Here is a 72089-nt window from a genome sequence, read left to right on the forward strand (position 1 = left end):
CAAACTCGATTGCAAAGTTAATTTCGACCAATAACACAGGGGCCCTTACAATTAACACTTTGTAATAACGAAAGCTTTAACAAAAAGGCAATTTAAACCGAAACATCCACAAATGCAGAAAACGGTTAACTACAAATGAAGAAACCCACCGCGACTGTAAAAAACTATTCAATTCAGGTCTGTAATTTGGAATATCAGAGAACCTGGCTTTGATACCAATTGAAGGAAATCGGAAGCGATGATTCCCGTAAGCAGCGAAACAAGACTATTCCCAATTACCATCATGAATCAACAAATCATTTACATTCGATTTCAATACAAGCGGTTATGCGATTTACAGAGAAATTACAACATGAAACAACAAATGTACAGAGGGAGAAACTGTACTAAAAACGGCAGAAATGTCTCCACGATTCGATGCACACTCTAATCAAACAACAGCAACCACGAGCACTCGATCTACACGACCGCAACACCACAAAAACACTTTATGCTCGTCCTCAACGATCTCCTCAGGCACAAACTCCTCCGCAACAGCAAACGGCCTCTGCAGCACCACAAACGGCCTCCGAAAAACCTCGACGGTGTCGAATTGAATCTGACACCATCAACAAGGCAACCTTTGTATTCTCGGTGTGAGAATCCAGAGGGTGGGCTCTGTTCGGACTTGGTGTGAGGCAGACGAACGGAGGAAATAGCGATCGCATACACGACTAGGCAAGTGGGAAACGTCAAAGACCTATCGCATAGGTTGATGCCCAATCATTTAGAAAAAACTATACGATCGTCTAGCAAAAGCTATGCGATCATTTAGCTCTATTGTTTAACTCGGTCGATTCTACACGATCATTTACCTTGGGCTAGCGATCGTCTAGCAAAGCTATGTGATCATTTAGTAAACACTGCACGATCGTTTAGCTAACACTTGCATGACTGGTTAGCTCGCCCAACCGTCGTTTAGTAAATTTGTATTTACTTGACGACTTCCGTGAGTTTCTTTTCGCCGGAGAGAAAAATCAAATTCTTTTCAAACATTTGTGAAAAATTCTTCTTTAAAAAATAGGAAACCACTTTCCTTTATACTCACGGTTACCATGATCCAATAACCACCCACTACATTTGGTTCTTTAAAAGAAAAAATATTAATTATCTAATAATTAATATTATTATAAATATAAATGATAACCTTATCATACTATATTTATAACCTATAGTTTTAATATTTCATTTCATGAAACATATAAACCATAGTTCTTTTTTCTATTCCATGGTACATAATGTAGATCTCATTTACATCAATCCTCCACTAGATGTATCTTATACATCATACCGATTATATCATATATAATCAAAATACGTCTTGTCAATTTGAACATTTCAAATCAACATCAAGAACTGATCCTCAACAGAATCCAAGCTACCAAGGGGACCTCATGGACCTGTAGATCCAAAGCTCCAACGGTACGTGAATAACTAACTAAACTCTTTAGTCACGGGATCCACCATCCGTTAACTGCCAGGCACTCCATTAAAGACCAACAGCGGAACTCTCCTCACTACAGATATATTATGTGTCCATCTTAACCAATGAGCAGTGCGACAACCTTTCACAGATCGCTCATAAGTACAGCTGGGCTAATAACCGTTATGCCCCTGTAGTTACATCTGTCTCCTTAAGTACCACTGATCTCTCTAATGAACATAAATCATAGTCCTACTATGACTGAGTCTTCTCTTCCAAAGAGAAGTTGTGGCCACTATGTTCAAGCCCCGAAATCAGCTCTTAAGGGAGCAATCTCTCTGTTTATCCTTGCTTCAGGAAAGGAATGAATTCCATATTGTGGATTGAGTTCCCAGCTCCCAGATCAGACAAGTCCCCAAAAAGGTAGGCATGTTGAGTTGGCAATCTGACCACTCTCACGCATACTAATCAAAGGACCGCCCTCAAAGGTAGGAGTTCATAAAACAGTCAGGGTTGAGGTCATGACACCTATGGTTGTTTAGGTGAGATGTAAGTCTCTAGTATCAACGGCGTTATATACAGAGTCTAGTCATCTCGTGGTCCAGGTCTTATACAAACTCTTTGTATAGGATACTCCCGCTCCACGTCTCCACATGAATGGTCAGAATCTACCATCTATAGTAGTTTACAACACTTGCAAACCTCTACAAAGTGGGTCGTATCTGTAGTATCACCAAGATCAGGTATCTCACTTTAATTCTTATACTACAGACCGATTTAGGTTATCACTTAAGGCATGATCCACTTGTATATCACATATACATGCTTAAGTTCACATAAGATAACCAAGGAGCTTTGTTTATTGGATATAAGTAAATGCCAAAATTAAATAACACTTATTTTATTCATTGAACAATGTGTATCTTTATAAAACAACAAGACTCCAGGAGAATTAGGACACCAATCCCAACATCCATTTTCTATCTTTACAAACTATTTCATAACAGAAACCAGGTTAGATATCTCTTTCGAAGTTCACTTACCTCATTGGCTGATTTAACGCTGACTGAGGCCCTTGTGCCAAATTGTTGAGAGTTGGCCGCCTTTGTTGTTATTAGTTTCATAGCCTCATTAGGGGTTTTGTTTACTAAGGCTCCTCCTGCAACTACATCAATGTTGCTCTTGTCAGCCTGCTGTTGAGAATGTTCTAAAACTCGCAGTTCGTAAATATTGGAAATATATTCTATTTATCAATAAAAGTATTATTGAGTTATTTATTCAATAAAATGTTATTGATATTGCATTCTTTTGTAAAATATAATAAACGAATTCATAGCTATAGTATGAATACTTTAAATTTATGTAGAGACATAAATATGGATTAAGTTTTAGTTTATAGCCAAAATGGTCTATAAGTATAAGAATGAGATTGGATATCTCATCCTGGTGACACTATTAGATGCAGCCCATTTTGTATACTGATACAAAAGATGTGATCTCAAAATCATTCATGTGGAGACATGTGAGTGGAGACATCCCATGCAAAGGATGTTTGTGTAAGACCGGACCTCGAAATAGTCACTTTTCTTTATAACGATCGTTTACTATTAAAACTGACTATTTCAAATTCGATGACATAGGCTAACTCGATCTTAATCCTAAGCTAATTATGAACTCCTGTTTATTCGGGATTGTCCTTTGATCTACATAGGTGAGAATAGTCCAACAACACTGCTCAATAAGCCTCCCATTTTGGGGATAAGACCGAATAGATAGTTTGAGACATAGTCCTGCAAGATAAAATTCACTCCTAGACAATTTAGGGTTGGCAGATAGGTTGCTCTCTTAAGTACTGATTCCTGGTCTTGAACAACGAGGCCCCACCCTCTCATAATCGAGATGGTTATGGTGTATTAGTTGGACTAAAAACCAATTGTTCAATAGAGGATCAGTGGGAGCTTAAGAAGCAATATGTATTTACAGGGTAAAATAATAATTTTGATCTAGTTGTAAATACGAACGTGAAGGTTCGACTTACTGATTATGGTTAAAGTGGACAGAAATATATCTACAGTGAAAAGAGTGAAACTATTGAGCTATAGTGTTGTGTCTCGATAATTAACGAATATTGATTAATTTGGTCTAAAGAATTTAGCCAATTAATCAAATCGTTGGAGCTCATGATCTGTAGGTCCATAAGGTCCCTCCACTAGCTCGTAAAATTGAATCTTGGATGCGTGAATTGAGTGGATTTGAAATGTTCAAATTCGAAATAAGGGTTTTGAATTTGAAATGTTCACATTCAATTTAAGGTTTGATTAATTTTATTCGATTCAATTAAAACGTTTAATTTTGTTGAAATTGAACAAAATCGGAGAGACTAGAATATTTAAATGTTGATTTAAATATTGAATAACATGAATAGAATTCATGTATTAATTAGTTGTTTGATTTAATTTAATATTTGATATTAAATTACTATTTATTTAATTAATTAAAATTGTTTAATTAATTATTTAATTAAATAAAACATTTTCCAATTTCAATTCAAACTCATATTTGAATTATAAATTAAAACTAATTTTAGTGAAAATTAGATTAATTTGAAAATGGAAATTGAAATATAGGTAGTCAGTGTATTATTTAATTAAATAAAACATTTACCAAGTAGTGGTTGCATGTATATTCTTCATAAATGAGAATTTTTGACATTCTGCAGACCCTCTCCCAAACCCTCTTCCTTCTCAACCCAATTGATCTCAATTCAGTATTTCCACCACACAATCTGAGTTAGAGGATAGTAGAGAAGATCTTCTTGGTGGTCCATTGGTGATTTGAAGATCAAATTCATGAAGAGGTGCTAGAATTGAAGAGTTGCTTCAAAGGTATAACTGTTGATAAAACCCTCCTTTGAAAATAGTTTTCATACATATTTTTAAACTCAAATTATGTGTAATTAGAGTGCTTATTGATTTTAATTTCTTCCGCTGCATGTTTATTTACTCTTTCACCTGCATCAGCCCCTCATAAAAGTACTGGATTAATAGCTAGTCTGAGATCTGATGGTGGGAAAACTTTGCATAGGTCTTCTTGAATCGTTCCCAATACTTGTGAAGCGTCTCCCCATCAAACTGCATAATATTGTAGATCTTCTTTTTTATACTGACAGCTCTAGATGTTAGGAAGAACTTTTCCAAAAATTGACTCTACAACTCCTCCTAAGATATAATGCTCCCAGGTGGTAGGATGTAGAGCCACTATTTGGCATCGTTCTTCAACGAGAAAGGGAATGCCCTCATGTTAATTTGGTCCTGAGTCACCTTGTTTGGTCTCATGCCATCACACACCACATAAAATTCCTTCAAGTACTTGTGCCTTCACCCTGTAGACCAGAAAATGAAGGGAATAAGTGAATTAATCCAAACTTGAGTTCGAAATTACCCGTCGTTTCTAGATAGGCAATGCATGAGTGAAATCAGGTACTGCAAACTCCCTAAGTGTCTTTTCACGTTCAGTCATGATTGGTGAGTTTTCAGGAACACTTTCTTCTCCAGACGTGTCTCCAACATTGATGTTTCGTTCAAGCACAGCTTGATATCTCTTTTCTCTTTTGATTCTTCACTCCTTCCTTGAAATTTCTGCAAAATATAACGATCTATAACCCTTGGGAGTATAGGTCATGCACCAAAAGAAAAAATTGATTAGCAAGAAAGACACTACAAGCTTAAAAAATCAAGAAATCCGTTGGCTTCCTGACAACAACGCCAAAATTTGGTATGGTGTGAACCACGCGCTAGGTCGTATCGCACCCAAATAAAATTTCGCGATTTACTCCACTAAATATAGCAAGGGAAGTATAGAATCAATCCATAGAGAGCCGATTTAGATTTCTCAAATTTGAAACTTTACGATGTAACCAAGGGGGGGTTTGTGAAATTGTAAACGTAAATGCGCGAAAATTGAAATACACGGAGTGAATTGAGTGAATTTTGTGTAAAAATAATCGATCGAACAAAACACTTAGCTTAGGTCATTCTAGTTTATTCCATTCCCTTTTCAGTTCTATCATAAATTAAATCATACAATTAATGTGAGATTTTCCAATTGATACTTAGCCTGCTCATTTAGAATCCTAACCGGTAGTCCATAAAATCGAGTTAATTCAAAGAAAAGCGAGAATCCTCCACTAATCAACGTTCCAATGAGCATTAAGATTAAGGGCAATGCTAAGCCAAACAATCGATTTCTATCTTCTAATCAATTATTTGAGTGAGAATTATCTAGATTATAAAGTAATGCTTGTTAAATGGAATCCTAATTTAACTTCACAACCTTTATTAGTCCTTGTTTCTAGGTGATTACTACTTAACGATTACAAATTAGGGCCAATCAAAGCAATCAATCACGCAAACATAGTTAATTTTTCAAATTGTCCCATGCAAAATAGATTGAATAATAAATTCAAGATTAAATCTCATACAAAACAAAATAATCTCAACGAAATTACAAATCGAGTCTCAAAAACTTAAACAGAATGGAAATAAACTATAAAACCCTTTAGCCATAAATCATCTTCTAAATTGAATTATCAAGTTCTATGGTATTTAAAGTGCAAGAAAGTTCAATAATCTTTTTAAAGGAGAGGGAAAAATCGATTCAAATTAGAATGATGGTTGTCTATCTACCCCTCGGACTAATAACTTATATATAGCAGTCGCCGCAATGTTGCAATGCTACACACAGCGTCGCAACGTTGCCCTGTCTCCAGCGCTTTCGCCTCAAGTTTGTGACGTTGCAACGCTGCCCTGTTCTTCATGGAATGGGTAGCTATTGCCTTATAGTGTTGCGCAATACTCAATTTGAGCATTACGATGCTCCGGCTAGACAAAATCTTCAATTTTCTTGGTTCTTTTTCTCCTTTTGTGCAATTTAGCTCCTATCTTGGCCATTTTAAGTCTTTTCATCCCAAACACTTCATTCAACCTCTTTTATACTCGAGTCCTATAAAATCATCAATTTAACCACATTAAATAGCTTAACGATCTCGAATTAAGTAGAGAAAGATAACATATTTTCAATGTTATCATAGTTACGTTCTCAGCTCCCCATTTGAACGAATCTCCAAAATGGTAGGCTTATTAAATCAGTGAATCTGGTCACTCTCATACATATAGATAAAAAGATCATCCTCATAGGCAAGAATTCACAACTCACTCAGGATTAAGATCAAACTACCTATAATCTTCCTAATGAAATGTAAGTCTCTTCAAGTAATGGCGTTATAAAGAGAGACCAGTCATTTTTTGGTCGGTCTTATACAATCTTTGTATAAGATATCCTCACTCACATGTCTCCACATGAATGATTAGGATCAGATCATTTGTAATACTTACAACAATTGTAACAATTACAAAGTGAGTCGTATCCATAGTGTCAGTAGGATAAGGTACCCAACCTTATCCATCTACTACAGACCTTTTAAGTTATCATTTAAGCACGATCCACTTGTATGTGACCACATACATGTTTAAGCTACATTAAATAACCTAGGATCTTAGTCTATTGATTTTTTTCAGTGCAACTAAATGTCAAATAAAATAACAACTTATTTTATTAAATAAACAATCTGTTTGTACAAATAAATTACAAACTATGAAACCACGAGATTTGGGGTATCAACCCCTAAGCTACTCGTGAGTCCTCTATGTAGGATAAAAGCTCCAACGCAGCGAAAAAACCAATACCCAACGCATGATTATTTTAGATTTTAAAAAATTAGTACGTTGGAAAAAATATAGAATATCACAGAGACCTAAAAACCGCAACCTACTGTAAAGTTTTTAGGTTAAGCATGCTGACTTATTTGTGAGGGAAGGAAAAAAAAACTTACTTGTGTTGATAACTCAGACGAAAGAATCAATTCTCCTTTGGATAGATTTACGAACACCACCAATTCAGAACCTCTATATTCTTTAAGAATTTGAGGCAATTGGTTTGTGGGAACCAATCTCAAAATTGGAAAAAACAGAGAGAATTTTTTAGAGCGCTTTTCTTTTTCCAGAACCCATATGTATAATTATACATTATACTATTTTCTAAAGTGAATATGACCATTTCAAACTCTATTCAGGACATAATTACCTCCCCTTTTACAAGCTAAGAAGGGGATCTCATGGACCTATAGACCAGAAGCTCCAACGTTATGAGATTAATTGGTTAAACTCATTAACCACATTAATCAATATTTGTTAACTGTGGGTACACTCCACTACCTACAGTTGCACTCTTCTCATTGTAGATATATTTCTGTTTCCATGGATATAGACCAACAATAACAAGTTAGTCCTTCACAAGTATTCGTAACATCAATTGGGTCAAAATTACTATTTTATCCCTGGATTACTTCTTTATATTTAAGTATCAGTGCTTCTCTAATGAACAACCTGTTTATGGTTCAACCATTAATTAGAAACCCTCTCGGGCCAGTGAGAGGGTAGAGCTTTTTGTTCAAGTCCCCGAGACACGACTAAGGGAACACTCATCTACTTACCCTAAAGTTGGGAAAGAGTTAAATCTATCTTGTATTAGTATGTTCCCAGCTTCCCACTCGATCTTGTTCCCAAAATGGTAGGCATATTGAGTCGACGAACTGACCACTCTCACCCATACAAGTGAAAGGACAATCCTTTGTGAATAAGAGTTCATAATAAACTCAAGATTAAGACTCAAGATTATCCTATTGAAATAGAAACCTAACTAGTCAATGGAGTTACATCTAGTGTTTACTATTTCGGGATCCAATCTTATGCAAGCTCATTACATAGGATACCCTAACTTGCATGTCGTCTACACAAACGCGTTGGATCATTATATCTGTATCAAATACAAAGTAAACCATATCCATAGTGTCACCAAGATAAAGTATCCAGCCTTATCCCTATACTATAGACCCTTTAGGCTGTATCTTGAATGTTGATCCCTATATGTCTCTACATATAGTTCAAGACTCATAAGGTAGCCTAGGATGTTAGTTTATTGGATTTAGGGTTATTAAGACAAAACAAAGACAATACAATCAATAACACTTATTGAAATAATACCGATAACTCTTTATTGATGATAGTTAATTATTTACATTTTCTATCTACCAGTTTTAGGGCATAAAACTCAACATTTTAAGCTACTACTAAGTTCTCAAAGCTCCTTCCAAGCTCCCTCATGAGTTCGCATAACTCTTCTTGGCTCTCTCTTAGGTCTTCCAAACTCACTCTAGGTTCCCTTGTGGGTCTTTTAAACTACCTCTAAGCTCCCCATGGGCCTCTAAGCTACCACTAACTCTCTCATTAGTCCTCAAAACTCCCTCTAGACTCCCTCATAAATCTTGTGAGAGTTCCCTCATAAATCCTCGAAGCCTCCACTAGGTTCCACCATGGATCCTTGGAGCTCTCTCTTAACTCACTCATGGGTCCTCAGAGCTCCCTCTCAGTACCGTCATGGATCTTTAGAGCTCATTATGTCTATCAATAGAACTCCTTTCTCTCTACATTCTTAGACTCGACCTATCTCAGTAAATTTATCCATAACAAAAAATAATAGTGTATATATTTGGTAAGTTTTAATAAAATGATTATTCTAACCATAAGTGAAATAACGTTGAGTATTAAATAAAAAAAAAGACAATGATAGAATATACAAAATTAAAAGGTGTAATTAAACAATATATATATACAAAGTAGGGGAAAGGGGAGTAAAACTACCAAGAAACATATAGATCGATATGTGTAAAATTTTATTACCAAATATAATATCGGTAGTGAGGAACTAAAAATGGTTAAACAAGTGTGTCGGCCGTTGTGTTTTAAGAAAGGCATGCAAATATGGCATAGGCAACCAAAATAATCAAGGCAATCTTTGTTTTCTTGGACTCATACTTAGGGTTCATTGTTTCTATGTTTTATAAGTCCAAATACAATATGATGGCGATGGGAAGAAATTTCTAATGTTTTTTTGCTAAGAATTTAAACAAGTTTGATTCTTAAAGTGTTCTTTCCCACTATTTCCAAAAATATAAATTTGGTTACCAATGGAAATTTGTCTTCTTTTCTATTATTCTAAATATGAATCCGATACGTCAAGAAAAATAATGGACCACTTTAAAAAAAATCCAACTTATAAGTCTTACTTTAGAGACATTTTATCTGGTGTGTTTAGAGGTAGGGCTATAGGTTTATATTATCGTATAATATCCATAGGTATTGAAAGTCAAACCTACACATTGTGTACACAAACGAGAGTGCTATTAATGAGTTTGTTAATTTTCTGAAGTAGACTTTTTAGTTATGGAATGAAATTGTGAACTTCGAGAGTTGTGCAGTCGAGGGAGTTGTGAACTCTTGAGACCTACAGTAAGGAGTTAGGCTTCTTTGGTTGTTATAGCTTTTAAAATAATTGTTGGCAACTATACTTCTAAAAAAAGTAACTGTGAAGTGAAGTAAATTAGTGTTTAGTAAATTTGAGCATTGAAACTTGAAAAAAAGTAGGTTATAGTATTTGGTAAATAAGTACTAAAGTATCTTGTCTTAGAAATAGTAACTAAAATATATTTATTATTAACTTTTTTTTATAATTTATAATTTTAAATAATTGTTAAGAACGATATACTTTGTTTACTCCAGATTAATTTTAATATACTAAAGGAAATAGATTTTATTTTTTTAAAAAAAATCAATATGGTATAATTTTTTTAAAAAATCAATGCATTCAACTTATGAAAATTAAGAGATACATTTGATAAGATGAAAGAGATAGATATATAAAGTAAGTCCTAATTTTAAAGGATAAAATTAGATATCAAATTTTAATTTAAAAAATGTATATGGTTTTAGGAGAATCTAAAAGTGGGTAGGATACTTATTTCAAAATAGGTGTAACATGAATGTATCTTAATAAGGTAAAAAATTAATGTTTTTTTTAGTAATAGGAACCACAAACTCCTTGAACGAAATAAAGAATGAAATTCACAACTCCACACTTTCCAACTCCTTGGCCCATGTTTAGTCTAAATACACACATGTTGCTAAAATAGTATGAAGATATGTGTTGCTAAAAACGTTACAGTATTATAATGATTTGTAACATTTGTGAAATCGCTACAAAAAAAAAAAAAACCGTTATAATAGATATCTTCTCCTATAATGTGTACATATAAATTTAAAGTTGGGTTTGATAATAACGTAATATTATCCTTGATCATATAACAAATATGTCTCATTAGCTATGTGAACAATATTATGATCTCACACCAATTAGAAATATAAAAGATTTTTATATATAAACACTACAAAAAAATATTGACTTTCTATGACACACAGAGGTTAGCCAAATTTAGGGTGTTAGATTGCTATATTGTACACAAGAAATTCGATTATGAAATAGACTCAATAGTGGCACAAAAGATTTATCTTTTTTATGTTTTCAATCTATAAGGGAAAAAAAAAAAAAAGAGAGAGAAAAAAAGTTGGCCTAAAAACATTACTAACGACCTATTATAAAACTTGTTTGGTAGTGATGATCGTAATTTGACTGATAGTTTCACACTGTTAGATGTATGAAGAAAAAATGTTGGAAATAACATTAGGAGAATAGAAAGTTTTGAAATAATCAACATAATTACATTAAACAAATATTAAAGTAAGAGACTTAAGAAAACATATAATTTATGGATTGAGGCATGTTAATAAACGTTTTACATAGTTTTCTAATTTTTAGTTTTTTTTTTTTTAAAAAAAAAAACTTGTACATATAGACAAGATGTGTCTATTTGGCACTCCCACTCTATACATGTAACAATTATTTAGAGACCTTGTGTGGCAGTCACGATATCTCTTATGAATCCTCTATAGCTTGTATGTTCAAATTGAAAAACTCAAGAATTAAACTTCACGCAGAAGTGAGATTAAAAAGTCATTACACTCTCGAAAATCTCTTTTATAATAGGAAGACCTTGTTACCCAAGTCAGTTAACCGTCATCTATTTCATTTTCTGTTTGATAGGAAAGTGTATTGATGGTTTAGAAATAGAAAAGAAAACAACATTGAAATAACGATAAAATTAATGATAGTAAAGATCTTAAGAATCAAAAGAAAAAAACCTCAACGTACTTTTAATGTGTATCTAATAACCATTAGAGGGGAATGCACATTTTCGAACCTATATTGAACGTTATCAATGATGCTTTATCGAATTTTTTTTTTTTTTTTTTTTTTTTTTGGAAAGAAAGGGTCATATCATATGGCCAATCCCCACCGAAAGTACATACACCAAAACATATAAAGAAGCTTGATATTATTTGGCTACATGGAACCAAATTATACGCTCTCTAGTCATTGTCAAATTGGCCATTTCCAAATATTATGGACAAAATATTATATTTTGAGGCATTTGCCTCTCTAATTGACCCCAATTTCAATTAACTTTCATGTTCTTATGTCTTGTCTTAGAATTAAAGAAGAAGAATAAGCTCTTCCTCTTGATTGGATAGGAAATATGCCTTGATTGATCATCTTTGGAACATCACATTGTAATCACACCCATGTTCTCTTTAGCTACATGGGACTTGTCATCATTTATCTGTTTTGACCTATTATATGTATTTTCTTTCCATCATTTCGATCAATTCTTATCTTTATCAGCTTTACGAGTGATATTAAATCAAAGTGTTCTATTTTTCTTTAGAATATAACATTTTTTTGTTCCTTATGTCTTGATTGTTGAGCTAGGCTCAAATCAATCAAATTGTTAAGGTAAAATATTTTTTTATAGCAATTAGGAGCGAGATTTGTAAGGAAAGTATGATTAGAAAGGTGCTTTAATATTATTATTTGAAATGTTAACAGCTCTAGAACAAAAGTTTTAAGAGTTATATATGGGGATTTATGTTTGGATGGTTTTTTTCTTCTTTTTTGGTGATGTAACGTAATTTTACATGGAGTTTTTAGTTAAATGATATAAAATAGGATACTTGTTACTTTTATATTATATAAAGAAGTCGTTGGGTGATTTTTCCTAAACATGGCATGTGGGGGTTTTTGATTTGGAGTTGAAAAATGTGTGTGAAGAGAGAAAAATTAGTGGGAGAAAAGTGCGTGCAAGAAACAAGCTAGAATATAATGAGAACATGTATAGCGATAGATGTTAGGTTAGACAAAAAAAAAAAGATGCAAAGGGAAGAGTTGGTAAGAAAAAATGTATATAAAAATTGTAGTTTATGAAGAGAAAATAATGTTTAATGAAAGATTAAGTGAATAATAATACATATTTAAGTCAAACATATCGGACTATATTTATTCCAATGACAATGTAATAAATCAATGATAATATGAAAAATAGATCCCATTTGATTATTTTTTATGTTGTTTTACCTGTGTTTTACACTCATACTGACATTTGGAGTCCATTTCCAAACTTTTAATAAAAACATACAAACTGATTCACGAGCAGAAGATGCTCAATCCAATTTTGTTTAGAAATTTGGTCGTATCGTTTTCCTTACCATTATGGTTACCGTTTTGTTACCTTTCGAAAGGAAAAAATATGAATTTTTGGCACATTTACCATTACCGTTATCGTTAATGTTTGACCCTCAAAGGTAAAGGTAACAGTCACAGTACATGTGACAAAATCCATAATTATAAGCAAGCGTGATAAAAAAACAATTCAATTACAATTGTGACTCTAGCCCATTACAATTGATCTATCAATTGAATCCTATTACAATTACACTAATTGTCATTACGGTTTGTAAACATAGCCTAAGATAAAATATTTACCAATGACTTTTTGGAAAAGTAGTTATGAGTTGAGTGGTAACTTACGACTATGTATATTCATGTTTTGGACTTATTTATACCAGTTGTGAAGCTTTTATGGTTACTTTCACGTGTATATAGTATGATTGATAGATTTTGAGCATTTGAAGTAAACTAGAATTATTGAGGGTAAATACATGTAAATTGAGCATAGTTAGAAGAGTTCAAATTAAAAGAAGTGTTGTATACCAAAAATCTGAAAGAACAACCTTGAGAAGCAACAACCAAGCCAAAATTCCCAAGGACACAATATGGAGACACTTTGGGAATTTAAAAAAAAAAAACGTACAACGAATGTGATAAATTAGGAAAATTCAACCGTGTCTCAACACTGCCCTTAATGTCTTGATTTCTACATATCTTTGAAAGTTAGAGAATGATTTTTTGGGCATAAGAAATTTTCAACGTTGAGATTGTAGAGATTACAATGAAAATGTGGATTGACATATCGCATTACTTCTCTTCTTTTCTTTTTATATTGTGGTTTTTATTTTGGTGTTGTGCAAGAGTTTAGATTTTGTAATAATGAGAATGAGTGATTAGGTTCTAACGTTATCTTAGAGTTTTGATGTAGCCATTAAACTTAATATGTTTAATTGAATGACTTTCACTTGAATGTTCCTATTCCAATTATGCTTTTATATATGTACTTTTGGACTTGATAAAGTATGGTTTAAGTAGGGATTTAATTGCATGAATATTTGTAAATTCTTATAAAAGTGAAGAGTACTTCTCATAGAAGCTATTAAAAGAAGTTGCCATTAAAAACTAGATAGGAATTTTATTAGGCTTACAACACTACATGAGAATTAGTTGGACTTGAAAAAGTCAGTTATTGCCTTCTACTTCTTGACTTATGGAATATTTGCATGATTAATCTTGATTGTTAGGTTTGTTGGTCTAATTGGTGAAATTGATTCCTTAGAATATTTTTATCCTATTGTATTCCATCTATCTCTTATGTTTATGTTTTGCTTTTAATCCTATCAATCTATGAATTTATGTCTCTAAATAAAATTAAGTAATTATATCTATATGGTACTTGAGTGAGCTAGAACTCCAATCTTGAAAGAAAATTTGAACACTTTACCACCATATTAAAACTTATTCATACATTTGTTGTATTCCATAAATTACACAACATTTTCTAAAATATACAAAATCCAACACATTTACATTGTGCTATATTCGCTAATACTTAAGACATAATTAATTGTTATATTTGCAACTATCATTACTAAATAACGTGAGTTTCATTTCAAAATAATTGGCAATAGAAGGAGTACCTCATCTATCTTTATAAGGAGTGTGAGGTCCCTTAGTTTTTTCAATATGGGATTCTCAACATCTTAAAATGATAGTCAAAGATAAATATTTGAGTTTAAAAATACTTTTCATAGTTTAAATTAAATTTTAAGGAAGAAATATTTTTTTGGTCCCTAAGTTTTGGATTTAGTTTTCATTTAGTCCCTATTTTCAAAATATTACACTCTTGGTTTCTAAATTTCAGAGTGTTTCAATTTTACCCTTGGAATTTGAGTTTCGTTTTAGCTCCTAGACTTCAAGATTTACACTAATATCTTTTCTTTTTCTTTTTACTAAATACCCATTTAAGTCTTTAGCGTAATTTCCATTAATTAATTTAAAATAATTATGAAATAAAAACTTAAAATTAATTTTAATTATGATAAAAAAATAATTAAACTTATTTAATTTTAATTCTTTTAAATTAACTAATAGACATTGCACCGAAGGCTGAAAGTGAGTATGTAGCGAAAAATTGAAATCAAAAGTGTAAAATTTCAAACTTAAGAACCAAATTTAAACAAAACTCAAATTGCAAAGGTAAAATTATAACACTTTAAAACCTAGAGATTAAACTGAAATCAAACTAAAAGATATATAAAATTGCCACATTTTAAAATTTAGATACCAAATAAAAATTAGACCAATAACTTGGAAATCAAAAATATATATTTTCCCAAAATTTTATTATGATTACCCTTTTAAGTTGACAAATGATATTAGGATATATGAAAAAGAAAATCAAAGAAACTTTAGAATAACGAGTTCAAATGGCGTTTAAGATTCATGGCTTCAAAATTTAGAATTGGACGCTATTTAATCTATTTTTTAAAAAAATAAAAAAAAAGTTTATTAATAGACCAAATAGTTTGCTAAAATTTCATAAAATCCCCAACGTACTCATTAAGAATAAATTAAAAAGTATGGTTCTGACGAGATATGTTATGTTCATAATTATGTTTTGAAGAGCGTAAAAACGCGTTGGCATGAATAATCTTAACTACCAATCCATCTAATCTGAATTATTATGGAAAATCACTTTTAGTTATTCTTTTAATCACAGATTACTCGCACTAATTGACCAACATCATCAATTTGGAGCTGACGTGGAATTCTTATCCATCTCCTAGTAAACTCCATTTCCCTTTTTTCCTTTAGACCTTTACCCACTAATAAATTCCATTTCTTTCCTCCATTTTTGTAAAACTAAATCTTAATAGGAAATTTTTAATGGGTGGATATTATTTTTAATTTTGTACTTTTTAAATTTAAATAGTATTTTTGTCCCTCTACTTTTAGTTTTTATTTATTTTGGTTCATATACTATCAAAATATTCATTTTCATCTCTATACTTTTAATTTTGGTTCATTTTGTTCCCTATATTTTCAAAATTTTCATTTTAGTCCTTGTACTCTTAAAACATAACTATTTTGATTCATTCATTTCCATTTTTACTTCGTTTTTAAGGGATCAAAATGGTCATTTTTTCAAAGTTTAAGGATCAAAATAAATTAAACCTGAAAGTATAAGGATCAAAGTAAACATTTTGAAAGTATAGGGATCAAAATCAAAATAAATATTTTAAATATATAAAGATTAAAATAAATATAAATAAAAAATATAGGACCAAAGTAATATTTAAACCTACTTTTAAGATTATTTATGTTGTTTGACAAATTTTAACCCTCCATTGTTTTTTATTTTCTTCCATCATTTTTGTCCTTTCTTTCAATTTCATATTTATGTTTTTGCTCGATTTTCATGTTTGTCCTTCTGTTTTTTATTTTTATTTTGTTATTTCCTCTTTGTACCATCCATTTTTTTTTTAGGAAAGCATCCATTTTCTCCTTCTTTCATTTGATTTTTTTTTTTTTTTTTAAGATCTTGATTGTGTGTGATTTCATTCAAATCATTTTAATCTACACTCATGAAGAAGCTCATAGTTTGAGTTTTAATTTCCCATTTTCACTCCAGTTATATCCTTCCATTTTTCTTTTCTGTGTATTTTTTTCTTACCTTCTTGCTCTTCTATTTTTATCCTATTTGGTTTCTTTTGCTTCAACTTTTCTGGGTCCAATTTCGTTTTCTTTCTTCTATTATGGAATTTCTTCACCACCTAGAAGTGTATACGTTTAATTAGACTTTTAAGATATTTCCTCTTTTTTTTCTCCTAATTTTCATCCATTTTTCTCTCATCCCAAAAGTGAATTTACAGTGATTGGAATCTATCGTTGATAACATTGGTATCATTGAAGTCTACTAATAGCTTATGTTATTCTTCCATTACCGACTAAAGTCTATCAATGATAAAATTTGGGTAGATATTAGTGATATCTATATATCATTGATATCAATGATAAAATGTAGGTATATGTGATATTCATGTATCGATAATAGAATTTAAGTAGATATCGATATCAACGATATCTGTAATAGACATCTATCACTAATAATAATATATAGAAGCCCATCATAATTTTTTTTGGAGCAATTTAAAATTATGGAAGGGTATTCTACTATCGTTACAAGTGGAAGTGACACATTTGTATTTATTGCTTCTTCTTCTACTTTGACAGCTAATGTTGACTTTTGTGTTATTGTGAAACTTTCTATCACTTATAGCTTGAAGTATTCATATTTCAAGGTTTGATAACCACTGATAGACTTTCATCACTTATAATCTTACGGGTTAATCTTTTAAGTTAATAGCATGTGATAAAAGTCTATCAATGATAATTAATGATAGACTTCTAACTTTAAGTCTTAATCTTTGGAAGAAGTTTATTAGTGATAGCACCATGGCTATTGATAATCAAAGATTCATGATCAATCATCATCATAAATAGAGAAACCAACGCAAGATAAAACATTAGTGGAGAGCATTGTTTGAACCACAACAACTTAATTGATAACCAATGATAGCTAATTAAAGTTGATAGCCACTAATAGAAATTCATCACTGATAGAAACTAATTACTTTTAAATGTTACTCTTTTAGAGTTGATAATCATCGATAGAAGTCTATAATGATAGCCACTCATAGATTTCTATCACCGATAGTTTTGAGTATTAAACTTTTAAAGTTAATAACCACGGATAGAAACATGAGTTATAACCATGATATAAGATTGTCGGTGATAGCCATTGATAACTTTGAGTGCAAAGCTTTCAAAGTCGATAAAAATTGATGAAAGTCAGTTTAGAGTTAGGGCTAGCCACGGATAGAAACTATCAATGAACTTCTGTAATTGTAATCATCACCCTCGTTCAGACTTAGTAAAAAAAAAAATTGTATGAAACATATAAGTATATTAATAAGACTTCTAAATTGTTATAAACGAATCTATTTAGACCCTTTATTAAGATTATATTTGAAAATTTTCCATGCATTCAATTTTTTCGGGTGTAGACTTTTTTAAATGATAGTTTAGCAAAATGAATTATTTGAATGGGTGCATCAATAAGTTGTAAAGAAAAGTCTCACATGATGTTTATCTAAATATAATGTAATAGAGGACGTAAATTGATTATATACTTATAAAAACTTGACGTTTAAATTGATACAATTATTAATTGAGAGTTTAAATTTTTACCACTCTAAAGTTTAAGTATGATGATTGATTTATATTTTTTTTCTATAAAAAGAATATATCTCAACTGAATTTACTTGGAGATTCCATCCGATAGGTGAAAATTAAAGATATTCACAATCCTATTTTCCTATGTATGCTACCTTTTCCTTTATTTGTTTTCTTTATAATACTTTTATTATAAAAAGTGGTTGATGATGTGAACTTTCAAATAATGTGTTTGCCAATCATTTTTTTAGTCTTTGAATTTTTTTAATTTATATGTTTGTTTTCTTCGAATTTTAATTATAATTTTCACATTTTTTTTTATAAAACACTTGAATCATTTTTAAAAGTTTTTTTTTTATTTTTAGAATTTAACTAAAAATTTAATTCTTTATTAAGAAAAATGTAAATAATGAAATAGTTACTAAATGAAATCTAAATTATTGTTTCATTGACATATTTAAACATGTACGGATATGTTTTTTTTAAATATCATACGACAAGTAAAATTTAATCTACTCGTGAACAAAACGATCTAACCTACTTATTAATAAAATTAACTTCTTCACTCGTGAACGAAATGATCTAAATGTTGTAAAACAAGAGTAACTAAAACAACAAAAATAAGGTAAAAAGAAAGAAAAGTAGAGAGCTTAATGTATTATCTATTAAATTATGTATTTCAAAGGTTCTAATGGTCATTATTAATAGAATTTTCTGAAATAAAAAGATGAAGATATTAAAGAAGATAATGAGAGAAATATATGGAGATATGTAACTATGGACATTTATATATGAGTCAAATATTCATAACACTAACCTAAATTTTATGGCAAATTATACTTTTAGTCCCTAAGATTTGAGGTTGATGTAGTTGGTACCTAAAGTTTCTATTGGGATGCGATACATCTTCTCTGTATACTATTTCTCGAATGAGATGATACTTTCTTTCAATATGTTTTCCACGTTTGTGACTCTTTGGTTCTTTCGAGTTGGCAACAGTCTCACATTGATTATATAAGAGGAGAATCATGGGTATATAAGTGAAGATGACTAGTTGGCAACAGTCCTACATTAATTAGATAAGAGGAGGATCATGGGTATATAAGTGAAAATGACTATCTCCATTGGTATGACCCATTTTGGGGTAAAACAAAAAACAAAACCATGAATTGATTAACGGACAAACCAAGTGGTATGTTGAGGTGATTAAGGTGGCAATATGTCACTTCACTTTTTCGTTAGTCAACTAACGGTTAAATTAACCCTAGTGAACATTTAGAACTATTCTTTTGGTACCAAAGTATTTTTTTTGAAACTTCAAGTATGAAAAAGATACTAACCTCAAATCTCAAAGACAAAAAATGTAATTTGCCTAAAATTTAACTTCTTCACGTGGTGTTAACAAAACAGTAACTTTAAGGAAACATTAGGTCTACCTTAACAAACCATTAATTAAAAATCTAATTGGAAAAAATGGTATAGTGAAATGAAATTACAAAATTTAAAATGATTTAAAAAGATTAATAACTAAGACCATGTTTGATAACCATTTTATTTTTAAAAATTAAGCTTACGAATACTACCTTTGCCTCCAAAATCTTTCATTTCTTATCTACTTTTCATCAATTGTTTAAAAAATCAACAAGAACTAAAAAAATAGCTTTCAAAAAATTGTTTTTGCAACCATTGTATTTAAAAAGATGCAAATCATTACAAGAAATATGGATGAAATAGGTTTAATTTTTTTTAAAAAAATCAAAGGCTTACCAAACCGGGCTTAAATAAAAAATAATTAGGATTATAAAATAAAAATTTAATGATAATTTGTTATTTAAATTAAATTATATTTCAACAAAATATAGAGAGAGACAGACACTAAGTAGAGTTTGGAGACGGAGTGTCTGTAGTTGGGTTGGGCTGAATGACTTTTTAGACCAACCCAATTGTTTGGTTGTAAATTTTTTTAACCCAAATAATCTTATTAAAAAATGAACCCAACCCAACCTAACCCAACCATTAAATATTTGGGTTGGGTTGGTTCGGGTTTGTCAAGTCATTTATTTATTTATAAAAGTAAGTAAAATGTTATTATGTAAAAATTCGATTTAACAATTTTCATATATGAATTAAGATTTACAACTCAATTTCAATTTATACAATATATAATCTTTTTTCAAAGTGAAAAAAAAAACTATTTTTAAGAGTTATTGAAAAATAAATTATCCAAAAAACCGGTAAAATTAGAAAAAACTAAAATAAATATATATATATCTAATTGTACATAAGCAAAAAAAAATTATATTTTAAAATTAATAATAAGTTCGGGTTGATTCAGATTGGTTTGGGCTATTTTAAATGACCCATAAACCAACACAATTCATAAAATTTTCCTTTATTTGAACCCAATCCAAAAAAATTTGTAACTCAATCTAAATCGAACGATTGCGTTTGGTTGATTGATTTTTTCAGATCATCGGGTTTTTTGAACATCCTAACGCCAGGTGACCTATGTCCATCAAGTCGACATGTCGTCCCACAATCTTCAATTACGACTCCGTACGATCTGTAGTTTTATCACCAAACGAGTAGTCGTAAGAAAGACGTCGAATTACAGTCGGAACCAGCCACCGCTTTTCGAGCTCCGACGCATTCGCTTCGTAAACATTTCCTCCGCTTCTATCTCGTTCGGCGTCTGTGATCTTCACAACTCCGGTATTGTATGAATTGAGCTGGTGATCATGGATGCGGCCAAGGAAGAGTTTCTCAAGGAATTCGGTCGAGACTACGGCTATTCCGGCGGTCCAAAAACCATCGATGAAATTCGAGCCACTGAATTTAAGCGCCTCGGTGGTAAGATTTCGATTCAGTTTTGAGAAAGTGATCGTAGTGGACCATGGACCTGTTCAGGCTGTCGATATCTTTTAATCTCCGCCATCCTTTTTGCTTTATTTAATAATTAAGAACAAGTATTTCAATTAGCTTGAGTCAAACATTCAAAATTCTTCGTATTATTTTACTTTCTGTTTTCTCCTGCTTTTCTCGTTACTAAACATTCAGAATTCGGTAGGTATGACCTACTTGGACCACGCAGCAACAACTTTGTATTCCGAGTTACAAATGGAGGCGATCTTTAAAGATCTCACTGCTAATATATATGGAAATCCTCGTATCCTTTTAGGTTATTTCATGAAAATTAATTTTGCAATGCTGTGGAATAACTTCTTTGATAATATCTGATGTATTTTCAGTCCAAACCTGGATGAGGGGTTGGAGATGAATTATAAAGATGAGTCCTTACTTCAGTGAGTAAAATTGCATTGCTATTTCAGTGCTATAGCCTGTAGGATACTTCCTTTAAAATTCTAGATGTTGTGCGGAAAATGGCTTTTTAAAAAATGCTTAGCTCTAGCTTTTGTCTGGGAATGCATCAAGTACTCAAACTTTAGACATTCAAGATTTGATCAGTGAATCTGATTCAGACGTAAGATGCTTAGAACACCAGATATTCTATTTATACACTCTAATAGTCTTGATTGTTATTAATTAATGAACTAAAAAGGATGTTTAAATTCAGCGAACAAATATTAGGCTGGTTGAATGTCTTTATGATGACCTACTTTGCACAGGTTAATATTAGGCTGGTTAAACGTCTTCATGGTTTTATACTACAACCTTTTTTCACATTCAAATAAAAGACTTGGTCTTGCAGCGTGCTGCACTTGCATCACATCATAGTTGTGGAACCCATCCTCAGGTTTGCATGCTTGGGAGTTGGGATACTTCAAATCCTAAGCATCTTGTCACCTGCCAAACGTCATGACTTTTCTTTTTGTTTGTTTGTTATTGTTATTGTTTTTTTTTTTTTTTTCCTGAGAGAAATGAAAGGAGGACAGTAATTTCAGCCTCCTTTAGGTTTCTTCTCAGACCCAAACTCCAACAAGAGTCAAACATTTTAAATCTCCTTAACTGTTGATGCTGTCCCATTGGACAGTGAATTAAGGGTAATGGTTAGCTTAAGGGAAGGTTCACCAGGCTCTTCTTTTTGGGTTGGGATTTATTTTTCTTTTGGACTTCTGATGATTAGGCCTTAGAAACTTACGATGCTACATGAATTTGTTACATTTGAATTTTCTTAAGCTACAGTTAGATAGCCAAAGTGATTCTAGCTTTGCCACTTCTGACATTGTAAGGAATGCCCGTCAACAGGTAAGTGTACTTTAATCCATATACTCTTTAGTTCTTGGCCAAAGAACTCTGAATTCTTCTTATTGCAATTATTTCAATTTATTAGGTCTTATAACATTGAATTTCAGAGCCACACACCGCTTTGAAAAAATGATATGGGGGTAAATGTTTGGATTAATTATGGTTTCTATAGTACTTATGACTTATGAGCAATCGAATCTTCGTCATTTCATATTTCTCGTAAGAATGATGTTGTGGAATGCAGGTCCTTGATTATTTCAATGCTTCTCCTAAAGACTACAAATGCATATTTACTTCTGGTGCAACAGCAGCACTAAAATTAGTTGGTGAAGCCTTCCCATGGAGTCATCAGAGCAGCTTCGTGTACACTATAGAGAACCATAACAGTGTTCTTGGAATCAGGGAGTATCCTTCAGAGTGTTTTCTGTTTGTTATTACTTTCATGTGAACAGCTTTGGCCACCTTTATTTGTATGTATTTTGGTTCTTTTCAGGGGATTTGTTTAATGATGCCAAGTTTGAACATCGTGGTGATACAGTTATTAATGGCCCTTTTATTGATTGTTCAATGTACTCTTAGTTAATCAGTTGCATTTTGACATTGAGACTGTATCTATCTTATTTTGATGCTCATAGGCCAAATCTCTGTAAGATAAAAATAATATGTTATCCATATTCTATATGCTTTTGCTTCTTAGAACCTTTATTTTTCTCTTCTGGTTTTCACTCAAGAAGATTCTTATTTTGTAGTTTATAATCCATGTCAAATTTCTTAATTGCTATAAGATATGCTCTTGAACAAGGAGCTCAAGCCTATGCCATAGATATTGAAGATGCAGAACATGATGCATTCACAGGAAATCTTGTATCAGTGCAAGCGACGAAGCACCAAATACTAAGGAGAAATGAAGTCAAGTTTCTGGATAAAGATCATACAGGTTTGTCTTTGGTTGTAGTGGAATAACTCATGCTCCACGCGTGCAAGCTAAGAGTGATGGTTTCTAGTCCATTTATTACTTGTTTGAAAATTTCTGGTCTCAAATGTTGGCTGGTTTCTGGCATTAGTGATTTGGTGCCTATCAAATTTTCCCTTGGTTAATAGTTCATTGAAAACTTATTCTACCTTTTTAAGTTAGAACAATCTATGTTAGGTCCTAAAAAGTTATCCTCTAATAGGATATTTCCCAAACCTTCTGTTATCTGTGATGACTGAAATAGTCTTCTATTTTATCCATTCATTTGCTATAAGCACTTGAACTTTGGGATATGGCTTACCTGATGTGCTGTCACAGTGTTTGCCGACCCTTAAAATTGGAAACTTCATAATATTTTATATGAGCAATCGGTTGTGGATTATTTCTATTGTTTTCAAAGCACATGTACATGTACTTCATCTCACCATCTTAAACTAGGATTTATTCCTATTATTTTCAAAACACATGGAGCGTGTTAAACTTATTCAAATTTAAAAATATATCAATAACTTTATAATCATTCCAAATATGCAATACATGAGGAACCTATCTTGATTTATATAGGACCTCATATATTATAAATTCCAACGTCTGTTCGGGGCAGATTTCAGGTGTTACGATTAACCTTCAGAAGGATTAATATTTTGAGGCTATGGGTTGGCAAGTCATGCCTCCTTGTTAACTTCGCTGCAATAATTGTTGTATGACTTTGGTTCCTTTGTGCTTTCCTTACTCAAATTGGTTTGTTTAACTTCCTGAGACCTGAGTTTCTATCTACAAAGAAAGGACTTGTTTGGTAGAGAATTTGAAAACAAGGGGTTCAATAAAAATAGAGTTGTATTTCTTGTTTTCAGGTATTTGAAAACAGAATCTGGATTTTCTACTAAACAAACCCTTAAGTTCCTGAGTCCTGGACTCATGGCCTGCATGACTGCATCCATAATGCTCTCTTCTGGTTTATTTTGTGCTGTTCAATCAACACACATATTTTTCTCCAGTAAAGAAAATGCATACAAACTGCTTGTTTTCTGTTAAAAAGATAATTGTATTATGCGATTTTAATCTTGATCCATCTTGTTTACATTTAAGTGGTATGGAAAAATCCATGCTCATTATATGTTTTTGTCAGAGAATTTGACTTATGTTATGACTCCGATGCTGATAGCATCAAATTTGAGGAGTTTCCATAACTTTAGCTTTATCTTATTTTTCACCTTGTGCAGGCAGTGCATATAACTTGTTTGCCTTCCCTTCAGAGTGCAATTTCTCTGGTTCGAAATTTAGCCTTGAATTGGTGAAGATTGTTAAAGAAGATTCAATTAGATATTCTAATGGCTCTCCATCTTTTAAGTAATTAATACCCCCATTTTGTCTTAAGTTTCTAACATCTTTGATCCACTTCTCATCATGCTTTGCAAGCCTACACTTTGAATGTATTTGGCACATCCTGAATTTTGGAGTAAATTTGTTCAATCGTGTATTTAATTGAGGTGATATATATAATCAAATACATTCATATTGGATACAGATCCTTTCGTGCGATCAACCCTTTCTCTTGATAAATGCTTATTGTTGATGCTATATGAATTTACATAATTTGAATCCTTCTATCTTTTCTGATTAAGATTATATAGTTTTTAACAGAATTCATTTAATACAAGTTTAACTTTTGTTATTAAAATCTATTTATTTGAATTTGCATCTATTCATTTAATATCCAGTGGACACCGGACTTGGGTCTTTTGGTTGTATTAGTTTTAAGTTGATTTTTCCTTTTCTGTCTCATTGTATTCTTGAGCATTAGTCTCTTTTCATTAAATCATTTTTCTTTTTTTGTCTCATTGTATTCTTGAGTATTAGTATCTTTTCATTAAATCAATGAAAGGTGATGTTTCCTTTTCAAAAAAAAAAAAAAAAAAATCCAGTGGACGTTGGAAGGTTTTGATCGATGCTGCAAAAGGATGTGTCACAGACCCCCCAGATTTATCCAAGTTTCCGGCTGATTTTGTTGTTATCTCTTTCTATAAGGTGTGTTCACAATCTTTTGGAATTTCCTGAAGCCACTACCTTATGTGTTGTGCTTGTTAAAATCTTCTTATTAACTATTCCTTTATACTTTCTGATTTAGCTGTTTGGGTATCCAACTGGACTTGGCGCTCTCATAGTTCATACTGGTAAGGATCTCTCTAAGAAATTTATAATCTATTAAGTCACTTCATCTGCGTGATTGAAGTTTATACACCTGATTAGTGTTCAACGTATTGGTACCACTAATGTTTTAAAATAGAGGTGGCCTCAAGCCTCAAGACTTTTTCTCTTGAATTGGCGAAGAATAAATTTCAAAGCAGCTTGAGGCATTAGCCTCAATTTTGACAAAACAATTATACAAATCATACATACATGTGATTAAATAGATTGCATGTTCTCCTCAAAAGTATATTACATCTGTGAACAACCGACATACCATTGATATCATCTTTTTTTGCTACAATGTAATACTCTCTCTTGTTTTTCCTCCTCATTTCTCCAGAGACCCAAATGAAAAGAAATTAGTTGAGCTTAGATATTTCCTAAGATTAGTTTATTTCTCTTCCCCCCTTTTTACTGAAATGAAGCAGATTCCGGTAAAATATATTAGAGCTATGTGTCATATAATAAAGTTAAATTGTATTTTTGTTGGAAATCTTTTAACTCATAGTCTTCTAATGCCATATTTTTATTATTTGAATATTGCAGATGCTGCCAAGTTATTAAAAAGAACATACTTCAGTGGAGGTTTGTATTTAGCTATGTTAACTGGAGACCTGTTTCTTCTTCCTCGTTCCACATAAAAAAGTTACAAAGAGGGAAATCACCTCTACCAAAACCATAGTTACAAGATAGCCCTTCCCATTGGGTATACTTTAAGAAAATGAAGATTAAGAGCCAGAGAGAGAGCTCCTAGAAAATGAAGATTAAGGTCAGAATCTCCCGCCAATACTCTTTAGCACCTGCAAAATTTTGCCTCTTTTGTACATAATTTACCTTGGCTTTCTTCTTAAACCTTTGTGGCACCAAATTTACCTTGGTTTGGACCTTGATTGGTAATACAAAAGTCTTCTAGAATCTCTCCCGTTGCCTTCACCATATACTGAGTGTGCAGGGGCAGCTTAAGAAGAGATGCTCCACAGTTTCTGCATTTGGAGATTACATCGAGCACACAGTGCATAAGAAGATTTCTAAGCTGGATTTAGCACATTCTCTTGAACCACCCCCCAATCCAGAAGTAAACAGCTCTCTCTAGTTCCTAAATAACCACCAAGCACATGGTGCATAAAAGAAGATTTCTAAGCTGGATTTAGCACATCTTCTTGAACACCCCCCTCCAGATTCCAGCTCGCACTTCCTCACTTCAGATTCTATCAATAGACTGTCTTCTGCTAACTAGTTAGGTTTCACAATCTGAGAAAAAGGTTAGACCATATGCAGACTACAGGATAACTAATTGAAGTTTGGACCTTGATTGGTAATACAAAAGTCTTCTAGAATCTCTCCCGTTGCCTTCACCATATACTGAGTGTGCAGGGGCAGCTTAAGAAGAGATGCTCCACAGTTTCTGCATTTGGAGATTACATCGAGCACACAGTGCATTAGAAGATTTCTAAGCTGGATTTAGCACATTCTCTTGAACCACCCCCCCAATCCAGAAGTAAACAGCTCTCTCTAGTTCCTAAATAACCACCAAGCACATGGTGCATAAAAGAAGATTTCTAAGCTGGATTTAGCACATCTTCTTGAACACCCCCCTCCAGATTCCAGCTCGCACTTCCTCACTTCTGATTCTATCAATAGACTGTCTTCTGCTAACTAGTTAGGTTTCACAATCTGAGAAAAAGGTTAGACCATCGCAGACTGCAGGATAACTAATTGAAGTTTCTAACTATATAGGCACTGTTGCTGCTTCAATTGCCGACATTGACTATGTCAAACGGAGAGAGGGCATCGAGGAGCTCTTTGAAGATGGTACAATCCCATTCTTGAGCATAGCCTCTCTGTGCCATGGGTTCAAAGTTCTAAATTCTCTAACTATACCTGCAATATCTCGGTATGCAAAATGCAACTTTTAAGTTGAATGCTTTCTCTGCAAATAAATAATGAAAAATTTTGTTCATCTACCCATATTCTCTGGCTAAAATGATTTAAGATCATATTTTTTATTCTTGAAACTTTTGCAGTTTGCTGCCCTCCTGAAATTGTTTTGAGGATTTTATCTAGTTTGACACGTGCTTTTAAAGTTAGGAATAGGGGTGTTCACGGTTGGATTCAGTTTAGGCAAACCGAAAAATTGGCTTTGGATACATATCAAATTGATTGAACTTCAAATTTTCGGTTTGGTTCAGATATATATAATATATATAAACGATTCGGTTTAGTTTTCAAATCCAAAACCGAACCAAACCAAACAATTTGGTTTCCTTATAATTTTAAACCAAAACCGAACCGACACTCGAGTAAAAATCTAATTTTCAGTTTGTTTTGTCATTCAGTTTGGTTTGGCTGGTTTTAGTGAACACCCATTTAGGATGTAACTGGATTATCAAATTTTGACTTATCTGAAAAGAAATATAATAGTACGTTACAATTTCTTTATTATTCTCAAATTCTTTGCATTTTATCTGTTTGATGTGTAAGCGCATCTGGTTGATATGTCTGTTGTGATATTCTTATGTTGGGCTGTTTTAGATTCTTTTCTTGCTTGCTGCTGCAATTATATCCTTGTATTTCAGATTTTCATTCTATATATCTGTATCTTTCTCAGTTGTGATAAGCATGGTTTGTGTACCACCAAAGCAAGACTGATTTGTAATGACTATTATATTACGTCCTTGTAATTGAGAATTTAACTGATGACAATAGCACTCATCAGTCGTTAATCTCTCTTCCATTTTTTATCATTTCTGCTTATTTTAATCGTTATATTTCAACTTTTTATCAACTGATTATTTTATTAAGCATACTCGACATCATCACCTGAAGGCATACTTCATCACTTGCCACGTACTTGAGGAATATCCTTGTGGCCCTGAGGCATGCAAATGGAACGAGTGTATGCACTCTCTATGGAAGTTGCTCTTCCAAGGTTAGTTCTAGTACAAACTTGTGGTTGGTTCAAATTTTTCCAAAAGTGTCCTATATTGTTAGTTTAAAGGTTGTGTTCAAATAAAGTCTACAAAATGTTTATTGTTGCACAAGAACTAATGTATTAAATTAGCTCTAAACTGTGACTGACATTCTTAACACTTATTTCCACTGGTGTGCTTGGAAATTATAAACTAGTACGAAATTTAACAAGTGGACTATTTCCACTGGTGTGCTTGGAAATTATAAATTAGTACGAAATTTAACAAGTGGACTATTACATGAAACAGAAAAGAAATGAAATGATACTGCAAAGGTTCAAACTCAGGAACTTCTCTGATTTCACGCATTTAATTTTTAAACCTATAAACTTGTATATGCTTAACATGTAGGGATATGAAAAAATCCCAAGATAAAATATACGAAGTCAGTAGATAGGCGTTCAGTTGTGATAAAATATTCCCATTTCAGTATCTTTACTAATTTTCTACACATTCAGTATACGGTAGTCAGTAACTTCTGTATCTCTTATGACAAGTCAGCAATGGCTAGGATGGCAGATTGCTCTAGTGGGCTAAAATACTGGCATGGCATTACATTACTTTCCATATCATTGATTGGCACCCACCTTTTCAGGTGGTTTGTCACTCTATCCTTGATCAGCAGGTCAGGTGGTTTACGTCACTCTACTTTAGATCAACAGGTCAGATGGTTTATCCCACTCTACCTTAGATCAACAGGTAAGGGGGCGAGATTCATGCCCCTAGATGAACATCTGTCTTGAGCTCAAGATGGTCCATGATTGAGAACATCATGAAATTGAGGTTGATATCAATGTTCCGGTTTTTTTTTCTTTTTTTTTTTTTGAGAAATGGAAACAAAATTTTCATTGATATAATGAAAAAAAGACTAATGCTTAAAGTACAAAGAGACATAAAGATCATACAACTCAAAGAACACTATTGGTTAGAAGCCTTTACAACTCAATGTTTCGGTGAATCGGTCTTTTCAGTGCTTTGGAGGATTAAGGTTCCTAGAAAGGCTGTGGTTCTTTTCTTGGCAGGTCCTTCACAGTCATGCTAATATGTTGGATGGGCTCGCTAGAAAGTTGCCCTCGCTTGTTGGGCCTTTTTGTAGTATTCTTTGTCAGAAGGTAGTGGTAGAACTGGATCACATTCTTTGGCACTGTGATTATGCGAGTGGTGTATGGGACCCTTTTCTTCGGACGTTCAACATGTCCAGTGCTCGCCCAGAGACATCGGTGCTATGATCAAGGAATTCCTCCTCAATCTGCCTTTTGGGGAGAAAGGTTGGTTTTTTTGGAGTGATGGTATTTGTGAGATTTTATGGGTTTTTTTTTTTTAAAAAAAAGGAAACGATTCATTATATTAAAATAGATATGAGCTAAAGCCCAAAATACAAGAGGGTTATACAATGAGCAAAGCAAAGACTAAGACTTAAGGATCAGCAGGCACACCTGGGCATCTCAACTAGGTTGACACCCCTTTAGCGTCCTCATCACATCCAAAGAAACGGGATATAAAACTAATAAATAGAGAAGTCAAAAACATGAGACAGAACAACATAACTAGGCCCAAACAATGGCCGAATAAGGGGGAAAACTTAAACTAAACAAGCTGAACTAGATGGGGGAGAGCAAACAACTGGCTAAGCTAAGATCCACCGTTGGGAATGGAGATAATAGCTTTCCAATTGAGGTTGAAATCCATTAAACTGTAGCTATTGAAAAGCTTGGAGAGGATACTCTATGAAGAAGCATGACGACGGGCAGATTCGAGGCGATCTTGACACCTAAGAGATTTATTATGGAACACCCTTTGATTCCTTTCAAATCATAAATCTGCCAAGAGAGCTTTGACCACATTAAACCAAAGTAATCGGCTGTGATTGTGAAGACTTGTTCCAGCTAGAAGTTGCAGCACATTTCCCTTAAAATCATTGCTCATAACCCATGAGATATTGAAGATGGACAGCAGCTTCTCCCAACACCAAGCTGAGTAAGGGCACAAAAAGAAAAGGTGGAGAGGATCTTTGTTAGAGTGAAGGCACAACAGGCAGATTGAAGGGGAGAGGGAATTGGATGGCTGCTCGCTTTGTAAAACTGAGGCTACGTTCAGATGACCATTTAGCATTATCCAGATGAGAATGCTAACTCTTCGAGGATTTTTTGTCTTCCATAGGGCCAAGTAGAGAGACTTATCCAAAGGGGAGGAGAGGGAAAGGTGGATTCTAAGAGAGTTGACCATGAAAAGACCTGAAGCTGAAATGGACCACACCCTTTTATTAAATGTCTCTACGACTCTTCTTGCTGCAATTTTCCCCAGCAGCTCTTGGAAAGCCAACACCGCCTCATCTTTAAATAATTTGCGGAAGGAAATTGACCAAGAGGCCAAACGGCTGTCCCAATGGTCAGCTATCGAGCCATTTGGGAACATGGTGATTCTGAAAAGACATGGAAACAAGGTACTGAAGGGAGTCATTCCTTCCCAAGGGTCTAACCAAAGTGCAATCCGGCTGCCATTTTCGAGCATGAATTTGGCCAAAGATTCAACCTTTAGCCAAGACTTCGAGATACTAACCTAAGGGCTTCTCAAACTTCTACCACCTTTCCCAACTGTATGCCAATTAAAAGAATCTTTGCCATGTATACTTTTGATTACTTTGCCCCAGAAGGAATCATCCTCGTTAAAGTATCTCCACCCCCATTTAGCTAGGAGTGCTAAATTCATTGATTTGAAGCCATTGAGGCCAAGGCATCCATCCGCTAAGGTTTTTTGCACCGAGTCCCACTTCACCAAGTGATTCAGCTTGCTACCGGTCTGCCCTTCCCAAAAGAAGTTCCTTGTTATCCTTTCCATTTTAGAAATAACTTCTTCAGGCATGAGTAAAATGGACAAGTAATGAGTTGGAAGATTTGATAGGATTGACTTGCATAAAGTGGCTCTACCTCCTCTTGAGAGGTTGAATCTTTTCCATTTATCTAGTTTAGCTTGAAATTTATCCAAAACCAGTTGCCAAAAGGAAAGACTTTTCGGATAACCACCTAGAGACAACCCTAGGTAGGAGAAGGGGAGGTGGTCGGCCATACAATTCAGAGAAGTGGCTGTGGATATCAACTCGTTTTCATCCGCATTGATACCATAAAGGGCTGATTTATCCCAATTAACTTTCTGACCTGAACACCATTCAAAAAACTCCACTGTTTGCTTAAGTTTTGCAAGCATGGTGCTGTTATACTTACAAAATAATAAAGTGTCATCCGCGAACTGAAGGATGGAAACATGGATTTTTTCTTTGCCAACCACAAATCCTTCAACAAGGCTGGATTGAATAAGTTTGAACACCAACACACTTAATACTTCACTGACAAGAAGGAAAAGGAAAGGTGAAAGGGGGTCACCTTGTCTTAAGCCTCTTGTGGCAGCCACTCTTCCCCTTGGTCTACCGTTGATGAAGACTGAAAACATTGGATTTTTGACGCACCCCATAATCCATTCTATCCATTTCAGATGGAAATTCTTGTTTCTCAATACTTTTTCTAAGAAATCCCAGTCAACATGGTTGAAAACCTTTTCCATGTCAAGCTTAAGGATCCACCCCTTTTTTTTTTTCACTCGATAATCTTCCACTGCTTGTTGGCAATAAGAATGGGGTCCAAAATTTGCCTTCCTTCTATGAAACACTTTGGGAAGGAGCAATGATACTATGCATCACCAATTTTAGTTTTTTGGCCAGCACCTTTGCAATGACTTTATATATTATGGTAGTTAAACTGACTGGCCTAAAATCATTGACCGCCATTGCTAATTTCTTCTTTTGAATTAAACAGATGAAGTTTTCTTTTATACGAGCGTTGAGCTTACCATTCTTGTAGAATTCCTCAAAGGTGGATTGAAAGCTTGTCTTGATCAGGTTCCAGAATTTCAACAAAAACTCTGGTGTAGCCATCTGGGCTAGGGGCTTTACATTTTCCAAGGCTTTTTATGGCTGAATTTATTTCTGTAATGGAAAACTTGGCTTGTAAAGTCAAATTCTGGTTTAAGTTGATACACGACCATTCTAGGTGGGGAGCTGAACAACAGAGTTTTTAAAGGTGTGGAGAGGGATTATAGGGAGCTTTGGTCCCTTGTTCGTTTTCATGTGTCTCTCTAGGCTTCGATTTTGAGGACCTCTTGTAATTATTTTATAGGCATGATTTTGCATAGTTGAGACCCCTTCCTGTAGGGGATCCCCTTTTCTTTTGGGCTGGTTTTTTATATGCCCTTGTATTCTTTCATATTTTCTCAACAAAAGCCGTTTGTTCTTATTAAAAAAAAAAAAAATCAATGGTCCGGTTTTCTTAAAGCTTTAACTACATTGGTTACCTTTCTTGGCATGTGCAAAAAAAAAAAAAAAAAAAAAAAAACCAACTCAACCAGAAACTTTCATCACGTTTGTTGTCTAGAAGGAATGGTAAGGTTGCCCTACCGTTTGGCTTTGTCCACCACGGCCATCATTTACCTTTTCCATGCATTCCAAATGTGGAAGGCTTTGGGACCAGGTGCTATTACACTAACACGACAACCATGATTAGACTCAAATTTGGAGTGGTTTGTGAAACTAGAATAGCTTCTGGTTGTGCATAAGAGTCACATATGACTCGGCATGGATGTACTATCAAATACATGGTTCTAGTTTTTGAAGCCTCACAAGAATTCTTGGATATCATCTAGAAGCAGTTCCTTCTTTCCACTTGAGGACGAGGTGTTGCTATGTGCTGACCTTGATGGTAATGTTAGGCACCCGAATTGTCTGAGAAGCCTCAGAAATAGAAAGTCAAATAGTCAGGTTAGGTGAAGGAAATATGTTAATTAAATCAGGAAAGTAGGAAATCGGAGATGTGGATGAGCATTGATAAGAGGAGGCGAGAATAATTGGGATTCCCAAGTTCTAGGCTTTCAACTTGTAATAGGAAAAGATGACTGGATACCTGTTACTCTATTGGCATGATATGAATGGTCTGGATACAAAAGGGTACACCAAGTCCCTATTAGCATGGTATAAATAGGCTGGAAAGAGAAGGACACACATACAAGTTAAGGGACTATTTGATAGGCAATTTGAAAACAAAAATCTAAAAACAAGGTTTTCACAACATAATTGTATTTCATGTTTTAGCTATGCGTTTGGTAGCAAATTCAGAAATTCGATTCCAATTTAAATAGTTCAAAATGTGTTTGCTAATATATTTGTAAATCATAAAGCTAGTTGTAGTTACATCCACTTACGTTAAATATAAACTATTATTAATTAATTTATGAATATGTTTTATTTTAAAAAAAAAATATAATTATTATTTTGTAATATCATGTAATTTATTACACATTATATAATACATATTTTAAATGCCTACCCAACACACTTCTATTAACATTGTTAATAAATTTATTTATACACTATTTGAATCACATTATATGAAAACAGTTTCAAAAACATAATTTGCCTACTCAACATATATCCGCTGAACTTAGTGAATATAAAAACATAAAACAGAATTCAGGTTGCCAATCAAACATGCCTTAAGTTTCCCTTTTTTGGTGTAGTATCAACAGAGAGTATCATCTATCAATTTGTGTCTAAGACCTATTGATGAGATGGGAGTAATTTAAGGGGTATACTTGGTACTGATTCTCACCAAGGCCTCATTTCTAATATGGAAAAAATTTGAAACATCTCTTTAGGTGTCCATTAACAATGTTATGTGAAATCATAAGTATGAGGTCCCATGTCTGAAGCATTGATATGAAAATCAAGTGTGTATTTAAACAAATAAATGTCGTCCATTTTTAAGGGTTCAGAACCCTGAAATGGAACTTAATCACGATCCTCTTATTCTAATTACTTTCAAGCTCTTCATGTGATTATTTGGTTCGGTTGTTAAAACAAGGTCATGCCCAAGGAGTGATTTAGCGTGGTACATGGACGTGATGTGCTGATGAATTTATGTTTCTTGCACTTTCAAATTATATCTTCAACTCTTGGTTTCAGTGAAAGTAGCTTATTATGTATTTCATTTTTCCTTTCTAGACACTATGTAACAAAATGGGTCCTGTGGTCTCATTCAACTTGAGACAACCAGATGGATCTTGGGTTGGACATCGAGAAGTGGAAAAACTGGCCTCTTTGTGTGGGATTCAGTTGAGGGTAAATTTTTTGCTTTTACTGTAGTTTTATATTTTTAATTTCTATTTTAAATGATCTCTAATCGAAACTCTTTGTTGATTATTCTCATTTGATTTCATTCTTCTTGATTTCCTTATGTGGTAAATATGTAGGTTGATATGTTAAGGGGCATTTAGGGCATTGAGGTGGTTGTTATAGTCTATGTAGTGTTTTAAAAAGTTCTCCTAGGCATGCGCCTAGGTTCAAGACGTAGGTCTGACACCTAGGCTCAAGATGCAGGTCTGGCGCCCCGCCTTTGAAAAAGAAGTTCACAAAATAAGGCTTGCGTTTTTTGTGAAGCCTCAATGCTTGAAGTCCTGGCCTTGGGACTTTTTCATAATTTTTTTTTTTTTATCGTGAGTGTCTAGGCTAATTTACGTGCACCTCGATTAATCTCATGGGACAGCCCGTCTGACCCTATAACATTTGGGTGTCAAGGAAACTCGTAGGAAATTAATTCTTAGGTAGGTGACCATCATGAATTGAACCCTTGACCTACTCTTTCATTTTTTTTAAAAAAATTGTAATAATTGAGGTGGTTGTTCTTTATTTAACTAAAAGAAATCAAATTTACTAAGCCTAAATGCAAAATTTCTTGTATTTAAGGGTCTTTTTGTTTTTTCATATTTCCACTTCAACTATGATTTCTCTTGGTAGTGTAGTACACTAGCACTTTTATATATAGTGCACCTTTTTGCGCCTTGCGCTTAAACCCCAAAAGACTATTGTGTTTTATTGCACTTGAGCTTTAAAATACACTGAGTTTATGGTTATAATAGTCTGTGTTTGGGGTGCAAACTATTTTAATTTGTGTTACCATAGGTTGTGTTTTGGGTGTCTAGTTATAATAGTTGGAAATACCAACTACTCTAACTATTCTAACTAAAGCCTAAACATGGATTGGACTATAATAGCCCACACCATCGACTTGAAGTTTGTGGCCCAACCAGCTCCTTATTATTTATCATATACAAGCTGATGGGACTATCGCTAGCAATTTTCACTTTGTACTTGGCGGAAATTGATTATTCCAAAATTTTTGTGATAAGAAAATTTTACTGATTTGTTTTGGTTGCTACTAACCATCTCTTCATTTTATTTTCTGTGTAGACAGGATGTTTTTGTAATCCTGGTGCATGTGCAAAACATCTTGGTCTATCTCATTCGGATCTTTCTAGAAATATCGAGGTAAATACTTTTGTTCCTACCTCTTTATATGTGGGTCATAAATGAATTTCCAAATTTCAGTTTCCCCTTCGAATCCAATTTCTCGTGTCCTCATTAATTGTCTACTTGGTCCAGGCAGGCCATATCTGCTGGGATGATTATGATATCATTAATGGAAAACCAACTGGTGCTGTGAGAGTATCCTTGGGATACATGTCAACTTATGAAGATGTCAAGGTAAATCATTTTTTTTCAGTTTTATTGATTCTTTGGCTAAATTATTACTTTGTGTCAAAAATACCCCTGAACATTCAAAAGTTTCAAAAATACCCTTAAACTTTAAAAAAAAGTTAAAAAATACCCTCACCGTTAGTATATGAACAAAAACTGTTAATACTTGGTTGCAAAAATAACGCTAAGATTTCGAAAAAAAAAAATTTCTCGTATTGTTAATATGGTGATCAATTTGTTCATAGTTTTCTTCAATTCGAAAAAACCAATTCTAAACCAATTATATAGATATCCTCATTTTTTGTTCATATGGACACTCATCCTTCTCCTATTTTTTTAACTCTTACACCCATTTTCTCAATTACCAATATAAAATAAAAAAATTTAGGTTAAAACATAAAATCTCACAAAATTCCACAATCAAAATCTACCAAAACGATAAATAGTCGAATAAAATAAAATGTATTTGGCTATTAAGACACACTCAACTATTAACGTACAACTTCTAAAATTTTTTGGTGTTTCAATTATTCTCTTTCTAACTGAAGTATATAGTTTTATTTATTTATTTATTTTGAGATAAACAAATGTCAAACATTTAACAAAAAGAAGAGTGGAGAGTATTGAAGAAGATAGGGGAGAAAAGAGGAAAAATAGGGAAAGATGGTATTAGGGGTTCCTTTTCATATAACAATAAATACTTTTTTTGAAAAACTTTTTTGAAGTTTAATGGTATTTTTGAAAATTTTGAAATTTTAGGGGGTATTTTTGACACAGAATACTAACAGTTTCCATCAAAACTAATGATAAGGGTATTTTTGAACTCATTTTGGAAGCTTAAGGGCATTTTTGAAACTTTCGAAAGTTCAAGGGTATTTTTGACACAAATTACAAAGTCTAAGGGTATTTTTTATAATTTAGCCTAATTCTTTTGGCCATGTGGCATATTTAAAATAATATTATGGTCACTTGAGTGATTTTTTTGCCTCAAGGAACCCTTAATATTTATTAGCTTGAAAGGACACATAATTTGGATGTTCTCTCTCTCTCTATCTAAAAACAATTTTGACAACATTTGGATGTTCTCATACAAAGCTCTGTCTAATAGCAGAAGTTCATTGATTTTGTGGCAACCTCCTTTGTCTCGACTAGAACTAATGCTAGACATGGATTACAATTTTGTGGAAGGTCCATCCATTTCACAGACATAGGTTACTTTTCAATCACTCTCAGCTTTAAGCTTATTAAATTCAATTTAAATGATCCTTTTTTTGGTTGTTCGCGTATCTATATATTTGTCCATATTACCATTCTCCTGAATTAATTTATAATACAAGTATTTTAGCGAAGTTAATCATTTGAACTTATAAATAATAAAAAAGATTAATTTTCTATATTATTTGACATGCATGTAATATACTTCTAAATGTACTTACGGATATATTAATGCCTTATATGCATCTTTCCCCTTTTGGTGCATTATGTGTGGAAATCATTCCGAGTCCCCAGCCCATCTATTTATGCATAGTCATTTTAATTCCCATTTTGGTAGTTTTTTTTTGAGGCTTTTGGTTGGTTTTTGCCGTCCAATTAACATCATTGATCTGCTTGGTTCTATCTTGGTGGGTCCCCCTTTTGGTGGTACTAAGAAGACTCTGTGGTTGGCTCTTACTCAAGCCTTTTTTTGGCATCTGTAGGAGGAACACAACTGTCTTCTTTTCACGGATTCGTTCTCCTCTTTTGATCTTTTTATGGATTTGGTTCTTTCTACCACTAGGGTGTAATCAAAGCACATTTTTGGTTTATCCTTCTTAATCTCAAATGGAGAGCTTTTTTGTAATCACCAATAGGTGCTGGGGCTTTCACTCCCTTATTTCATCAATCAATGAAATTGTTTCTTCTTCTTCCAACAAAATAAAAAAAAAAAAAATCTTCTTCCTACAAAAAAAAAAGAAGAGAGAGAGAGAGAGAGAGAGAGAGGTACTTGTTAATATTTAACATATTTTTATTTATAAAGTAATAAAAACTGGGGAATTCCCTCTATGGGAAACTTGATCTCTATTAGACTAAATCCCTACAAAGTTGGAGATGGAAATCACATCCCGCACCTGGCGTCAAACCCTCATAAAGTGTAATCCTTCTTCAAGTCTTACCATCGATATCTTACAATGTTCATCCATGCTAAATTTTGCTCTTGACCCTGTCGAGTATTCGGGGAATTCCTCTATGGGAAACTTGATCTCTATTAGACTAAATCACTACAAAGTTGGAGATGGAGATCACATCCCGCACCTGGCGTCAAACCCTCATAAAGTGTAATCCTTCTTCAAGTCTTACCATCGATATCTTACGATGTTCATTCATGCTAAATTTTGCTCTTGACCCTGTCGAGTATTCTTTCTTTTTTCACTGTCAAGATGTAGCTTGCAGAAGTATTCTTCAGTTTACTTAAAGCTATCTGTATTGCTGAATGGTTCGAGTATGATGATACTAAAGTATGGAGATCCAGGATGCCTTGATTTTGTATTTACTTGTGATACTGTTGGTGATTACCTCCTCATTTGTTAATTTATCCCAGGTTTTGAGAGTAAATATTCAGCTCCTGGTTTTGACCTCAAGTCTATTACTGTCTATCCAATCAAATCGTGTGCAGGATTCAGCATGGATAGATGGCCGTTAGGCAGTCGAGGTATCCATTTACTTGTATATATTGTTGTGCATTTTGATGAGTATGGTTACCATTAACACCAATAATTTCTTCACAAGATCTTTGATTGTGGCTTGATACATCTCTTGGAGAACTTGGGAATGATTAGGGGCTAGGAGCAATACATTTACACAATAACTATCTGAAATTTCAGGAAAAGCCATAGATCAACATGATGTCTGAAATAACAATTTATGTATTATCAATGGAGGGAGTAATAGAGCGAGGGAAACTAAATCAATCTGACAATTTTTTTGCCGATACTGGTTTCTCCTACACCCCCAAAAAAACTGGTTCCAGAAATAGTAGAGCATTAGTTTGTGTAAGGGATCTGTGAATTTCATACATGTAGTGTCTGGTGAATTAATTCTCTTTCTTCTTTATTTTGTATTCTATTATTACATTGATGTAGCTTCAATAATATTCTAAAGGCATACCGATGGTCATGATTTTCATTATGGTTCTGACAGTTATGTTGATTTTTTCCTAATTTAGCAGTTTATTATTATTATTGTTATTATTATTTTATTGAATCCCGGCTTCGATTTGACCAGGGCTTCTTCATGATCGGGAGTGGCTACTTCAAAGTTTGACGGGTGAAACTCTTACACAGAAGAAGGTATTCTTTTTCATCATCTTCCTTCTTTTACATATTTTCTCTCAACATGTAAGAACACATCACCATCACAAGAAAGTCGATAACTGAAAGTGCAAAAATTAGCATTTGTTGCTCAATACTTCGGAAATCTCAGCCAAATCCCAGCTTTACGTTCTGCTCAAATTTTAGTGTTTCAAGCCTTTATGATGGTTTTTGATTCAACTGTTCTCCAACAGCATATGGTTAATTACATTTTGTGCTGCAGACATTTTTGGCTCCTTCCAAATTGCCTAAAAGAGTAACACTTTTGAACTTATCCAAATAGCCTTTGCTTTACCCTTGAACATGGGGAATGCCTAATTTCAATGAACTAAGTAGTATAGTCTCTCAGAATGACCCCAAGCAAATAGACAAGTCATGAAAAACTGGTTAGTCACCTCACGAGAATGACCCAAGCAAATGAGAGAAACTAACTAGTTTCTTACAAATGACATAGAAGGATTGAACATATTTTGTGGCTACAAGTGCTTCGAGGGAATTTGGGGATATCTCTTTTGGAGTTGTCCCTTAGTATTGAATTGATTTTTCAATGGTCACTGAGTAGTCTTGGACAAACTAAGACATGAACAAGATACCTTAGGTAGAAAAGCTTGGTCAGATCAATTGGTTCCTTTCCTCGAGTTATTGATTGATTGTTACTAACTTAATTTAACCATTATGTGATGAATCGTTGAAACAGACTTGTTGTGGGTCTAAATTCGTGGAATTATCCTAAAAGTTGGACTCTTAGTGTCCTTGGAGACCTAAGTCCATGCCCATTCTACATGGGTTGGCCTCCACTGGAAGCTTCATGCGGATAACGGAACCATCATATGGATAGATTTAGAAATACCGTATAACTTCCTATAATGAGTTAATAGTTATAAGGAGTAACATTACTAAAGAATGGGACGACGGGACCCTTGCCTACACCTATTTTGTGGCCTAGAGGAACAAGGTGGGGAATGTTACTCCAGCACCTCATTCCTCTGGGCCACAAAATAGGTGTAGGCAATTTCAATCTTGATTCTGAGACAATTCTGCATCTTCCTGAGGATCTTCCAGCACCTCATTACCTCCTGAAATTTCAATCTTCTCTGAGCTCATCTCATCATTTTCTATGTTCTCAGACTTCTCTTCAAGAATCTCCTCTGAAACAACAAGATCTTGAACCTGAGTTGGTTCCGATGCTTGGACACGTTCCGATAGAATACCAGAGGTTTCCTGAGTTTCCTTTCTGAGATTCTTCCTATAGTATGTCATCCAGGGCACTTGTCTAGTAGGAAGGACAGACACTGGAATAGCAGGAGCAGAATTAGGCTTGAGACTAGGTAGACTGGGTTCATGAATATTAGGACTAGGCTCAAGATTAAAACTAATAGGTACAGAGTATGTGGAATTATTAGTCTCTTCACTTCTGGTCTCCCTCTGAAGACGACTAATGGGAAAGAACAGTTTATCTTCAAGGAATGTGACATTCATAGGGACAAAGTATTTTCTGGAAGATGGGTGAAAGCATTCATAGCCTCGCTGATGAAGGGGATACTCGACAAACACATACTTTTGAGCTTGTGGGGCAAACTTAGTCCGGTGTGGACCATGAGTGTGAACAAAGGCTGTTCACCCAAACACACGAAGAGGAACCTCAGGAATAAGACGGGTAGACTGGCAGGACTCTTTGAAGCACTTAAGGGGTGTTTGAAACTTTAGAACCTGGGAAGGCATCCAATTAATGAGATGAGCTACGGTAAGGACCGCATTTCCCCACGGGTATGAAGGGAGAGACGCTGGAATCATCAAGGAACAAGCAACTTCAATGAGATGGCGATTTTTTCGTTCAGCCACCCCGTTTTGTTGTGGAGTATACGCACAAGAGTTTTTGATGGACGCTCCCTTTTACGCTAGGAATTCTTGGAGGGTGTGATTGACAAACTCACGACCATTGTCACTTCGAAGAATGTCAATCTTTGTGTTGAACTGTGTTAAGATAGTGGTATAAAATTGTTTAAAGGTAGACAGAACCTCGGACTTATCAGCAAGGAGATATACCCATGTAAGTCGGGTATGATCATCGATGAATGTTACAAACCACCATTTACCAGACAAGGTAGAGATGTTTGAAAGACCCCAAACATCACTGTGGATCAAGTGGAAAAGCTGGGTAGGTTTATAGGTCTGAGGAACAAAAGGCACACAAGGTTGTTTAACATGTATACAAACATCACAAGATAACGAAGAAATATTCACATTATGGAATAAGTGGAGAAATAGATATCTCATATATTGAAAACTTGGATGTCCAAGACGAAAATGCCACAATAAATAATCTTTTTCAGACATAGTAAATGAAGATAAAAGGCTAGTCCTAAACAAGTTCTTGGAAGAAGCATCTTTAGAAAGGAAATAGAGGCCCCTGTCATATCGGGCAGTGCCAATCGTCTTTCCCGAGCTTAAGTCCTGAAACAAAGCAGCATGTGGTGAGAAGACAACTCTACAGTTCAAATCTTTTGTTATTTTATATTGATAACAAGTTGTAAGAAATTTTTGGCACATGTAGGACATTTTGTAGAATTAATCCCTGAAATGGTGATAGTTTGCCTTTTCCAGCAACAGGAGTGAAGGACCCATCCGCAATTCGAAAGGTAGTCGATAAGGTTGCGGCAAGGTTGTCGGTGTTCTTTACTTCACTTTTGGTAAGGCTCATCGGTCTTCTTAGGAAGACCTCGCCCTTTCTGGCGTTCTTTCCGGAGTATGTGTTCGTGTTCCACAGGTCGGCTTTCATATTAAAGCATAAAGTTACTTTGTAAAAGTGAAACAAAAGCAAAGGCCAAAAAAGATGCTTAAAACGCATTTACATCCTCTCAGAATATGTAGATACTCGACAGTAATCATGATCGAAATATAGCCTGCAGTTGATGCCGTCTTGTTTCAGTTACGAGTCTCATTTCCAACACTTGGATAGTACGAGAGAAATCGATCAGATGAGCCAGTCAAGTGATCGGTCGCTCTTGAATCTAGAATCCATAACTCATTCCCTTCAACAAGGAAACTAAAATATTGAGGGTTACCTGATTGAGCAACTGTTCCGATCCCTATGATACCTGAATCACTTGGGTTGGTCACCGGAGGTTGTGTGGCCCCCTCAATCGATTCACTCACTAGAGCACGACCAGATTTTGACTTGTCATTTGGAGGGCGACGTTTACCATTTGGAGGTCGACCATGCAGTTTCCAGCACTGATCCTTCATGTGCCACTGTTTTTTGCAATGCTCACATACTGGGGGTGTTTTGTTATTCTACTTGTCACTATCAGATCCAACAAATTTCACCCCAAAGGCAGCTGACTCTACAGTGGTAACACCAGGCCCATTCATTGCACTTGATCTATCCTCTTCCAATATAACCTTTGAACAGACCTCCATGAGGGACGGTATCGGTTTCTGCCCTAGTATTCGACTCTGAACCGTATCAAATTTAGGGTACAACCCCGCACGAAAATCATACACGCTTAACTTCTTCTATCTTCGAGTATTGAATTCTGTCATGCGAGCAGTTCCAGGTGATCTCCCGACATAGATCCATTTCTTGCTATAACAAAGACATCTTGTTGAAGTGTGACGTTACATCCATGCTCCCTTGTTTGCATTCATTAACCTGTTTACGTAGAGTATACAGGCGGGATGCGTTCTGATGTCTCGAATATAACCGTCGGACTGCATCCCAAATATCTCGTGCGGTAGCTGAATAGAGTAAAGGTTTCCCAATTTGTGGTTCCATGCTACTGATCAACATCGAGCGGAGCAATGAATCCTCTCCCTTCCAGACACGCTCTTGAGGATCCCCAGGACTTGGTCGTGGTATCTCTCCAGTCAAGTACCCAAACTTATGGCGTCCCTCAAGAACCATTTTAATTGTTTTGGACCAAGAGAAGTAATTCTGTCCATTCAGCTTCTCTCCCGTGATCATTCTTGCAGAGTTTCCTAGTCCCAGATAAAAGATTAGTAGTAGGAAGAGTAAGAAACATTGTTACTGGATTTTCTGAATAGTTCAGGGAAGAATCATGACCATTCAATTTGGTTCTGAAAGCGACCATCTGTTGTTGGAGACTGGCCAATTGTTGTTGGAGTTCCCATGGGATTTAGATCTGGGATGTTTCTGTCCATAGGTAATGGAATTTTCTTTAATGGAATCGCCCATTCGAAACTGAGGTTGAACAGTGTACACATGAGGGAGAGGCTGTCCACCATGGTACTGTGAGGTGGAATTCCGGTAGTAGCCTCCACCTCACAGTACCATGGTGGCAAAATAGGGCGGCCCGTGATTGGCGTTGCTCCCAGATGGCTGCGAAGGTGGGTAACGGACGGAGGGCTTGGCGATCGGCTGTGTGGTTGAAGCAAACGCGCCAATCTGACCCGACCCGGCAGCTAGAGCGAACCCATGGCCGTCTGGAGTGAACCCGATCGTGTGCGAAGTCGAAGCACCCCCATCGGCGATGTTCGGTTGGAATGGACTGGTACGCTGGAGCTGGGGGACGTTTGGCGCGCCGGCTGGAGCGAACCCACTAGAGCCTTGTGTCGATCGCAATCCAAGTCGAGGCTGCGGTCCGAGATGCGCGCCGACTGGGTTGGTGATGCTCGGCGATTAAAGCTGTCCAAGATGTGCGCCGATTGGGGGGTTGGTGATGCTCGACGATTGAAGCTGTCTGAGATGCGCGTCGACTGGGTTGTTGAAGTCTGGCAGTGGGGCTTCAAATGGTTCGGGTTGTGCTGGGTTTAAGATGGTTCGGAGATATCGATCAATGGCTACTTAAATCACAGCCACATTAGTCGTGTCTGCCAATGTTCCCTCACCTATCAAGTTTGATGACTGAATTTCTTCTATCGGGGCTAGGGTTTCATCACTTTGCTCTGATACCATATTGAAAGATAGAAAGAAAGAGACAAGACAAGGTTTACGTGGAAAACTCTAATCCAGGAAGAAAAAACCACGATAGAAAAGTTTTATTGTTTAATGTCATACTTACCAGAGACCCCAACCTCAGAATGAGGGGAAACCCTAATTTAGTAAATATAGAGTAAACTACAAATATGTCCTTAGGGCTAATACAACATATTTCAATAGAATGTTGTTTAGAACCAAACTCATCTAATTTGTAATTGCTCGATATTTTGAAGAAAAAATGTATAAGAAAAATGAATGTACCTTGAAGAAACATGAAAATCTCAAGAGAGAAAATCAAGTGCGAAATCAATAACTCAGGTAAGATATGGAGTTATGAACGCCATCCATCTCTTTATAAAGAAACTTGCAAACAAATCGAGACAAACATCCATGACCAAAAGGTACAAAAAACTCATAATCTAAAGAATAAATAGTATACTCACAAAGTTCTGATCAAGAGTTGGGGGCACAGCTGTTATGGGTAAAAAAGTAAGTGCTTATTTGGCTAAGTGCTTAAGCCCAAGGAAGTGATCCAAGGGCTCTTTTCGAGAGATAGGTGCTTATTCTACTAAATGTCTTACGATAAACTCTAATATATGCATACCAGGGGATCCACCCACAGGGATGGCCATGAGGCCAAAAAAGCCATGGACGATGACCAGTAGGCTTTTGAGGCTGGGGTCTTGGGGCTTTATGAAAGGCCAACCCCAATAGTCCAAATTCTAGAATTTAAGCAACCCATAACCCAATTTATATTTTGATATGGTCATAGGGATTACTTTGAAGTGTGATCAAGAATGGTTTTATTTAACATGCTAGTTCCAGAGAACCCGTGTCCTTGTTACTTTTGCTTGAGTCTCTCATCACGTCCTTAAGGTTTCGTGCTATCTGCTTTTAACTTTTTTTTTGAGAAATTATAATATGGCTTAGATCATAGACCTTCATTCTCGAGTTTTAATTAATCTGAAATTGGTTTTTTAGGTTCCTGAAATGTCACTTGTACGTACTTATATTGACCTCAGTCAGGGAATATTGTATCTTTACTCCCCACGTTGCAAAGAGAGACTGCAGATCAGTTTGAATTCAAATCCATGCAATGACAAGAGAGAAGAAATAAGTTTAAATGGTCAGATGTGAGTAATACGATATATTAGAATTACAAATTGCATGGCCTAACGTGTTTAGCGCTTTTTTTTTGTGATTTTTTTCTCTGACAGACTGTTTGAAGAATTTTGAAGATTTTTCTTTTCTTTTCTTTTCTTTATTTTTTTTTTGGGAAACTTTTAAGGTTGGAACTAATTGTCATTCCATCGTTTAGATATCAAGTCCAGGGTTACGACAAGAGAGTTGATACTTGGTTTAGTGCAGCTATTGGTCGGCCATGTACTTTGTTGCGCCATATAAGTTCCAGTCATTTTGTCAGCTTGTGTGAGAGAGATGATGTTGGTACTTGTAGAGAATCACGAAATTGCTTGAATTTTCCCAATGAAGCACAGTTCTTGCTGATATCTGAGGAGAGTGTATCAGACCTCAACAACAGATTGAATTCAAGTAGGTTATACGTTATTCACGATTTTATTCTTGCAATTCCATCAACAAACTTTTCTAGTGGCATCTGAGTTAAATACTGTTTGATGAATTTTAATCAGTTCACTGTGATTCAGATGTGGAACTAGCTTCATTGAATTTCAAATCAGGTGATCTTAAGTTGCATGGTTTTTAGCAGATGTCGGAAAGGACATTCGTAGAACATCACTTCAAGTTGATCCTATGAGGTTCCGGCCAAATCTTGTCATATCTGGAGGCAGACCTTATGCTGAAGATGAGTGGAGAAATATTAAAATTGGCAACAAGTACTTCAGAGTAAGTTATCTTTACAATCAATGGCAATGACAGTGATATTTTGCTGAATGTTTGTTGTACTGAAACTAGAATACTAATTACTATGATAAATTTAATGTAACCGTGCGCTTGTTGCAAATCTTTCTAGAGGTCTGATTTATGTTTAATTTTAGATTGGAAAAAAAGAAAGAAAGAAAGAAACTAAAAAAAAAAAAGAAAAAAAAAGGATTAAGCAGATGGGTTACGATAAATTTAATTTTATGTCACTCCCTTGTCACGAGCTCAAAAATTTAAATGGCCTGAAAAGTTGTTGTCAACATTAGTTAGAGTGTAAACCATCATGAGTTTGCCTAGTGGTAAATGAAGGGCATGCATTTGATAAAGGGTTGAGAGGTAATGCATTTAATCTGGGTGACCACCTACTTAAGACTTAATATCCTACGAGTTTCCTTGACACCCAAATATTGTTGGATCAGACGGGTTTTCACATGAGATTAGTTGAGGGTGCATAAGTTGACTCGTGCACTAATGGATATAAAAACACATTAATTTGAGAGCAAATAACTCTATAATAATCATGTGAAATCATGACCTCTTACTCTACTACAATTATTACTAGATTCAAAAGCCTTTCGATTTGTTTGGATTGATTAGAGAAAAAGATATTTTTCAAAAAAGTTATTTTTATTTAAACTTCATTGATAAAAATCGTTTAAAATATATTTTGAAAATATTTCAAAAACTATTTTGAGAGATTGTTAAATGTTTCATTTTTTTAAACTTATTTTTAAAATTATATACTTGAAAAGTTAAACTAAACACAGTCTAAGTTGATGGATTATAGTAAAGTTAACTATATATCATTACTTTGCCAGGTTTATATGATCATTCATTAAATATGAATGTGCTGTTGTATCACTGTTTATAACGTATCCGTTGTTTACATTTCCAGTCATTAGGTGGATGTAACCGTTGCCAGATGATCAATTTTGTTATTGATGCTGAACAAGTCCGGAAGACAAACGAACCTTTAGCTACTTTAGCAACATACCGGAGGGTGAAGGTTAGGTTATTTTTTTCTTAAAAAAGAAATTAAATTAAAATTATATATATATATATATATATATATATATTTTAAATGTAATAAACCTAACATTGGGTTAACGACCTATTCCATTGAAGCAGGGGAAAATTTTGTTTGGGGTGCTGCTGAGATATGAATGTGAGGCTGAAGAAGGGAAGACCGGTGACGTATGGCTTCAGGTTGGAGAAAGTATAATCGCAGATTCCGAATAGCTTCGAGGTGCACGGCGAATACATACAGACTCAGTAAAGTATTAAAGTAGGCAAAACGTCTTCTTTCTTTATGCCCGTCAAGATTAGTTTAAAGATGAACTAGTTAATTCAGGTGTAAAGAAATAATGATAGACTAAAAATAAAATGTATTTATTTGAGATAGGGAACCGACAGATTTTAGCATTCAAAAGGACGGCCGATTTGATGGTCATAAAAGATGGACATTGTTCTACACACACAGATATTCAAATGGAAAAGGGAATCGGGAAGAAAGCTCATCTTTGATTTCTTTCGGAGGAAGATGGCATGCTCGTCTTCCATCACGAATTCTGACTCTGAAGTTCAATAATATGGATTGACTATGGAAACCCTTTTTTTATTGATTGATGTATTTATCACTATCTTGTATTTTATGTTTTATTAAACATTTGAATTTTGAAGTCACAAAAGCATACAAAAATGTTTAATGGATTATTTAAGTCTAGTTTGATAACTATTTAATTTTTGATTTTTTGTTTATGAAAATTAAGCTTATAGATACTATTTTTACCTTTAAATTTCTTCATTTATTATCTACTTTTTACTAAAAGTTTAAAAAATCAAATTTGAAAACTAAAAAAAAAAAAAAAAAAAAAAAATAGCTTTTAAACATTTGTTTTTTGTTTTGAAATTTAGTTAAGCATTCAACCATTGTATTCAAGAAATGTGTAAATCATGGTAAGAAATGAAGAGGAAAATAGTTGTAATTAAAAATAACAAACAAGATGAAATAGTTACCAGATGTGATCCTAGGTTTCATTTGGTTATCATTTTGTTTTCATTTATTTTTTGAAATTTATGCTTGTGGTAAAAACAAAAAATATTTTTGAATTTATTTTTTCTTTCCAAAAATTGGTTTGTTTTTTAAACAATAGTGAGAAGTGAATAATTAAACAAAAAAATTTATGGAAGTGATGTTCAAAGCTTAATTTACAAAATCTATAAATCAATAACTATGATCTAGGTAGTTTTTTTTTTATTATTTATTTATTTTAATTATTTTAATTATTTTTTAATATATTTTTTTTAATATTTTATATCTTTTTTGAGTAAAAAAAGTTGAATTTTAGTTAAATTTTAAAAAGAAAAGATTTTTTTTTTTTTAAGTTTTCAAAATTTGGCAAAATAATGGTAAAAAGTATATGACAAATTAAGAAATTTAGAAGTGAAAATGATATTTATAGGCCTTAATTTTCAAAAAATCAAAATTTAAATAATTATCAAACCTATCCTTTATTCTTTTTGGTCAAAGTCATCAAGTTTTAATGACTAACTGAGCTAGCTTTGGTTTGGTTAGTGAATTATTGTACTTTTTTGTGAGTTGTTATTTTATATCTTTTTGAAATTTTTGAGGATCCTAAATTGTAATACCAATTAATATTTCATAAAAATTGTTAATTCACAAGATCTTTACTCCCTTGACTCACCAATTGGGTTAACTTTCTCTTAAAGTATACTACAGCTTGAATGAATAACCTATTAGTTTATCGTCTTTTAAAACAAAAACTTATCATGGAATCAAATTCACTCAATAGTTTACTTTTATTTTTAAATATTTGAAAACTAATTTCTCTATCCTCCACCCACATGATATCATATCACTTCAAAATTACCTCTTAATATATATATATACACACACACAAAATCTCCGTTCTCCAACTTCACATGGATCTTTATACTAAAGTAGGTTGTCCCAATAAAACCAAAACAAAATGGGTTGCTATCAAAAATATTTCCTAAGATAACATTGATGTCATATGTCATTCTCGGATCATCCAATTCTATTATTCTAATTTCAAATAATTGATTTCTCAGTATATTTCCATTTGAAAAGTCTAGATCATCTAAGCCATGGGTTCATAATTCAACTCTTTTTCTCTCTCACTTAAATTAATACTACAAAATTTTAGATTCATTGAATTGGGTAAAGGGCTGCTAACCAATTTTGGATCGTCACTCACATGGAAGTTAGCCGCCATTGTCATTCCCCATAAATTATTGCAAAAATATATGAATTCTTAAATCTTAAAATAACAATATTAGTATTTAAATCTTAAATTAATGTTTCTTTTCCAGAGAAACTTTTAAAAAATGAAAAAAAAAAAAAAGGATAAAGACAAACAACAAGTGGGAATCATAATGTGGGTCTGAAATTACACGTACGCCAACAAGATATTGTTTATGTTTCAATGTTTGGTGCCCCAACAACAAATGTTAAACATTTTAAAAAAAAACCGAGGATCAAAATTTAAGAAATAGCTATGGAAATAAGTTTTGTTATTTGAGGAATAGATTTGGCAATCGAATCTTAGGAAATTTCACTGCTGTTTCTTCTTTCTAGAAGAAAGATGGATAAAATATCTTAACTAGCGCCCCTTATTCAAAACTCAAAAATCTGATTACTTTGCTTAAATATTGTACTTCACAATATCTCTTATGTTGTAGTTTGACTAATGACCTTACCTTTTGCTACAATATATTCACTCATAATGTTCAAAGGTAATTTAAAGCTCGTCCATTGATGCAAATTCAAAATTTGTCTACTTTCTTACTAATTATTTTCAAATTCTTTCTTATACACTTAATGGTGTAAAATTTCACTAACTATATTATCCGATTCTCCAAAAGATCGTGGTAATGGCAATTGGAGAGGAAGAAGGAAAAGAAAAAGTAAAAAAAGAAAGAAAAGAAGAAGTGAAAGTCAAATAAGCTAAAAAACTATTTAAGACTACTTTTCAAAACTTGAAAAATTAAGGAAACATTTTATAAACATTTCACACTTTTTTTTTTTTGTTTTTAAAAGTTAAGACTATTATTTCTAAATTTTGTTTAAATTTCTACTTTTATAAATTTTTATTTGAGTTTTAAAAATCAAGTTAAGTTTTGATTAAAAAGTTTTAAAAAAGTATTTTTTGTTTTTAAAATTTGGTTAAGAATTCAACTTTTTAATTAATAAGATGAAAATCATTCTAAAAAAATAGAGGAAATATGTTTAATTTTCAAAAAATTAAATAGTTATTAAATCGATATAAACCGTTCTCTTTGAGAGCTCAAGAAAATTAATACCAAATCTAACTCTCAATGACCATCTTGCCATAAAAGTAATTTTAAGAGTTTAAAGCTAAATATCAAGACTATTTATCATCATCAACCACTGACATAAGTTTGAAATGAAATGACTTTTGGAAAGGCTAAAAACATTTACAATTCAATATACTACATTCTTTAAACTTTTAGGTGACTTTGAAATTAATATAAAAAAACATTTACCATGCTTTTGAAGAGCAATAAAGTATCTAATTAATCTTAAATTACCGATTGACAAAAAAACTCCAACAATTAAAAATGAATATTAAATGAGGGAGAAAATAATATACACGTTTGAACATAAGATCTCATAAATTAACCTGTTCTGATATCATCTTAAATCACCGATTGACAAAAAAGTTTAAATTGATGGATGAAAGTAAATTTAATTTAATAGTCATCAGAAACATGGTAAAAGGTGAGTTTTTTTTTTTTTTTTTTTTTTTTTTTTTTTTTTTCTTTTCAATTATTGAAATCAGAAATAATTTTGAAAGAACTTTAAATGCACTTATAGTAATGAGAGATGATCTAGATTTACATTTTAGACATTAAAGTGTAGGAAGAGTTAGTCTATATTATGTAGACCACATTTTTTTTAATTTAATACTTTTTTAAAAAAATAATTAATATTTGTTTTGTGGGATCAAAGTGTATTAAATATATTATTAGTAGTTTAATATCTAAAGTTTCTCAAAGTATTTATTGTTATGAATATGATAGGCTTCAACCTTAACTTTTATAATAATATTGTTTTAATGTTGGAGCCGAGAGAGTAAAGATCGACAACCTGGTACAACATAAATTATTCTCACTTTCGCAGTTCTGACCATATTTTTCTTTTAAAGAAAAAAAACATTTTTTAAATATATATTTTTTAAATTATAAATTTAGTTCCTAATATTTAAGTTTGTATATGTATTTAATCCTAAAGTTTAAAAAGTGTCTAATACTATAAAATTTCATCTTCGTGTTTATTTGCATGTTAGATCTCTAAAATTATAAATGTCTTACAAGTTTTTAAACTTTCACTTTTGTAACCCGTATCTTGAGGTTTAAATTCATTTCACGAAGTTGTAATGGGTAATTAAATTGAAGGTTTAGGTTCTATTAAGCATAAAATTTAACTTTATATTTAATATATAGTAATGGAAGATTAAAGATTCTGAATATATAAAAATTTATTAGACACAAAATTGAAAGTTTAAAGACCATTTAAACACAATTTAAAATTAAAAGTTCGTAAATCTATCACACACTTTTTATTTTTTTTTTTTAAGTTCAAGGATCTTTTAGACATAAATTGGAAGGTTAATTAAACTTCAATTAAATATTTTTCTTTTATTGAAAAATTTCTTACTATTTCAATAAAAAATAAAAATATTTTTCTTTTACAAATTTACATATTTCTTTACTTCGTACCTAAATGAGTAGGAAATATTTAAACCTCAAACTTTTAGTAAGAGTATAATTCACACATGCTAATTACAGTTGATTTTGGTTTACCAAATCTGCTAACTAAATACTTCTATTTTTAATATGTTTCACCTACTTTAATTACCCTTTTTTTAGTGAGAGAGAATGGATCTAAAGAAAATAACTAAACATTTTTTTTTTTTTTTTTTAAAAAAAAGCCTCTTATCATTCAATATTACACACTGCCATATTAGATACCTCTTCCACTCAAATGTTCACATCATTTACTAGGAAAGCATTATTGGGTTAGCTCATTTTAGATTATCATCATATTTGTTTGTTTGTTTATTTACTTTTATTAAAAATTATTAAAATTATTAGGATATTAACTTATAATTATATTGATTTAAACCGATACCCTCATCCATATTTTGTTCCATGGTATCATATAAAATTTATAATTTGAATCAATTAAATTCTTAAATTTTCATAAATTAATCTATTTAGACTTTTTACTACGATTATCTTTGAAAATCATACATGCATTCATTTCCAAACATATATAGACTTTTTTCAAATATTGATTTATAAAATAGATTACCATTAGAGTAGATGTATAGACGATTCTAAAATAAAATTATGACAAAGAGTCTTAAATTGATTCATTTATAAGAGTTTAGGGGTTTGATATATATGATTTTAAGTTTCAAGATTTTCCAAAATGGACCGTAAAGAAGGGTGTAAATCGATACACTTATAAAAATTTAGAATTTAAATTAATACAATTATTAATTTAAGATTTAGATTGATATAATCTCTAGATTTAAGGATATAAATGAATATTTTTCCATATTATAAAAACAAAAAGTTATTTTATTATTTTTTTTTTTTAGAGGGTGGTTGTCCTGATGTGTTGACTTGACAGATTAAAAATAAAATTTTTGGCACAATTTTTTTTCAAATAATTAATTAGCTCTTAAGCTATGTTACTCTTTTTCAGGGGGGGCTTCCCCTAGATTCTTGGTTTCTGATTTGAGCTGTTGACATTCTAGAAGCTAGCTTTGGGTTTACAATCCACTTTCATTAATTTTAAAACTACCATCACTTATTCTCTATTGCCCTACCTATAAAATATAGACCTAATTTAAATCCTTAATCTCTCAAAATAAATAAATAAATAAATAAATAAAAATCTTATCATAGTATATATGGATGGAAAAACCATTTATCTATGTTAGATAATATATAGACTATAAAAAGAAAAAAAAAAACAATGGAACTACTAAAGGACCAAGGTTGTATGTTAGATGTATGTAGTTGAGTGGAAACTAATATGTTGAGTTAAATATATAAAAGTAGAGATATATTGTGGTAAAGTTTCTAAGGTTTTCCCAATGATCAAAGATGATATTCCTTTTGTTAGTCTTTTTTGTATTTGGTAATTCATCATTTTGTTGATTTGTTAGGAGAGATTATAATTTTCGGACTTTGTGAGATTTTGAGAGAAATTTATACTTTAACGTGAAGTTTTTGGATTCTCTTTTGGTTACTCAAAAAATTTGTGTAGAAATTAGACAAATGAGAAAAAAAATAAATGTATCTATACGAGTTATTTTTAAACTAGCTTTATTTCTCAATTCAAGATAAAGTCAAAGGAAACGATCACTTGTTTGAGTGTTGAATTTTCTTTTATTTATGTTTGAGTAGATTCAGAGATGAGCAAGTTCTTCCTATTTATTTAAAGTTTTGATATTGAAGAAGAGAGAAAAAGAACAAAGGAAAATAGGAAAAGTTTTAGAGATTGAGGATTAGAGATAGAAATTAAGAGGATATTCAAAGAAAATAATGATGTAGTGTAGTTAAGCAGTTGATGCTAAAAAATTGAATATAACTTAACTGATCAATTCAATTGAAAGTTTGAATCTCTAAAAAAAGATAACATTATTCTCGAATGCCTATCGAATTATTCGCTACTCCCTAGCCTTAGCCTTATCATGTAATTGCCTATTCACAATTGTAAACTAACTATCTATAAAGTCAACAAATTTATTAACTACAATTTCTAATCTAATAAATATATTCATGTTTTGCCACATAGTTTGATGCATATATAAATAGCTTAAATAATATTATCCAATAAATTCAGATTAAATGTTCAAAACTAAATAGAATGGTTGAACTTGCTGAATTAATAAGTGAATTAATTGTCTCTCCCAAGTAAATTGCCCTATTTATTTATTTCTCTTCATGATAATACTTCTAGAAGTTCTAGAAAGGAGGAAGGATACAATGGTGGTATATTGAAGAACAGTTTTTTTTAGAAAACAACATATTGTAACAAAATTACATATATACGTCAAAATCAGAGTAATAATTCAATTGACATAATATTCGTAATATCAACTTTGAAATTAGAGGTTCATTTTTTCCATCCACATGTTAAAAAAAATCCTATATATATATATACATTTCATTATTTGTTCTTTTAATTTCTTTTATAAAAATATTTTAGACTATAAAGTACTGATAGACTCCAATTAATAATATGATCTATTAATGATAGACTCTAAAAGCTAAATCTAAATTTTGCTACATTTACAAATTCTTTTCCATTGATCTATATTTGCTAATATTTTGGGCTTGATTACTATTTATGCAATTGCCCCTTTTTTAAAACGATAGATTGTAACAAAATCACATATATACATATGTCAGAGAGAGAGAGTATCTCAATTGACATAGTATTTATAATATCAACTTCGGTGTGAGAGATTCGTTTTCGTCATCTCACATATCATTAAAAAGAAAAAAAAAATCACATGTATATACATTTTATTATTATTATTATTATTATTTTGTAATATTATAGACTATAAGGCACTAAATTTCCTCATCTTGTCTTTTAATTAAAAATAATCATTTTGACTTTAATCAAAAACAAATTTAGTTTTGAAAAAAAAGAAGAGAATTCCTAAAACAGATGCATTATTATTGTTAATGTGTAGTATATATCAAACATTGCTTAGCTAGAGAGCACCATGGTGCTTCATTGTCTGTTCCCTTTTTGTGCTTTCTTAACATGTGATTTTGAACTTAATGACAGCAGAACTATGGTATTAATTAGATCATTATTAATTAATTTATTTTGTTCATCATTGGCAACTAATCTTTATCCCATAGATTTATTGGAACAAGTGGGGGAAAATTAAAATATATTTTCTTAAGAATCTAATGATACAAATTTAATTATGCAGTTGATGCTACTTCCCAACCATTTTCAGTTTCAATCTTGTCATTCTACTTCGAAAATTATTATTAAAATCTCTAAGGTATTTTTTTTCCCTTTTTTTTCCCCTTAAGAATAAAGTAATTATTTTCTTACTTCTAGGTTATACCGAGAAAGAATAAATTTTATAAAAACTAAATTAAAATCACAAGTTTTTTGGGTACACTCAAAAGTTTGGACTATTGAGAATGGACATCTTCAAAATAAACCTCTTTTAATGAGCCAATTTTGGACCATCAATTTGTTTTGATAGTTCAATGGAAACAAAATCGTTATTTGATATAAGAAGTAAGGATATAAATATCTAAACTCTAAATGGAGATCTTAAAAGTTAAAAAGAAATCCGTAATCAAAATTGGTATAATGGATCAATCGCAATGAATCTCAATCGTAAATGTAACTAATTTTGATCGGATGAATTACTCACGATTGAAGAAGATTTCGGTGGTAGATCGACCACGTGACACTGTTATGATCATAAAAAATGTAATATCCCATAACTCTTTTCAATAATCCATTAGTTTCATAGGTGAACAATTTCAAAAAACATAGTATTATTTAATAATTTAAAAAAAGTTTATCGTTACCACTATCGACCATAGAATTATTGATAACCATATAAAAAGAAATATAAATGATAAAATGGCTTTTTATTGATTGGTCGTTATCGCTCAACAAAAACAATCTTAATGATAAATGATGACGTGTGAAGGAAAAAATTGGAAAAATATTTAACTATCTTAAAAAAGTTAGTAGGTCCTACATAATTTTCAAATAAAATTGGATTTATCGCCTCCAGCTCCACAATCAGATTGTGCGTTTGTTGATTATGAGTTTCGTAGTGGGCCACATAGTTTATTACAATTACAAAACACAGGTAAACAACAACACGTAATAAACTGGGGTCTACTTTTAAGATTATCATTGATAGATTACATTTATAAGGGAATAAATCTGGTCTAAATTATATCTTTTGTGTTTATAGTTTAACTATATCTTTATTGTTGATTAAAATATATATTAGATGACGAAGAGTAACAAAAATTTAATATGACAAGTTTATTTTGTTTTGTTGGCCTTAGGAATTTATGGCCAATAATGTTGTTTTGAGTGCGCAACAAATGACATATATTAAATTTGTATATATTTCCAAGTGCAACAAGTAAGGGATTACTAAACATACTAAATTTGTGTATAGTAAAGAGGTCGGAGTCATGAGTTTTTTGGGACTTCAAAATCTTCAAACATTGCAGGAGAATCTTGAACAATCCCGAGAGTCTTTTGACAAGATTTCTAAAGGAAAGACATTTTTTCAAGGATGACTTTATGTCGGCAAAGTTGGGTTACAATCCTTCGTATATATGGAAAAGTATTTTGTGGGGTTGAGATCTGTTCTCATGATATCAGATGGAGAGTGGGGAATAGGACAAGTATCTTTGTTGTAAATGACCCGTGAATTTCTAATGATGGAAACTTCAACTAAGTTTGGTTCTGCTCGTTTGTCATCTATGTGATTTCACCACAGTCTGAAGCTGAGAAGGAGCGTATGTCTCGAGTTCCTTATGCTAGTGCAGTGGGAAGTTTGATGTATGTTGTGGTGTGTACTAGGCCTAATCTTGCCTATGTTATTAGTGTTGTCAACAGGTTCATGGGTCAACCTGGGAAGGAGTATTGACAAGCTATTACGAGACTTTTTTTCGTTACCTTAGAGTGTGAAGGTGTATTGACAAGCTGTTAAGAGAATTTTTTTTCGTTACCTTAGAGGTACGCATGATGTTGGTCTCGTTTATGGGAATGATAAAAAGTTTTTGGTGACTTTTCCTTCTTGTCTTGCTGCCTTTTTAACTTAGGACACTCAGATATCCAATGGCCTTTTTCTTTACAGTAATAAAAAATGTCATCTGACTTAGAATCCTTGGTCTTTGAATATTTATGATTTTGGTTAGACTTTTGTTTACCATGTTTCCCACATCCCTTGCTCTCTATAGCAGCTAACCTAGATGACTAAAGTATATTCTGACGGTTTTCTTTTGTAAGCAATGTGGATTTTGTATCTTCTGAAGTATAAGTTTCTTTCCCTCCAATATACGAGTAAAAAAAAGTCTCATATGACGGGGCAAAGACGTTAACAAAATTAAGGCAACACATCCTCGTCATCAACTTTAATCTCTACACTATGCAGATTTCAAAATGTTATTCAAGTGATTAAGATAGTTTTGAAGAAATGTACCTTCCTGCATACATAGATGATACAAACATTTCCTAAGAAACAACTTCTTAGTTAAAGACTTCATCATGTGAAGACTTTCTAACTTCAACCATAGACCAGCGGCAGTTTCTTCATCTACGACCTTAATGATGACGTCATCAGGCAAACATAACATGATCGTTGAATAAGCCTTCTCCTTAAGAGCTTGCCATTCTTCTTCATCCACGACAATCTTTTTCGACTTGCCAGTTATCGGTGCCCACCCCTGCTGCTTGAGCAGGATTGCATCTTGATCTACCATAAACTGAAACTATTCTTCAAACTGAAACTATTCTTCCTGGTGAATTTATCAATTTTTACATTCACACTAGACATCTTTAATTGTTTAACAAATGCGAAATTTTGAAACCCTAACGATTAGGTTCGGATACCAGTTTGTTACAAAATCAACAAATAAAGAATACAAAAGAACGTAAAAAGAATAGAGAAAATCGACATACAAATTTACGTGGTTCACTAACAATGTATTAGCTATGTCCACGGGATCGAGGGAGAACAATTTTATTAGAGACAATGTTACAGAAAATACATAATGAGGAATACAAAATTTCTTGAATAATTAATTCCTATAGGATTAGAGAGTTTATATAGTATACTTCTCTAAACCTTAAGTGGAGGAAGAAAAGAATTAAATAAATAATTTAACATCTCTTAAATCTATTCTGATTAGGATTCAAAGCATTCCAACAAACATGAAGGTGCTTGTCTGTGTAATGCTAAAGGCCTTTGGAATAAGTCTCTCTTCAGGAATGTTTTTCTCCCCTAGGATGCATAAAATATTCTCTACTCTAGAGCGACATTTGACAAAGAGTGAAGCATTTTACCGCTTCTGATGAAAGGGGAATGTTTTCTATCAAGAGTGCTCATCATTTGGGGGTTACCATGAGAAATGTTTCAACCCCTTTGACCTCTTACACGATAGCGACGTCTAGGTGTTGAAAAGATCTTTGACAATTAAGGGTGGTAAAATTATCTGCTAGAGAATCTTCCATGACCTGATCCCAACTTCTCAGAACCTTTATGCAAAAGGGATTATATTAACTCATTATGTTATTTTTACAAGAACCAGTTCGAGAAAACGAGTCATGTGCTTTGGGAGAGCATAAGTTTTCAAGGAAAATTTGGTGCTTATTCCTTCCTTCTATTAGGTTGTATGTCTTTAACTCGCAGTTTGTAAAATTAAAAATATTTTATTTTACAATAAAGATGTTATTGAGGTTTATTCAATAAAATTGTCATTGAATATGTAAATTGCATATGTAAAAATTAAATCCAATAAACTAACGAGCTCGATCTTAATCTTGAGTTAACTATGAGCTCCTATTTATTCGAGATTATCCTTTAATTTGCATGGGTGAGAGTGGCTCAACATCGTTGCTCAATAAGCCTCCCATTTTAGGGGTAAGACCGAATAGATAGCTGAGGACATAGTCTTGCAAGACGGAATTCACTCATACCCATTTTAGTGTTAGTAGATAGGTTGTTCCCTTAAGTACTGGCTCTTGGTCTTGAGCAAAGGGGCTCCACCCTCTATGGTTGAGAGGGACTCGATTTATTGGTAGAACCATAAACCATTTGTTCATTAGTGGATCAGTGGAGACTTAATGAGCAAGATGTATTATAGGGATAAAACGATAATTTTGACCCAACTGTTAATACGAACAACCTATGAAGGCTCAACTTACTAATTATGGTTAAATCAAGTGGACAGCAATATATAATGAGGAGAGTGCAACCACGGGCTTTAGTGGAGTGACCTGGTAGTTAATGAATGGTGATTAATTCGATTTAAAGAGTTTAGTCAATTAATCTCGGATTATTGAAGCTCATGATTTGTAGGTTCATTAGGTCCCCTTATTAGCTTGCAAACAGATTAAACCTTAGAATAGCGTGATGAGAAAATTTAAAACATTCAAATTCGAATAAGGGGAACTGTTAATTATATGTGATATAATTAAACGTTTAATCATTGAATTAAACAAAATTTGAGAGTTGAAAAATATTTAAATGTGATTTAAATGTTAATTACATGAATATGAATTCATGTATTAGGAATCACTGGTTTAATAATTTGGTATCTGATATCAAATTTTAATTAATTAAATAGTTTAATTAATTATTTAAAATTAATTTTATTAAAATTAATTATTAGAATTAATTTTTTATTAAAATTAATTTTATAAATTTTCCCAATTTTTGAAATAGGATTTCAAATTGATTTTTGGTTAAAAAGTCAATTAATTTGAAAATTGAATTTCAAAAATTTGAAAATTGATTTTAAATCAATTTAAAATTGAAAAAACATGTTTAGTGGGGTTTTCCCACATTGAACACCTATATTCCATCTCCTACTCCATTAATTGATGTGGTTATGGTGTCAATTGACCATGTAATCTGATTGCATGAATTTTATTTAACATATACCATTTTATTCAGCTGAAGAAGAAAATGCAATCTTAAGAAAAAAGGCTGAGATTTTGAGTGAAGAAGGTGTTCTTCAACTCTAGGATACTAAACCTGAAATTTTTCTTTTTTTCCCTAAGAATTCAACTCATTTTGGAGTCCACCTTCCAATCTAAGGTCCTAGAGAATAGTAGAGAAGATCAAGTGGTAGTATTCAAGCATTGGAGTGAAGAATTCAACCGGATTTGCAGCTAGAAGAGGATTCTTCAAAGGTATGAACTTCAGAAACTCTATTTCTTAATATGAACATGCTTGCTTGATTGCTAAAATTGATGGAATTAGAGTGCTTAAGATCCAAATTACTTCCGCTAGTTGATTGTCAACACCATCAATTAGTATCAAAGCATGATTTAAGCATTCAATTTCATTAAATTTTAGCTTGGTGGGTGTTTTCATAAGTTGTATGAAAGTGAGTGCTGATTAATTTCAGTTTTGGCATTAGATTACTCTTCAATTCAATGTTAATTGTTGTAATTGGCTCTTTGTTTATAGACCTTATTGTGTGATAAGAGTATATCAATTTGTTAGAGTCAATAGAGTTGCAATTAGGTTGTAATTGAAGAAGATTTGAAGCAAACTCAGCAGCTGGTTGCAGCAGAAGAAGCCTCTACCTCGCAGCGTTGCAACGCTATTCTTCAAACAACCCAAAAATTGAAGAAATGCCTCGAAGCATTGCAATGCTATGTGTGCTTCACCAGCCTAAAATGCGTGTGCACAAATCGACCAACAGATCAAGTGGATCAGTTCAGTTAGTTCAGGTCGTAAGAGGTATGACTTAGCCCATTTTGGAGCCCTGGAAGTCCGATTCGAGTGGTTCGAGTCCGTTTCGGGTCGGTTCATGCAGCCAAAGGCTGTTTGAAGTAGTTTTTAATTATTATTGTAATATTTAGCTTGTTTGCTTGATTAGGATGCCAAAACTGGTCCATATCAGTATGTGTTTAATTATTTATCAATTATGAATGTATGTTATAATTAAATAAATCTTGTATGTGCATATAGTATGCCATGTAGATTAAAAATCCCACCATAGGAAGCATGTAGCATGCATTGAAAGTATGTTATAAATGGTTATAATATATAGTATGCATGTGTTAGGGTTTTATACTTTTAATATAAATAGTTATATTAAATGTTGAAATGTTTGATATACCTTACGGATAAAAAACATGTTTACAGTTTTATAATTTATTATAAAAATGGATTAGACATTTAAAATCCATAACAAAGATAAGATGCATGCTCATATAGGGTTAACAAATAACAACTTGTTTGAATAGTTAAAATAGGTCATATCTTGTAAAATTATTGTTACAAACTCAATCGGACCATAATCCTATTTAAGGCTGGAGGTACTTAAGTTGACGGTTTATGGAACACTTGCTACTTGAGGATTATAGTCTAATTATTGAGTGTTGTTAACCCGGTTTTATGAGCATGTGTGAGCGGTGTGAGGTAATAAAATTGTTTTATCACTAGAGATCGTAGGATAAATCCAAATATAAATGTTATACTTGGATAATCACCTAGACTTAGGAAGTTTACTAGCTAGAATATACCTAAGTAAATATTTACCCAAAACAAATAGAACACTTCAGTGAGAGATTAATAATATACACGATATATTGTTCTTAGCTCTCACATGTTGGGATTCTTGTCCTAAATCTTTCTTGTATTCTCGTAGTTTGTAAACTCTGTATAAACAAATTGTTGTCAATAAAATAATTGTTATTTTATGAGCATACATTCAATCTAATAAACAAAAATCATAGGTTATTTTATGTAATTTAAACATGTATGTAGAGATATACAGGTGGATCATATTTAAATGATAACCTAAACGGTCTACAGTAGATGGATAAAGCTAGGTACTTTATCCTGCAGACACTATGGATACGACCTACTTTGTAGATGTTATAAGTGTTGTAAAGTGCTATAAATGATCTGATCCTGATCATTCATGTGAAGACATGTGACTGAACTTTGAGACTTACATTTCACCAAGATGACTATAAGTAACATGACCTAAATCCTGAGTGAGTTGTGAACTTTTGCCTATGAAGGCAGTCATTTGATTTGCATGGGTGAGAGTGGTCAGATCGCTAACTCAATATGCCTACCATTTTAGAGATTCATTTAATTGGGGAGCTGGGAACACAGCTATACAAAACGAAATTCACAGCTTCCCTGATGTCAGGGTAAGTAGATACATTGCTCCCTTAAGGGTTGATTTTGAGGCTTCAACAATGTGGCCACTCCCTCTCTTAGCCCGAGAGGGATTTGGTCATAGTTAGACTATGACTTATTATTCATTAGAGGAATCAGTGGTACTTAAGGAGTTAGATGTAACTATAGGGGGCAAAAAGGTAATTTTGGCCCAATTATACTGACGAGCAATTTGTGAAAGGTCATCACACTATTGATTGGTTATATCTAATGAATATAGATTGGTTATATCTAATGAATATAGAAATATATCTGTAGTGTGAAGAGTGCAACTGTCGGTCTTTACTGGAGTGACAAATAGTTAATGGATGTCGGGTAATTTAATTAATTATCCAAGTACCATTGAAACTTCAATCTACAAGTCCATAAGGTCCCATCTGTAGCTCAACAAGGATTATTGAGAATTAATAATATATGATATAATTAATTAAATTAATTATATGTGATACAATTAATATAATGTATTCGATACATTATAACATAAATTTTATTTTGAGAGGAATTAAATATTTGAATATGATTCAAATACTAATTGTATGGATGCGATTCGTATAATTAAATTTAGTATAATTGTAATTTATACTAAATACAATGTATTATTGAGAGTAGTAAAACTATAGGTTATATTAGTCATATTGTATTTGATACAATATAATAATTATAGATTATGTGTTATATTTGATATAATATATAGTTATATGTATAATAAGTTAGTTATATATATATACAGAGAGAGATTATTAAATTAAAATTATTTTAATTTATTAACAATTAAAGTAAGGGAGTTATAACTTCTTAAACATATCTAAAAATTTTGCAAATTTGAAAATGCTAGGGATAAGAGATTTTATTAAGCACAATAGGTAAAAGTTCAGAACTACTTCCTGATTTGAGCGATACAAGGACATCACCATTTTTTTTCCACCATTCACGTCACTAGCTACAGGGCCTAATACAACATGTTCCTCTGCCTGATCTGTGACAGAATGCACAACATTCTTCCCACTTCTTAGAGTTATTACTTTGCATTGTTCAATGGGGTTTTCTCAATACAGCTAGGGAAAGCGCCTTTATTCATGGTTTTCAATGTGGTAGCTATCTGGCTAACCTGAACTTCAAGGTTCTGGATAGCTTTCCCACGCTCATTACAGTGCTCTCTAAAAAGTTCGTTCTACTTCTCGATTCTTTATTGAAATCTCCAAGTAAAGCCTCCACTGATGGTTTCTTCTCAACATGAGACTGAGAAGCAGAAAAGCCTAGAGGGGCTTGGAAAATATTTTTATTGTTAGCATATGAGAAGTTTCCATGATTGCGCAAACCTGAATGATAATGGTTAGATTGATGCGTCTAATATGAATTCTGATGTGTTCCTTGGAATTGATTGGTTTGACGCACATAATTAGCCTGCTTAAGATTAGGCACCTCCCGAGATGAAGTCGCATTGCAAGCCGCCATTGATGCAATCGATAGTTGAGTACATGTGGACAAAAGATAATGGTGTTAGTCAAAGTAGCCATTGCACCTTTAAAGCACTTACCTCATCAGGCTCATAAGTCCTGCTACTCTAGATGTGAATCGTTCTAATGGCCAATTATAATTTGTGGCATCCATATTCTCTAACATCAGCAGTCTTTGAAAAAATTTATCCACTTGCGGCAGCATCCAAGATGGATTTCGTCATACTAGTCAATCCATTATAAAACAAGTGGATTTAAAGCCAGTCAGGATATCCATATTGGGGCACTTCCGCAGCAGCTCCTTATATCGCTTCCATGCCTCAAACAACTGCTCATCCTCTCTCTATTTGAACGTTCCAATCTCCGTTCTCAATCTACTAGTTTTTGTAGGAGGGAAGAACTTATTAAGAAAAGCTTGAGTCAACTCATCCTATGTAGTTATGCTTCCTATTGCCAGTGACTTTAGCCAATCATTTGCCTTGTCCTGTACAGAAAAAGGTAACAGTCTCAGACGAATAGCATCAGAAGAGATTCCATTTATTTTTACCGTTTCACTAATTTCTAGGAAAGAACGGATATGCTTGTGCGGATCTTCATGGGGAGTTCCTCTGGATGCAATGTCCCTCGCCATTTGAATCAGGCCTTGCTTCAACTCAAAATTATCGTTTATTGGGGCCTCTATAATGTCAGACTGTGTTATAGGAACAGTTGGCTGGAAGTAATCTCGAATAGTCCCAGCGGCTCCTATTTAGTCTCTCATGACGTCGAATTCAACTCTCGGCTCCTTCTTACTCTTCTTAAGGTTCATTCAATCTCTGGATCCAAAGGAATAAGCTTAGATTGTTAACTTCTTTGCATACACAGGATTCTCCAACAGCTAAAAAAAACAAATCAACAAAACAAAACAAAAACCTAAATTAAGATCAACTTAATTCTTAGCAATATTAAGCTTGAAATTTTTTTTCTTGCCAGTCCCCAGCAACGGCGGCAAAAACTTGATGTGTGCTGCACGACGCAAGCGTACGTATTAAAATAATAAAATCTCAATTAAAATCGGGTATCGTCCTTAGAGATCAGCGTGAATAATTTATCCTATGCTTAGTTATTGTAGTTCCTCATCAATTCTATTTAGGCAACCGAAAATTGAATTTTTTTAGTAATAACTAAACACAAGAGACAAATCAGAGGATAACAAGTCCAGGGTGTTGTTTCATTAAGGATGTACAACAAATCTTAATATGCAATTGATTAATAACAATAGGTTGAGGCTAGAAGTCCTAAAATAAGGAAATCCTTTCTCAATCTCATTTCTAACCCTAGTTTATCAACCCAAATTTCTTCTATTGCTTAAACTAGTTTTGCATTAAAATCCTTCAATTACACCTCTTATTATTCTTAATTCATTCTCATGCAATCTCGAATAACAATCTAAATTATTAGGTCCAACAAATTAAACTCTCTCTCTAGCAATTTAATTAGTCCTAGATCAATTAATTAATGGTCAGTTAACCAAAAGCATTAAGAACAAATAATTTAGAAACTGTGCAATAATTAATCAATCACAATGTCAATAAACCATTGAAACAACCCAAAAATCTAATAATACCCTAGAATTTAGAGTTTAGCCACACATGATTTCACAAATGTCAATCCTTAAACAAAAATAATTCATCATTGCAATAGAATAATGTAAAGACGTAAAGAAACAATCTCCCTTTACTGTAATCGAATCCCAATCACGATCTTCTTGACTTTCGCCAATGAATTGCAGATTGATCTCTAGCAAAGATTCATGTTCAGATTGATCTCCTAGTCACGTTGTGTCCAAAAACGCTCCAAAATTCTCTCCAAAAAGCTCTCGGTTCAGTTCTCAATCGAATTATTCAGCCATTTGTTGAAATTTTTATACCCTCTTTTGTTCTGACGAAGCACTATTCCTTTTATAAAAGCATCGCAACGTTGCAACGCTGACGTCCTTGCAAAACGTGTGTGTCATATGTAGCGTCGCAACGCTGCGATGCTGCCCTGTTTCATGCTATCAGGTTTGCAACGTTGTAACGTTAGTTCAACACTAGCTCCACCAAATTATCTTCCAAATTCAAACTCTTTTCTTTACTTTTGGTCCTTGGTTCCTTCCTAATTCCATAGTTGCTGACCCGTAGACACTCAAATCTAGACTTTTGCCTTGGGTTTTGATCATTTTCCCCAATTTACTCCTAATGCTTAGTTTCCTGAAATCACTCAACAAACCACATCAAACCAAACAAAACTAGTAATAATAGTTCTAAAATTGAAAGCAATAAAAACACTTTTCATGTGCCAAAGACCACGTTTAATGATCAACTCTAGTGACACCTACCTCTGACAACCAACATCGAACATTCACCTCACTTTGGCAAATACAATGTCCAATGATCAATTTCGACGACTACCATCTTTGGTGGCCAACTCTAATGATCATCTTAGGTGACCAACTCCATCAACCAACTTTATCGTTTATCTCCAATCTTTAACTCTAACTACCAACTCAACTGATCATATACTACAAGAAAAAACAAAAACAAAAACAAAAACAAAAACAAAAAACACTTGATTGGCGAAAGTGTTTTTAAATATGATTTTGAAATTATTAGTTTATAATATTTAATAGTCACTTTTTATGGTAATTTGATATTGAGGGATTAACTGAGGATGAATAAGTTATTCTTATAAACCTATTTTTCTCGAACATAAAAACAATTGATTGCTTTTTAACAAACTCATCATAGTCTAGGAAGAGAAAGGGATTGACTATTTTAATTAACAATACCTTTTTGTATGCATAAAATTGGCTCATTGTTGGTAATATATATATATAAATAAACCCATGTTGGCAAAGTATGTTGTGCGATTGTTAATTATTTAAATAATTATATTTAATCTACATTAAATATGATAGTTACATCTAGAAAATTGTAGAATATATATTTATTTATTGAGTTCACATCTCAAATGAGTAATAAGAATTTGGAAAGTATATATAGTTGACTGGCAGAACAAAAAGTTAAAGAAAGAAAAAACAAACAAAACAAAAACATAAAAAAAAAATCCGTAAAAATTTATATTTTTTCAGGTTACAAAAACTACACCAGGTATCCATATTTTTTCAACTCAACTCTGCACCCCAAACACAGTTTCTAAACCAACTCAACTCAACCTTAAACATAGATAATTATTACCAACTCAACTATATACCTAAAATACAAACAATTATTATCAACACAAATAATTGTTACTTACATATAATTATTACCAACTTAAATTTACCTAACTCGACGCAAAGCACACCCTCTATGTTAAAATTAAAAGATATGGATCCAAAAATGCAATTTGACTCGAAAAAAACTCAGTTAAAGAAAAAAAAATCATGATATACGGGTTGTTATTGAACTAAAAAGAGAGAGAAACATCTAGCGACTTTCCCAAAAGAAACAAAATCTAAAATAGACTAAGTGCCAATTATATATACATTAAAGTATAGATTTCACTTGTAAACTCCAAAACAATATTAAACATTTTGTAAAGATCAAATGAGTGTTTCAAGAACATGGTGGGGAGGAAAAGGGGTTTGTTTAATTTTATTAGTTTATAATTTTTGTAGTCAAATGAAAAAAAGACTTCAACTTTTTAATACACTCCACCTGAGGTTCCAACCCTATAAATTTAAGGCTCTTCTAATCCCAATTACTTTAATTTAACTTTCTCTAACTAAGCTCCTTTCATTTTTTTCTCTCTTTTTTTTCCTCTTCTTCCCCATTGTTGAAAAGAATGTTTGGAGAGCCTGAGATTGATGATTATCAGTTCCCACTTCCAGGGTTCAGATTCCACCCTACTGATGAAGAACTTGTCGGATTTTATCTCCGGCGAAAGGTTGATAAGAAGGCGATCGGTACCGAGCTCATCAAGTCCGTTGATATCTATAAGCATAGTCCTTGGGATCTTCCTAGTATGATTCAATTACTCTTTCACTTTCAGATAGTTCATTTTCTTTGCTGAAAAATAATTAATAAGTAATTTTACATCTTATATGGGTTTGGTTTAAAGATTTTAAAAAGCAAAAGCACTTGTTATTGTGTATTCATTTACATAGATTTAAAGTTTTGAAAACGTTAGGGGGCTTTTGCCACGTAGAGCTAAAACTTTCATAGGAAAGATAGCTTTAGGGTCCCGTCTCATAATAAATCAAAAGCAATATTTCTCCAATTTATGTACTATAATTTTCATCTTTTTCGAAGAAACCCACGTAAAAGAAAAAACTCAAAGGTTTGTTGTATTTATAAAGCAATTTTTCTAGGAAAAAAAAAAAAAAAAAAAGAAACAAAAAAACCCATTTGACCAGTATTTGTAGCTTATATATTTATGAAAATTGAATTGTGAAACTTGACTAAAAAATTCTAATATTTAAGAAAATAGAAAGTAAATTATACAGGCATAAATTTTAAAGTCACATAAAACTATAATAACAACAAAAGTTGTTATGAGAAATGAGATTCAAATGATTATATTATGAAAGCCTATAGATCTACTCCAAAGTTTTATAAGATCTGTTCCAAGGGTTTCATAGATTGCTTGGTTCTTTAATATTAAATGTTTTCGGAGACATTAAGAAACATTATTGATGATCAGTTGTCTTGTTCATACTTTTTTAATACTAATAAACAGCTATTTCAATATTGTTTTGCTTGTTTTGCCATCTTCTCTACATTCATTGAACTATAATAAAATACTTCTTTTTATGCAGAATAATATAATTAAAAGTTGTGTAATATTATTAAATGCAGATGGTAGTAATAATTTGGGAGAGAAAGAATGGTATTTTTTTTGCAAAAGAGGAAGAAAATACAAGAACAGTATAAGACCAAATAGGGTTACAGGAACAGGATTTTGGAAGGCAACTGGAATTGATAAAGCAATTTATTCTCATGGAGGAAATGGAAATCATTGCATTGGCCTCAAGAAAACCCTTGTTTATTACAATGGAAATGCTGGCAAAGGCACTAAAACTGAGTGGATGATGCATGAATTTCGCCTTCCTAATTCTACTTCTCTTAATTATCATCATACTTCTTCTATCTTTGCAAGAATCACAACCAATAAACTCCAAGAAGCTGTAAGCAAAATATCCCATCTCTTTTTTTTGCTTTACTTTACTTATCTATATCTCTTATCTCCATAATCTTTTCGCTTTTTTGGTTATTGAGTATTACAAATACTATATTTTTTTCAACTTTTTGGTTTTCTACTTGTTGGGAGGAGTGTTTTCAAAATCGAAACCCATAATTTAAAACTTTTAAAATTCGGGATTTGATAAGAGAATTTGAATGTTTACTTAAGGAAGGATGAAAATCATGAATTTTAAGAATAACACTAACTTAATTTTCAAAAACAAAAAATTAATAAAAAAAAATGATTATGGAGAAACGATATCTTGGGTTTCGTTTAGTAATCATTTTGTTTTTGGATTTTTTTTTTTTAAATTAAGCCTATGAATACTACTTTCACATCCAAATTTCTTCCTTTGTTATCTACTTTTCACCAATAGTTTAAAAAATCAAGCCAAATTTAGAGAATTAAAAAAAATAGCTTTAAAAATGTTGCTTTTATTTTTTTAGATTTGGCTAAGAATTCAACTATTGTACTTAACAAAATATATAAATCATGGTAAGAAATGTAGATGAAATAGGGTTAATTTTCAAAAACAAAAATAAAAAATCAAATGGTTACCAAACAGAGGTCTTGTTTAGATTTGTGTTCAGAATATGAATAAAAGGTTAAACTTTATTGTCATAACCTCCTCATTTTGAGCTCCAGAGTTTAGTGGTAGATGGAAAGTTATACATATTGCATATCAAAAGATTAGCAAGTGCATGTGTTGGCAATGATTCTGAAATGATTAAAATTAATTTTATCACTTTGAGTATCACTCGATCTTAAAAATATTTTTAAATCATTTAAAATCAATTTTGATGATATAAAAATTATATGCATTTAAAAGTGTAAAATTAAATATCAAATTAATTTTAGAGTGATTTTGAATATAAAAAAATGAGGTTTAATAATTTTAAAATTACTCTCTAAACTTCATATGATAATGAGTTCCTCTCTTGTTTAAGTGTTTTTTTTTTGGGTTGTAATATCAGCTCCTCTTGATGGGTTTTATGCCACACGCGAAACTCATAAAGATTATGAATAATTTAAAAAAAATCATGTAAATATTTAACTTTGTATATAAATATTTTACATGTGTATTTATTTGAATTAATTGCAGGAAATTTGGACATTGTGTCGAATATTTAAAAGAAGTGTTGCAATTACAAAATATGCACCAAATTGGAGGGAGATAGCAGGAGGAAATGGTGGTTCAATATTTGGAGAAATGAATAATAATTCAAATAATAATGGATATAGTGAAGAATGTTATGATAATGAAAGCAATTACATAAGTTTCAGCTCTTCCCTCATTAATTTTGAGGAAAAGAAGCCTATAATCAATAGTAATAATAATTCATTGATGATGATGATGAATTTTAGCTCAATTTCTGAAGAACAAGAAGCTCCTTCTTCTTCAACAATTGAAGAATCATCACCATCAAGCTTCTCAAATTTTGATGGAGATGCAACCGATCTCTTTGGATACAAAGACAGGAACAAGCTTCAATTATTTTGCCAAGATTTTTCTAATATTATTCATCATCCTTGATTATTTATCTTAATCATGTATTATTATGTGTAAATAAATCCATCCCCAAAATTAGAATTAAGTTTGCTTTTTTTTTTTTTAGAGGTTAAATGGTTATGATATTGGGTTTGATTAATTTTCGACCCAATTTCCATTTTGGTGAGAGAGTTTTTGTTGATATAAAATTATGTAGATTTAATGTTTCAATAAATTTAGATAGGTTGTTGTATGACATGTTTGAGAGTGATTCTAAAATAGTTAAAATTACTTTTGTTGTTTTTAAATTCACTTGGAAAATGCTTTTAATAATCTAAAATTCAGTTTTAGTAGTACGAAAATTTTGTTTAAAAGTATGAAATTAAACATTGAATTGATTTTAATTAAATGTGTGTTTTCTAGTGATTTTAAATACGACAAACATGATTTTAAATATTTTTAAATCACTCCCAACCAATATTTATGTTGTGCTTTAGATCAATTTTAAAGCACACTATATAACCTCTACAAGACATGAAGAGGAACTAAGCGAGAAGGAAAAATGTTCCTATTTTTGCTTAATATGTATAGTTACATGGAAAAGATTGATTTTTTTTTTCTTGTTAGTTAGGTCTCGTAACCATTTTGCTTTTTATTTTTGTTTTTGAAAATTAAGGCTATGGACACTACTTCCACCTCTAAATTTCTTCATTTGTTATCTACTTTTCACCAATGACTTTTAAAAGGTTTCTTTTATTTTGGAATTTGGCCTATGCTTAATTTTCAAAAAAAAATAAATAAAAAATCAAATGGTTACCAAATAAAGCCTAAAAAAATGACAAAAAAATATACAATGAAAAAAATAAAATGGAGAAACTAAGGTCATGTCTGGAAACATTTGGATCATGCTTGATAACCATTTTATTTTTGGATATTTATAATAGATAGATAAGGCAAAAAATATAATTTTCAATTTTGTCCTCCATTGTCTCGTTGTATGTCTTTTTCTTTCTTTCTTTCTTCTCTTTTTTTTTTTTTTTTTGTCTTTCATTTTCTCCATTCCCTTTTTTTCTTTCTTTTTCTCCTTTATTTTATTTTATTTTCTTTCTCCACATTTTTTTTTTTAATTTTCTTTTCTTTCTCGAATTTTTATTTTTTTAATTTTTTCTCTCCATTTTTTTAAAAAAAAATTCAACTTTTTCTTTCTTCAATTTCAACTTTTTTTTTATCTTCTTTCTTTTCTCCGGTTTTTTATTATTTTTATTTTCTTTTTCTGATTTTTTAATTTTTCTTTTTATCTTTTTTACTTTCTCCGATTTTTTATTTTTTTATTTCCTTTTTTTTCTCCAGTTTTTTTTGCATCATCTTCCAAGATTGAGTTTCAAACCCGAGACTTGAAAGTGCCCAACTCATAAATAACTTAACACCAACAAGTGAATCATCAAGTTTGATTATGATAAAGAAACATTAAAAATAAATAGCAAATGAAAACGGATTTGAAAGAAACTACTTTTTTTAGTCCTCAAGTTTGCACCATTTTTGGAAACATTAATTAGAAGTTTGAAATAAAAAACAATAATAGTTATTAAACAAGTTTATTTAT

At 32.4% G+C, this 72089-nt stretch overlaps 2 protein-coding genes across 12 annotated transcripts; both read left to right on the forward strand.

The window, feature by feature from the left end:
• The first annotated feature begins 20599 nt into the window (after positions 1-20599).
• Positions 20600-48029, forward strand: ABA3 (molybdenum cofactor sulfurase (LOS5) (ABA3)). Of its 11 annotated transcripts, none has more exons than XR_016523889.1 (23): positions 20600-21064; positions 21282-21380; positions 22362-22420; positions 22665-22825; positions 23206-23357; positions 24617-24743; positions 25319-25421; positions 25522-25567; positions 26130-26168; positions 27321-27477; positions 28410-28512; positions 34599-34715; positions 35844-35921; positions 36036-36137; positions 37243-37342; positions 38710-38820; positions 39393-39457; positions 45399-45550; positions 45736-45968; positions 46082-46280; positions 47212-47322; positions 47445-47601; positions 47719-48029. XR_016523889.1 is itself a non-coding variant. In XM_090305904.1 (23 exons), the coding sequence occupies exons 1-22, from the start codon at positions 20953-20955 to the stop codon at positions 47553-47555; spliced, it is 2478 nt and encodes an 825-aa protein (XP_090162030.1). In that variant the 5' UTR covers positions 20600-20952; the 3' UTR covers positions 47556-47601; positions 47719-48029. The 11 variants fall into 11 exon arrangements, 8 of the variants coding, with proteins under 8 accessions (XP_090162030.1, XP_090162031.1, XP_038901659.2 ...); XM_090305904.1 differs by having other exon boundaries at positions 46141-46280; XM_090305905.1 differs by having other exon boundaries at positions 46144-46280.
• A 19516-nt stretch (positions 48030-67545) lies between these two features.
• On the forward strand, positions 67546-70742 carry LOC120088959 (transcription factor JUNGBRUNNEN 1-like). Its single transcript, XM_039046395.2, has 3 exons — positions 67546-67777; positions 68613-68941; positions 70100-70742. Exons 1-3 carry the CDS (start codon positions 67600-67602, stop codon positions 70529-70531), a joined length of 939 nt encoding a protein of 312 aa, XP_038902323.1. The 5' UTR covers positions 67546-67599; the 3' UTR covers positions 70532-70742.
• The last annotated feature ends 1347 nt before the right edge of the window (positions 70743-72089 follow it).

The sequence above is a fragment of the Benincasa hispida genome, chromosome 10, assembly GCF_027475165.1.
Source record: "Benincasa hispida cultivar pf3 chromosome 10, pf3_genome.v1.1, whole genome shotgun sequence".
In the NCBI taxonomy this organism is placed as follows: domain Eukaryota; kingdom Viridiplantae; phylum Streptophyta; class Magnoliopsida; order Cucurbitales; family Cucurbitaceae; genus Benincasa; species Benincasa hispida.

Bases quoted from the DNA above. Each gene is read 5' to 3' on its own strand.
- ABA3 (XM_039045731.2), top strand. From the start codon at position 20,953: ATGGATGCGGCCAAGGAAGAGTTTCTCAAGGAATTCGGTCGAGACTAC. The intron at 21,065-21,281 runs GTAAGATTTCGA...AGAATTCGGTAG, and splicing joins TGAATTTAAGCGCCTCGGTG to GTATGACCTACTTGGACCAC. The intron at 36,138-37,242 runs GTAAATCATTTT...GTCTAATAGCAG, and splicing joins CAACTTATGAAGATGTCAAG to AAGTTCATTGATTTTGTGGC.
- LOC120088959 (XM_039046395.2), top strand. From the start codon at position 67,600: ATGTTTGGAGAGCCTGAGATTGATGATTATCAGTTCCCACTTCCAGGG. The intron at 67,778-68,612 runs GTATGATTCAAT...TATTAAATGCAG, and splicing joins TAGTCCTTGGGATCTTCCTA to ATGGTAGTAATAATTTGGGA. The intron at 68,942-70,099 runs GTAAGCAAAATA...AATTAATTGCAG, and splicing joins CCAATAAACTCCAAGAAGCT to GAAATTTGGACATTGTGTCG.